At 41.0% G+C, this 60,948-nt stretch overlaps 6 long non-coding RNA genes and 1 pseudogene across 6 annotated transcripts; 5 read left to right on the top strand and 2 right to left on the bottom strand.

Moving 5' to 3' along the window:
• Nucleotides 1–6,043: 6,043 nt before the first annotated feature.
• Nucleotides 6,044–8,455, top strand: LOC147376527 (uncharacterized). The gene is made up of 2 exons (XR_015161027.1): nt 6,044–6,943; nt 7,922–8,455. It is a non-coding gene; the product is annotated as an uncharacterized LOC147376527 (long non-coding RNA).
• A 5,596-nt stretch (nt 8,456–14,051) lies between these two features.
• Nucleotides 14,052–18,027, bottom strand: LOC147376526 (uncharacterized). The gene is made up of 2 exons (XR_015161683.1): nt 15,158–18,027; nt 14,052–14,606 (listed from the first exon to the last, which is right to left on the bottom strand). It is a non-coding gene; the product is annotated as an uncharacterized LOC147376526 (long non-coding RNA).
• Nucleotides 18,028–18,352: 325 nt separating this feature from the next.
• LOC147376525 (ATP synthase F(0) complex subunit C2, mitochondrial pseudogene) lies at nt 18,353–22,436 on the top strand (annotated as a pseudogene).
• Nucleotides 22,437–28,956: 6,520 nt separating this feature from the next.
• LOC147376524 (uncharacterized) lies at nt 28,957–30,229 on the top strand. The gene is made up of 2 exons (XR_015161025.1): nt 28,957–29,111; nt 29,674–30,229. It is a non-coding gene; the product is annotated as an uncharacterized LOC147376524 (long non-coding RNA).
• A 10,005-nt stretch (nt 30,230–40,234) lies between these two features.
• On the bottom strand, nt 40,235–41,622 carry LOC147376523 (uncharacterized). The gene is made up of 2 exons (XR_015161024.1): nt 41,417–41,622; nt 40,235–40,771 (listed from the first exon to the last, which is right to left on the bottom strand). It is a non-coding gene; the product is annotated as an uncharacterized LOC147376523 (long non-coding RNA).
• Nucleotides 41,623–43,803: 2,181 nt separating this feature from the next.
• Nucleotides 43,804–46,798, top strand: LOC147376522 (uncharacterized). The gene is made up of 2 exons (XR_015161023.1): nt 43,804–45,707; nt 46,268–46,798. It is a non-coding gene; the product is annotated as an uncharacterized LOC147376522 (long non-coding RNA).
• A 10,553-nt stretch (nt 46,799–57,351) lies between these two features.
• LOC147376521 (uncharacterized) lies at nt 57,352–58,705 on the top strand. The gene is made up of 2 exons (XR_015161682.1): nt 57,352–57,489; nt 58,169–58,705. It is a non-coding gene; the product is annotated as an uncharacterized LOC147376521 (long non-coding RNA).
• The last annotated feature ends 2,243 nt before the right edge of the window (nt 58,706–60,948 follow it).

The following is a 60,948-nucleotide window of genomic DNA, read 5'->3' as shown; positions in this document are numbered from 1 at the left end:
AACTCCCTGAGCTATAAAACAACTTTGCATCGTCATCTAATCTACACACGGCAATGCCTGTATATCAGTGCTACTCTCTCAATTCGTTCCACCCTCTCCTTCCCTCATGTGCACACAAGTTTGTTTTCTACATCGGCATTTCTATTCCTGCCCTTGAAAGAGGTCCATCAGGGCTATTTTTCTAGATTCCATACATATCTGTTAATATACAATATTTATTTTTCTCTTCCTGAATGACCTCACTGTGGATAAAAGGCTCTAGATTTGTCCACCTCAGTTCAATTGACTCAGATTCATTCCTTTTTATTGGTTGAGTTATTTTTCATTATATGTATGTGCCACAACACCTTCATCCACTCCTCTGTTGACTGACATCTAGGTTGCTTCCATGTCCTGGCTATTGTAAATAGCGCTGCAATGAACACTAGGTACACATGACCTTTTGAATCACGGTTTTCTCAGGGCAACTACTGGGCCATTTGGTAGTTTTACTCCTAGTTTTTAAATGAATCTCCGTACTGTTCTCCATAGTAGCTGTATCAATTTACTTTTTTTAAAATTTTTATTGTGTTAGGAATACCTAATATGAGGTGTATTCTCTTAACAGTATTTTAAGTGTATAATACAGTGTTGTTACACAGGCTTGATGTTGCAAGCAGATCTCTAGAACTGATACCTTTCAGGACTGAAATTTTATACTGTCAACTAAAAAATATAGTCACAACCTGAAAGGAGACTTTTATTTTATCTGGTGGGAAAGTTTAGGACTCCAAGCCCAGGAGACAGCATCTCAGTAGCTCTGAGAAAAGTGTTCCCCTTGGAACATGGAGTGGGAGTCAGGCTGCATACAATTTACAGCAAAGGGAGCAGGCAGTCTGAACATCAAAGAGCAGGTATCAAATAAGCAATTTAGCATTGGATGTGTGGGAAGACTCAAGCCTCTGGACTCACTGAATTCATTGTTTTCATATGTACCTCACCTATCTGGGCCAAATCCTTTTTCCTTGTTCACCTTAAGCAGTGGCAGCTGTGCCAGATGGCTGCTCCTTGTGTTCCCCCAGCTCCTCAGCAATCACCATGGCAGGTGGCGGCATGTGCTGGATTGAGCTTTGGGAGCCTGCATTCACATTTGGAGGCCAGAAATCGCTGATGGCTATGACATTTCTTTTTCTTTTTTCTTTTTTAATTTTATTTTTAAACTTTACAATGTTGTATTAGTTTTGCCAAATATCGAAATGAATCCGCCACAGGTATACCTGTGTTCCCCATCCTGAACCCTCCTCCCTCCTCCCTCCCCATACCCTCCCTCTGGGTTGTCCCAGTGCACCAGCCCCAAGCATCCAGTATCATGCATCGATACTACCCAAAGCAATTTATAGATTCAATGCAATCCCTATCAAGCTACCAACGGTATTCTTCACAGAGCTAGAACAAATAATTTCACAATTTGTATGGAAATACAAAAAACCTCGAATAGCCAAAGCTATCTTGAGAAAGAAGAATGGAACTGGAGGAATCAACCTACCTGACTTCTGGCTCTATTACAAAGCCACAGTTATCAAGACAGTATGGTACTGGCACAAAGACAGAAATATAGATCAATGGAACAAAATAGAAAGCCCAGAGATAAGTCCACACACATATGGACACCTTATCTTTGATAAAGGAGGCAAGAATATACAATGGATTAAAGACATCTCTTTAACAAGTGGTGCTGGGAAAACTGGTCAACCACTTGTAAAAGAATGAAACTAGAACACTTTCTAACACTATACACAAAAATAAACTCAAAATGGATTAAAGATCTCAACGTAAGACATTTCTTGTTTATTGATTTGGCAGTAGAGATTTTCATTTCACAATACCTATTGATTCAGTTCAGTTCAGTTCAGTCGCTCAGTCATCTCCGACTCTTTGCGACCCCATGAATCGCAGCACGCCAGGCCTCCCTGTCCATCACCCACTCCCGGAGTTCACTCAGACTCACGTCCATCGAGTCAGTGATGCCATCCAGCCATCTCATCCTCTGCCGTCCCCTTCTCCTCCTGCCCCCAATCCCTCCCAGCATCAGAGTCTTTTTCAATGATAAGCAACACCCTTTTACTCCATGCCTCCATCCTCCAGATCCTGACAACTACTATTCTATTCTTCATTCCATGAGCTTGACTCTTTTCGATACCTCATATAAGGGGATTCATGTGGTACTTGTCCATCTGTTTCTGGCTTATTTCTCTTGGCATAATGTCTTCCAGGTGAGTTCATGTTGTGTCATAGGACAGGATTTCCTTCTTTTCAAGAAGGAATAATAATCCTTTGTATGTATATACTACAGTTTACTTATCCACTCATCTGTTGATGGACATTTAGTTTGTTACCACACTTTGGCTACTGTGAGTACTGCTGCAGTGAACTTGGGAGTGCTAATATGTCTTAATTTAAATCAATTTAAATTTGATTTAAATTATTTTGGGTCAATGATTTAGATGTAGAATGGGTGAAACCTATGGTAGTTCTGTTCTTTCTGTTTTTAACTTTCTGAGTGACCTTCATATTCTTCATAATGGTCACACCATTGTGCCCTCCACTGCCAGGTACAAGGGTTCTTTTTTCCTCCATAAATAATCTCAACAACATTTGCTATTTTGCTTTTTTGATTCTAGTCATTTTCAAGGTGTGAAGTGATACATCATTGTGGTTTTGATTTGCATTTCCCTGATGATTAGCAGTGATATTAAACTCCTTTTCATGTACCTGTTGTTATATATATATATATATATGTCCTCTTTAAGGAAAGCTCTATTGAAGTCCCTTACCTATTTAAAATTAAGGTTCTTAAATTTGTTTCTATTATGTTGTACGAGCTCCTTACATACTTTGAAAATTAACCCTTTATCATATATATGGGGCTCATATTTCCGTGGGCATTGTAACCAGAAAGAGTTAATTTTGAATTTACGCTGGATCAGCTTCTGTGATTTTAACCCTCATCTTGCCACTTTTGTTATTGTAGCATTCATAATGGACTGCTTTTGGGAGATAACCTGAGCTGTCTACCTGTGAGGGACTGTAAGGAAGCAAATCTAACATATATTCCCTTGCCTGAGGCTTGCCATCAGTTCAGTTCAGTTCAGTTGCTCAGTCGTGTCTGACTCTTTGCAACCCCATGAATCACAGCACGCCAGACCTCCCTGTCCATCACCATCTCCCGGAGTTCACTGAGACTCACGTCCATCGAGTCGGTGATGTCATCCAGCCGTCTCATCCTCTGTCCTCCCCTTTTCCTCCTGCCCCCAATCCCTCCCAGCATCAGAGTCTTTTCCAATGAGTCAACTCTTCCCATGAGGTGGGCAAAGTACTGGAGTTTCAGCTTTTGCATCATTCCTTCCAAAGAACACCCAGGGCTGATCTCCTTTAGAATGGATTGGTTGGATCTCCTTGCAGTCCAGGGACTCTCAAGAGTCTTCTCCTGCAGGGAGCGAGCTCCGCCCGTGGCAAAGGTCATGAGGAAGGAGGCTTGGCATATGCAAAGGCGGGATCAAGCCTCAGGCGTCTCCCTGGAAATTCTCGAGCATCTACCCCCAAAACCAGAGTCTGCCTACTTTATGCTTTGTGCTTTCACCTACACCTCTGACTTTATGGGGGGCTGTCCCCCACTACCTCTCTCTGAAAAAATAGTTAGCTTACAGCTCCAGTTAATGATTCCTGGGTGTGACAGTGTTTCAACCTACAAACTCCTTTGGAAATCCTCTAGCCTGCCTGAATAGGTTTTTCCGGCCACATGTGATTGTTCAGAGCCTCCCAACTGTGAGAGGCAGGAGATATTCTAAACTGTCTAAACACAGATTGCTTTGAGTAGTTAAAAGATTGATTAGAAATTGTATTGGTGAAGGGTTTTTCACTTATTGGGCCAATGTTTGCTGCTAAGTCTCCATACTCCTTACCTACTGTGTCCTTGGCAGTGTATTGATTGATATAATGGGTGTATAGAAATGTAAGTAGTAGCCTCAATGTTTGTAACCTTAGACCCTTTTGTTAATTCTTTTCTTGATTGAGCCCACCTCACCTTTGCACTATAGGAATGCAGCTTTGTCCAGTGCTTTTTTGGAGGCTGGTGCCTGACTTTGGAATAATCACCTTTAGAGAAAGAGAAGTTTCTTAAAATGTTAAGAGGCCTCCTGGCCAGAAGATGATGTAATTCACCTGAACTTTTGCATATGATAAGTTTGAAAGCCTGGCTTCGATTAGGACCAGGAACTGCTGTCCTTGCATGACTCCACCCCTTCCCCCATTATCCTCTATGCACAACTTAAGGTATAAAAACTACTTTGGAAAATAAAGTGCGGGCCTTGTTCACTGAAACTTGGTCTCCCCATGTCACTCTCTCTCTCAAATTCTGGCTGAGTCTCCATCTGGAGCGCGGAACCCGCCATGCTTGCTAATTATGCCTGGGCTTCTAAGATCCGACCAGGGAGGCCTCAGTGTCTCCTCTCCTTCGGGAGAACGGAAGGACACCTGCGGCCTACGTAAGTGGTGCAAACTTCTTGTCTTGAAGTTTTATTGATGTCCCGCGTAAACCAAGCTACTCAGCCTCTTTTCTCCACTAAATTTTCCTGCTGAGCTATCCTCATCCTATTACTCTTTATATCTTTGATAACATATTTAAATAAATAGGTCGCCGACGCCGTCCCCACTTCGAATACCCTGGATCAGCCGGGGCTGGTCCCTGGCATTCTCCAACACCACAGTTCAAAAGCATCAATAATTCAGTGCTTAGCTTTCTTCACAGTCCAACTCTCACATCCATACATGACCACTGGAAAAACCATAGCCTTGACTAGACGGACCTTTGTTGGCAAAGTAATGTCTCTGTTTTTCAATATGCTATCTAGGTTGGTCATAACTTTTCTTCCAAGGAGTAAGCATCTTTTAATTTCATGGCTTTCCATACTAGAGGAAATTTGCAAGGACTGAGTAGTCTTTTACTTTGTTTCCTTACCTCCACCCCATTCCTGACCCATAAAAGCACCTGGCAACCAGACCCCAGATGATTATTTGGTGGCACTAACTCGTCATTATCTCAGCCAGTGGGTTCCTGAACAAAGTCCCTTTCTAGTCTAGATGGGCTTCCCTCATAGCTCAGTCAGTAAAGAATCTGCCTTCAAGAAATGAATCGCCAGTCCAGGTTCGATGCAGGATACAGGAAGCTTGGGGCTGGTGCACTGGGATGACCCAGAGGGATGGTATGGGGAGGGAGGTGGGAAGGGGGTTCAGGATTGGAAGCACATGTATACCTGTGGCAGATTCATGTTGATGTATGGCAAAACCAATACAATACTGTAAAGTAATTAGACTCTAATTAAAATAAATAACTTTAAATTTGAAAAAAGAATTTAGCCACAAAAGTAAATAAATAAATAAATAAATATGCCATCTAAAAAAAAGAATCTGCCTTCAGTGCAGGAGACTCGGGTTTGATTCCTGGGTGAAAAATGAAATTTTTCGTTTCTTTTTTTCCTTTTCCTAGTCTAGACACCTCATCTCAGATTCACTGCAGCAAGCGGAACAAGCTTGGACTTGGTAACAGACTATGTCACATGCCTTATATTAGACATTTTTTTGTTTCCATAGCAAAATTTTGAGGCAAGTATAGCTCTTGTCTCTAATTTACAGCAGTGTTAGTAAGCTGATCTTCAGAGCAGTTGGGAAACATTTAATGTCACAAAGTACCGGTGCCTATAGATGTCTGCATACCCAGGGCACTCAAGGTCCCCCATGGAAGGCTTAGTGCTTAGTATTAGCTGAAGCGATGCTGCATTTCAACAAATTATACTAATAAATTCCTGATGGGTTCTATGTCATCCTTAGTTTCTTTGTTTAGAGAAAAATATCCATGGATTGAATGGCGGGGTCAATGACTCGTGGAGCTTCATTCCTTGAGTATACTGAGAATGTCTGAAAAAACACTAAATGTCATTTCAAAAAAAAAAAAAAAAAGGCAGGATAGAGTCAATTGAATTAACTGTTGCAGGGTAAAGTGGCAAAGGATATTTGGGGAGTACTAGTGGAAAAGCTTCTTAATGGATAGAGCCCAGACATTGAGTCAATTTTGAAAATAATGAGAAGAGAGGAATTTGGGTTTCTAGTAGACTGCAAGTTGCTCATGGTCATGTGGCTGCAGAGACCAGATCAGTGTATACATCTGCAGAAGTAGAGCTTCAGTAAAGCATCTCAATTTGTGACCTTATGGTCCAGAAAACTGAAGGATCAAGTTTTCCTGTCGGGTCCATGAATGGAGCCATGTGAAAACACACCTGGCATGAGACCGCCAACACCAGAACCTAGAAAGTTAGAAAAACAAGATTCAACTTTGTGGCCCCAAGTCAGTTAATTGTCAAGAAAAGGCTAGAGACCAGTGAGGCATGGTGAAAGGAAGGTGGGTTTAAAAAAACTGTGGGTAGTGCTTAAGATATGTGAGATTAGTAAATCCCAGTCTCGACCATCAAGGGAAACAAAGCTGGGTGCTGGCAGGTGAAATGGAATAGGGAGGAAGTTTTACATAGCAGATTCTTGGGGGCTGGGGAGTGAAAGAATCACCAAGTCTGACAATGGAGGAACAACACTATTGTCAAAGAATTCCTCATATTTCCTAATCAGTGCATAACAATGGCACAGGGAGTATGTGACCAGGTCTCCATTGAATCACTCTGCACTTCCTTAGTGAAGGATAAAGAAGTCCATGGACAAGGGAGATTTGTGATATCAGCATGAGTGTGGCAATTTATTTTTGAGATTGCAAGCATGTGGTATTTGGGGGTGGGAAACAAGTGCATCGTGCCAGTCCTGGGATGTTCCCCCTGGGTGGGGCTGCCTGGTCCTTATAAAAGGAGTCTCCATCACAGTGCTGTCGTTGTCGTGAAGGTCATAGGGATCTTTGGAGCCTCTGGTGAGCACAACTCTTAGAGATCTTGATGGAACTTGGGTGTTGGGTTTAATTTGGGGGTAGAAGTGGCTTTAACTGAAGCAATTAGTGCTCTGTATGGGAAAAAGAAGATAATGAGGATTAAGGGAGAAATTTTTGGTATTTGGTCATGTATGCGATCTTAAATGTGAGGAGAAAATGGAGTCAGAGGCACAGTCTTAACCTGAGAGAGAGTAGGGGGGATGAGATACTGTGCTACAGCACAGCACACATTAGTTCCAAATGCCCCCTTCTCGGCATCCAGTCCCATTGAGTGCCTAGTTTGAGCCTTTACTCTTAGAGATCTTGATGGAACTTGGGTGTTGGGTTTAATTTGGGGGTAGAAGTGGCTTTAACTGAAGCAATTAGTGCTCTGTATGGGAAAAAGAAGATAATGAGGATTAAGGGAGAAATTTTTGGTATTTGGTCATGTATGCGATCTTAAATGTGAGGAGAAAATGGAGTCAGAGGCACAGTCTTAACCTGAGAGAGAGTAGGGGGGATGAGATACTGTGCTACAGCACAGCACACATTAGTTCCAAATGCCCCCTTCTCGGCATCCAATCCCATTGAGTGCCTAGTTTGAGCCTTTGCATTTCTCCTCAGAAGCCCACAGTCAGGTCAGCTTGTCCAGCAACCAAGACCTGATGGGAGAAATAAGTAGAGATTTGTTTGGGGATTCGCTACAAGTTTATTAACCAGATTCTTCTTCAGGGTATGTTTGTATTCGTACAACACCTGTGTAGGTAATTTTGTTTTAGAAAAGGTAGAAGGAGACACTAATCAGAAAAGACTGAAGATGAGGGCAAGAGATACTAAAAAAGAATGGTGATGAAGCTATAAAAAACCATAAAGACTGTATTAGGAATCAAGAAGTGTCCTTAGTGACGGAAGGGTTGTTGGCACAGCTAAATGTTCTACCGATCGGACTCTCTGCTATGAAGAAAGTTGTCTGTATTTCAGATTCCTTGAGACCCAGGAAGCATGTCTAACCATCCGCATCCACATCCGCATCCGCATCAACATCAGCATCAGCATCAGCATCACCATGAGTGCAAGGAGCCCTGCCATCCACCTCCAATAGTGTGCCCACCCAACTGCCATGAGCCTTGCCCACCTCATCCATGCCCACATCCACTGAGCCAGAAGAAATGCCCTCCTGGGCCACCATGCCTACCATGCAAGCAGAAGTGTCCACCCAAGTGGAAGTAACAGCACCAGATTTCATCTGGACCAAGAAACAAGATCCAGGCTCTCCCATTGTCCTCCCTTTGGCCATGGTGATGGATTGCATCTTCCTTAATCTCCCTCCTGGACTGACAGCTGGCAGAGAAAAGGCTTGCTTCCTGAAGCTGACACCACGTTGTTGGAAGAGCAGCAGGATCATCGCTTGATCTCTCTTTGCCATCTGTGTGTCTGTATCTGCATTGTGATCTCTACCCCATGAGCAATTAGCATGTCTATTCTTTGCTTCTCCAATAAAGCATATTCATTATCCATTATGTATTTCTATCTTTCATTTTTTTGCATATAGTGTTTTTCATCTCTTCTGTCAACTACAAGTATTCTTCTGAGTGTTCCATTTCATTCCCATTGGATTATCAGATTTAGACTTTTCCCTCATTGAGTTCAGCTTTGCCTGAAGTATGTATGTTTGGAATGGATCCATCAAAGAATTCCTTCTTTGGGTTCAGACTTCTTTCTATCTTTGTCTACCTTGAAGACCCTGAAAAGAATTGAATTCTCTCAGTCTCAGTTTCTTTATTTGTAAAACCAGTAGGCAGACTCTATTCAACTCAGTGTACACATAGAAGTTAATTTATTCACAAAGGTTTCCCAATTATTAACACATGCCAGGCAGTCTCTTATGCGCTAGGGACATGAGGATGGTGACTAAAGTCCTTTTTCCATCTAAGCTCTTGAAATGAGTTTGCACAAACACACACATACACACGCACATGTGCAGATACAAGGCAAATAATAGTGATGCCTGGGGGTATTTTAGAGACAACTGTGTAGAAAAGGTTTTCCAAAGTGACTTTTAGGGCAAAGACTTGAGTGAAGAGAAGAGTGAGCCTTGAGTATCTGGGGTACAATGTACCAGTGAGAGGCGATGGTGAGTGCTGAGGCAGGGCAGAGTAACTGCAGGGAGAACAGTCATCAGAGAGACAATGTCTCCAAATGGGGTTGAAGGCATTGGATCTGAAAGATGTGTCAAAGATTTTGATAATTTATTCACAGTTTTCCAGCCATACTAGGCTGAAGTTCAAAGTCTCAACTTTAGGTGATTCTCTACTATCACATCTATTTTCTTTTAACTGAAAGTACATATGATCTGTTAAAGACAGTTTTTAAAAATGGTTAAAAGGACTAAGGAATATACGTATACCTATGGCTGAGCGCTGAAGAATTGATGCTTTTGAATTCTGGTGTTAAAGAAGACTCTTGCGAGTTCCTTGGACTGCAAGGAAATCCAATCAGTCCATTCTAAAGGAGATCAGTCCTGGGTGTTCATTGAAAGGACTGATACTGAGGCTGAAACTTCAATACGTTGGCCACCTCATGTGAAGAGTTGACTCATTGGAAAAGACCCTGATGCTGGGAAGGATTGAAGCCAGGAGGAGAAGGGGTCGACAGAGGATGAGATGGCTGGATGGCATCACCAACTCTATGCACATGAGTTTGGGTGACCTCTGGGAGTTTGCGATGGACAGGGAGGCCTAGCATGCTGCAGTTCATGGGGTGGCAAAGAGTCGGACACGACTGAGTGACTGAACTGAACTGAACTGATGGCTGATTCACGTTGAGGTTTGTCAGAAAACAGCAAAATCCCGTAAAGCAAGTCTTCATCAATAAAAATTAAATTAATTTAAAAAATTAATTCTTTTGCAAAGCAAAAATTTATTTTATGAGAGTGATGATATGAAAGGAAGCTCTATTATTAAGAGTGTTCCCATCTTATAGGGAAGTGGACTCCATTAAATTCCATCACCTTATAGGTAACAAAATGCGTAGAGAATTTTACTGTTGTTGTGATTCCAACACTAAAAAGACCTGATTTTATTTTTACGGGTGTTGACTTTGACCTCATGGATAGGCCTCTGGCCTAATATTATTAACACTATTCCCTCCCCAATTTTGTCTTGAATAAAAACAAGAAAAAGGAAAAGAAAAAATAAATTTTTTTTATTTTAGGAGAACATGATCTACACATTCAGAAAGTTCATAAAGCTTTGCTGTATGAAGTGGATAATCATAGACTGATCTCTTTATTGTCAAGAAACATGAAGTTAAGAAAAAGAAAAATACCAACCCTTCAAAAGACCCAAGTTTTCTTATTAAATTGCATCCCATACCTTGTCCACTAGAAGTGACCACAATCATGACTCCTAATAATCACTTTCTTGCTTTTTCTTTATGGGTTTTAACTACTGAGAAGCAAAAAGCTAAGGAGAAAAGGAAAGATATAAACATCTGAAAGCAGAGTTCCAAAGAATAGCAAGAAGAGATAAGAAAGCCTTCTTCAGCGATCAATGCAAAGAAATAGAGGAAACAACAGAATGGGAAAGACTAGAGATCTCTTCAAGACAATCAGAGATACCAAAGGAACATTTCATCCAAAGATGGGCTCAATAAAGGACAGGAATGGTATGGACCTAACAGAAGCAGAAGATATTAAGAAAAGGTGGCAAGAATACACAGAAGAACTGTACAAAAAAGATCTTCACAACCCAAATATTCACGATGGTATGATCACTCACCTAGAGCCAGACATCCTGGAATGTGAAGTCAAGTGGGCCTTAGAAAGCATCACTACGAACAAAGCTAGTGGAAGTCATGGAATTCCAGTTGACCTATTCTAAATCCTGAAAAATGATGCTGTGAAAGTGCTGCACTCAATATGCCAGCACATTTGGACAACTCAGCAGTGGCCACAGCACTGGAAAAGGGCAGTTTTCATTCCAATCCCAAAGAAAGGCAATGCCAAAGAATGCCTAAACTACCACACAATTGGACTCATCTCACACGCTAGTAAAGTAATGCTCAAAATTCTCCAAGCCAAGCTTCAGCAATATGTGAACTGTGAACTTCCTGATGTTCAAGCTGGTTTTAGAAAAGGCACAGGAACCAGAGATCAAATTGCCAACATCTGCTGGATCATGGAAAAAGCAAGAGAGTTCCAGAAAAACATCTATTTCTGCTTTATTGACTATGCCAAAGCCTTTGACTGTGTGGATCACAATCAACTGTGGAAAATTCTGAAAGAGATGGGAATACCAGACCACCTGATCTGCCTCTTGAGAAATTTGTATGCAGGTCAGGAAGCAACAGTTAGAACTGGACATGGAACAACAGACTGGTTCCAAATAGGAAAAGGAGTTCGTCAAGTCTGTATATTGTCACCCTGTTTATTTAACTTCTATGCAGAGTACATCATGAGAAACGCTAGACTGGAAGAAACACAAGCTGGAATCAAGAGTGCTGGGAGAAATATCAATAACCTCAGACATGCAGTTGATACCACCCTTATGGCAGAAAGTGAAGAGGAACTCAAAAGCCTCTTGATGAAGGTGAAAGTGGAGAGTGAAAAAGTTGGCTTAAAGCTCAACATTCAGAAAACGAAGATCATGGCATCCAGTCCCACCACTTAATGGGAAATAGATGGGGAAACAGTGGAAACAGTGTCAGGCTTTATTTTTCTGGGCTCCAAAATCACTACAGATGGTGACTGTAGCCATGAAATTAAAGGACGCTTACTCCTTGGGAGGAAAGTTATGACCAACCTAGATAGCATATTGAAAAGCAGAGACATTACTTTGCCAACAAAGGTTCGTCTAGTCAAGGTTATGGTTTTTCCTGTGGTCATGTATGGATGTGAGAGTTGGACTGTGAAGAAGGCTGAGCGCCGAAGAATTGATGCTTTTGAACTGTGGTGTTGGAGAAGACTCTTGAGAGTCCCTTGGACTGCAAGGAGATCCAACCAGTCCATTCTGAAGGAGATCAGCCCTGGGATTTCTTTGGAAGGAATGATGCTAAAGCTGAAACTCCAGTACTTTGGCCACCTCATGCAAAGAGTTGACTCATTGGAAAAGACTCTGATGTTGGGAGGGATTGGGGGCAGGATGAGAAGGGGACGACAGAGGATGAGATGGCTGGATGACATCACTGACTCGATGGACATGAGTCTGAGTGGACTCCGGGAGTTGGTGATGGACAGGGAAGCCTGGCGTGCTGTGATTCATGGGGTCACAAAGAGTCAGACACGACTGATCAACTGATCTGATCTGATAGGAATATCTCAAAAATTATAGTTAAGTTACTAGCTTTTTCACCAAATAAATGGAATTATACTGTATACCTTATTTTTGTCTCTCATCCTTCAGTTCACACTATGTAGCTTTGGCCTATCCACTAGTGAAGTTTAGTATGTCATTGTGTGACTATACAGCACTTCATTTCTCTCCTTGTTGTACTGTTGGTTGACCTCAAAGTTGTTTCCTTTGTGGAGCTGTTAGGAACACTAGGACGTTTTCCTCATGTATGTTAGTGCACATGTTCACACATTTCTCTAGGCGATGTTCCCGAAGTATCTCACTTCTACTTTTACAGATGATGCCAAACTGTTTTCCCAAGTACTGGCAACAATTCCAGACTCCTCCCAGAGGTGTTGTGTATTTGCTGCTTGTCCTGTGTCTTAATTAAATTAGTTTGTCATTTCCAGACTTTTGAAGGCTGTACCCATCAGGTTTGCATTTTGAATACTCTTTATTTAATGTTAGTGACTTTCAGAAGTTCTAAAAATAACTTTGTTGGCCATATGAAGGCATTTTCTTTGTAAAGTGACTGTTGTCCAGTTTTCTATTCACTGTGCTGTTTATGACTGACTTTATGAGTTATTTACATATTTTGGATACTGATTTTTAATAACAGTTAGGCTAACACATGGCAGCTAAGATTCTCTCCTGTTTTCCTCCAGAAATTGTAGAATCTTAGATCTTATGTTGTAGTCTATGGTACAATTTGAGTTAATATTTATATGGTGTTAGCTAAAGGCCAAGCTTCAATTATTTGTGTATCAGTATCCAACAGTTTGAGTATCATTTATTGACAAGGTTATTTTTCATCTGTTGAATTACCGAGACACCCTTGTTGAAAATCAGTTGACCATGTATGGTGTGAATCTATGTCTGGATGTTCTATTATTGCGTTTATCTCTGTGTCTTTTCTTATGGGATAGCATCCTCTCTTAATTAGTGCAGCTCTATCATGCAGTCCTACAATTCATTCAGCAATTTTGATTTATCTTTAATTTATAGTTGAGAATTGCATAGATATAAAATTTGAGACCGTTAGGCCATCAGCATAGTATGACTGTCAAACTATGAATAAATAATGAAAATCATTATTAAATCTTTGGATCCCAACCTCTCTGACCCCATTTGGAGGCAGTGTCTCCTTGATCACTGTCCTTTCTGTGGTTAATTTCCTCTGCCTTAGCACTTGCCGTCACCTCTCATGGTACAATGTAAACCAGATACACTCAAAGCTCACTCATTTCATCACTCAGGTCATTGCCCAAAAAGGCACTTTGGAAGACCTCTTCTCCAAATTTTCTCTAACATATACACACACAGGACTATTATTTGTCTTCTTCATATGTGCGTGTGTGTGTGTGTAAAATGCCCTCAAGAATTTAGATGGACAAGGACGTTGGTCACCATTATCATGTCCTTAACATATGGGTCTGGCATGTATCAATAATTAAGAAACACTTGTGAATATATTAATTTCTATGAGTACACTGAGTCAAATACATTCTCTCCTCATTTTCTCAGGTTAGGAAACTGAGGCTGAGAGAATTCAGTTCTTTTCAGGGTCCTATAAGGAAGAGAGATAGACACGTTTGAAACCAGTGAAAGAATTCCTTGATGGATCCAATCCAAAACATATTTCAGGCAAACCTGAACTCAAATCAAGGAAAAGTCTAACTCCAAAAATCCAATGGGAGTAAAAGGAACACACAGAAGAATACTTGTTGTTGACAGGAGACATTAAAAACACAAAGTGCAAAAGAAAAACGTAAGAAGAAATGTGCACTCACTAAGACACAGGCTTTATTGGAGAATCAAAGAATAGACACACTAAGTTCTCACAGGATAGAGATCACAATGCGGATTACAGACAGGCACATGGCAAAAGGCGATCAGGCGATGATCCTGCTGCTCTTTATTCAACAAGGTGGTGTCAGCTTCAGGAAGCAGGCTTTTTCTCTGTCAGCTGTCGGTTGAGGAGGGAGGTTAAGGAAGATGAAATCCGTCACCATGGCCGAAGGGTGGACAACGGGAGAGCCTGGATCTTGTTGTTTCTTGGTCCAGATGAAATCTGGTGCTGTTACTTCCACTTGGGTGGACACTTCTGCTCACAGGGTGGGCATGGTGGCCTAGGAGGGCATTTCTGCTGGCTCACTGGAGGTGGGCATGGATGAGGTGGGCAAGGCTCATGGCACTTGGGTGGGCACACTATTGGAGGTGGATGGCAGGGCTCCTTGCACTGATGGTGATGCTGATGCTGATGCTTTTGCGGATGCGGATGTGGATGCGGATGCGGATGCGGATGGTGAGACATGCTTCCCTGGGTCTCAAGGAATCTGAAATACAAACAGCATTGTTCATAACAGAAAGCCCTATTCTTCCACTAACAGGGAGCCCTCTTCTACCACTTTTGAAGAAAAAATTACTTACACAAATGCTGTGTGAATACAAGCACACTCTGAAGAAGAATAATCAGGATGTGAAACTTCTAGCCAATCTCAAAAACATCTCTACTAATTTCTCCCTTGAGGTTCTGGTTGCTGGTCTAACTGACTTGACTGTTGGCTTCCAAGGAGAAATGCAAAGGCCCACATGCAGCACTCAGTGGGACTGCAGGCTGAGAAGACTTCATTTGCAATGAATGCACTGAGACACGGCATCTCCTCTCCCTCACTCTCCCTAGGTTAAGATTGTGCCACTGATTCCATTCCTCTCGTCTCCTTTAAGAGCACAGTTAAGACGTCAAGAACAAGACTAAAAACTACCGCTAAATTCTCATTACCTTCTTATTCCCATAGAGAGCACTAATTTGTTAAAATACAGCCACTTCTACCCTAAGATTATACCCTACCACACAAGTGCTAAAAACATGTAAAACTGTACTCACCAGAGGCTCCAAAGAAGACCTATGACTGAGTAGCACAAAGATAGCAGTATGGTGGTAGAGACTCCTTTTATAAGGACCAGGCAGCTCCACCCAGAGGGAATATCCCAGATCTGGCATGATGCACTTGTTTCCCACCCCAAATACCATGCGCTTGCAATCTCAAAAATAAATTGTCACACTCATGCTGATATCACAAAGCTCCATTGCCATGGACTTCCTCACCCTTCACTAGGCAGTGCAGAGTGAGTCACTCAATACATTGTCTCAAAGCCCCAGTGCCAATATCATGCACCAGTTAGGAAATATGAGGAATTCCTTGACAATGGTACTGATCCTCCATGGTTAAGATTGTGCTTGCCACATTCCCCAGCTCCCTACGCATCTGGTATGGAAAACTTACTACCCCATTCCATTTCAGCTTCAGCACCCAGCTTTGTCTCCCTCAATGGTCATGACTAGGGTTTACTAAACACACATATCTTAACCCCCACCCACAGTTTTTCTAAATTCCCCTTATACCACATTCTACTGATCTCTGGGCTTTTCTTGACAATTAAAACACTTAACCATGGCCACAAAGTCTATCATGATTTTCCAGTACTAACAGTCTCATTTCAGCTGTGTTTTCACATGGCTCCATAATGGACTTGAACAGGACAACATGATCCCTCAGGTTTCTTAGCCATAAGCTCATGCAATAGGATCCCTTCATGAAATTCTACTTTTTCTGCCACACGACCATGAGTCATTGTGGTCTAGGGTTGTATGATGCTGTTCAGTTGCTCATTCGTGTCCAACTCTTTGCGACCCTGTGGACTGCAGCACGCCACACTTCCTTGTCCTTCACTATCTCCCAGAGTTTGCTCAAACTCATTTCCATTGACACCATCCGACCATCTCATCTTCTGTCGTCCCTTCTCCTCCTGCCTTCAATCTTTCCCAACATCCCAACAAGGTCTTTTCCAATGAGTTGGCTCTTCACATCAGGAGGCCAAAATATTGGAGTTTGAGCTTCAATATTAGTCCTTGCAAAGAATATTCAGAGTTGATTTCCTTTAGGATTGACTGGTTTGCTCTCCTTGGTGTCCAATGGGCTCTCATGTGTCTTCTCCAGCACCACGGTTCAAAAGCCTCAGTTCTTCAGTGCTCAGCCTTCTTTATGGTCCAACTCTGACATCCATACATGACCACTGGAAAAACCAGAACTTTGAGTATAGGGACCTTTGTCAGCAAAGTGATGTCTCTGCTTTTTGATACACTGTCTAGGTTTGGTATTGTTTTCTTCCCATGAGCAAGCATCTTTTATTTCATGACTGCGGTCTCAGTCCTCAGTGATTTTAGAGCCCAAGAAAATAAAGTCTGTCACTGTTTTCATTTTTTCCCCCATCTGTTTCCCTGAAGTGATTTGATCGAATGCTATGATCTTAGTTTTTTGAGTTTGAAGTTTGAAGCCAACTTTTTCACTCTCCTCATTCACTTTCATCAAGAGGATCTTTAGTTCATCTTTGCTTTCTGCCCTAAGGGTGGCATCATCTTCATACTTGAGGTTATTGATGTTTCTCCCGGCGATCTTGATTCCAGCTTGTGCTTCATCCAGCCCAGCATTTTGCATGATGTACTCTGCATATAATTTAAGTATGCGGGGTGACAATATACTGCCTTTGCTTACTCTTTTCCCCTTTTGAACCAGTTCATTTTTCCATGTCCAGTTCTTAGTGTTGCTTGTTGTTGTGCTGCTTTTGGTCTACTAGAAACCAAATTCGTCTCATCTCATTATCTTCAAAATTGTCTCAATATCTGGACTGTATCCATTTCGAAGCTTTTCCACTAGTACTCCCCAAATATCTTGTGCTAATTTACACTACAGCCGTTAATTCAGTTAACTCTATCAGGCCCTTTTTTGAAATGACATTTGGTGTGTTTTCAGACTTTCTTAGTACACCCAGGGAATGAAGCTCCATCAATCATTCATTCCAGCATTCAATCATGGGCTATTTTTCCCTAAATAAATAAATGATGGATGACACAGAATCCATTCATAATTTATTAGTATAATTTGTTGAACCACAGTATAATAATAATAAATAAACCATACCTTTACTTGATATATGAATAATAATAAGTAAGCATAATAATCATAAGTCAATAACACTTCAGCTAATAATTTGCACTCTGCTTTCCAGGGAAAGCTTGAGTCCTGGGCTATGCAGACATCCATGCACACCAGTACTGTGTGACATTAAATATTTCCCAACCTCCCTGAAGACCAGTTTATTTACATAGTTGTAATTAGAGATAAAAACTATACCTGCCTCAAAATTTTGCTATCAAAACAACAAAATGCCTAATATAAGGCACATTACATGATCGGTCCTATGGAAATATGAGGCTTCCCTGGTGGCTCAGATGGTAAAGCGTCTGTCTACAATGCGGGAGACCAGGGTTCGATCCCTGGGTTGGGAAGATCCCCTGGAGAAGGAAATGGCAATCCACTCCAGGGCTATTGCCTGGAAAGTCCCATGGACAGAGGAGCCTGGTAGGCTACAGCCCATGGGGTCGCAAAGAGTTGGACACGACTGAGCGACTTAAAAAAAAAAAAAAAACCTGATAAGGGGTTAATTTCCAAAATATATAAGAAACTTATACAACATAATAGCAAAAAGTTTAGGAGCCTTTATTTCAAATATGCAAGGGACTTGAATAGAGCTCTGTTTACAGAAGACATATTGAAAAGGAGTCTAATATCACTACTGATCATCCAGGATATGAAAATCAAACACACAATGACATATCACTTCACACCTGTTAGAATGATTGTGATCAGAAAAACAAGAAATCCTAGTCAAAGTTGGTGAGTTTGTGTAGAAAATAAGGAGACTTTTACCTGTTAGTGCAATGGTAAATGGTTCAACCATGATGAAAAATATGAAGGTTACTCAAAAGTTAAAAAATAGAAACCAGAACTACCATATGTATTCCCCATCCACATTAGTGTATATATCCAAGTTAATTTAAATCAGGGTCGCCAAGACATATTAGCACTTTCAAGTTCACTGCAGCAGTACCCACAATAGCCAAGACGTGTTAACATCCTAAATGTCCATCAACAGATGAATGGACAAATTAACTGTAGTATACACATACAGTGGATTATTATTCATCCTTAAAAAGAAGGAAATCCTGTCATGAGACAACATGGATCAACCTGGAAGACATTATACCAAGAGAAGTAAGCCAGACCCAGGAGGACAAATGCTGCATGAATCCCCTTATATGAGGTATTGAAACAGTCAAACTCGTGGAAGTAAAAGGGCACATGGGCATATGCCCTGAGTAAACTGTGCTTCAACAGGCAAATGTACCCCAGTGTTCATTGCATACCGCCGCTATGGAGAACGGCATGGAGATCCTTAAAAAATTAGGAATAAAACTACAATATGGCCCAGCAATCCCTGGGGATACTTCTCTGGACATATGCCCTGAGAAAATTGTAATTCAAAAAGGCACATGTACTCCAGTGTTCATTGCATCACTGTTTCCAATAGCCTGGATGTAGAAGCAACCTAGATGTCCATCAACAAATGAATAGGTAAAGAAGTTGTTGTACATAAATACAATGGAATGTCACTCAGCCATAGAAAGGAGCAGATAGGAGTTCAGTTTAACTGAGGTGGACAAATCTAAAGCCCGTTATACAGAGTCAATCAGTCAGAAAGAGAAAAACAAATATCACATTTTAACACATATATATATGAAATCTGGAAAAATGGTGCTAATGAAACTATTTGCAGAGCAGGAATAGAAATGCAGATGTAGAGTACAGGGCTTCCAAACACAGAAAGAGAAAGAGAGGGTGGGATGAATTGCGAGTGTAGCATTGAAATATATGCATTGCCATGTGTAAAAGAGATGGCTAAAGGAACTTTGCTGAAGAGCACAGGGAGCTCAGCCTTGTGCTCTGTTATCATCTAGAGGGATGGGGTGGGGGGCCATGGGGTGAAACTGAGGCTCAAGGTGGAGGGGCTATATGTGTACTTAAAGCTGATCCACATCATTGTAGGCAGAAAGCAACACAACATTGTGGAGCAGTTATCCTCCAATTAAAAATAAATTTCAAAAGAAGGAATGTGAGCTCTATAAGGCAGCAAAACTAATACGAATTATGAATAACTGCTCACAATAACTAATTAATGTGAACCGTGCCCCCAAATGTGATTAAAATAGGATTATTATTTAGTGTGAGGGCCCCCTCCCTAAGACCCTTGCCCAGCTCTCCTCTGTCTTCAAGCTGATATCACTACTAATTCAAAGGCTTCAGTCTGAAGACAATTTCAGAATCCATACCTTCTTAGTAGTAAAAAAGGTCCTCCCACTGCCTGAGGGAATATTTCATGCCTTGTGCACTCTCCTGAAAGAAGGCAGTGTGGTGTCTGCAATATTTCTTGATTAGGTTGGTGTGCTACAGGAAAAAAAAAATCAGTGACATAACCTGGGCATTTGAAAAGGTAGGAACTTCTTTAGATTGAGCCCTGGTCCTGATCGCTTTCTCAGTATCTCAGAGAACCAAAATGAGGACAGATGTTCCTCTGAGATTCCACAGTGGAGTAACCAAGATCACTGTTAGGAAACAGACATCCTTCAGGGATCTCAGAAGGAACAGGGATATCTTGGGATGGGTCAGTTATTTTCCACGACATTTTTTTTTTCATGTTGACGTGTTAGGAACTAGGTGGGGCCTGCTGGAGCAAGAGAATGATCTAAGGAACATGTGACTTAGAACAATTCTACCAACATAATTTTAAACTTGCTCTTCTTGCCTCATGAATTAATAATGGATTCCAAAGCTACTTTTTACCAATACATTTTATGGGTTGTCACTTAGGTTTGATAAATGAAGGAGGATCAGGCTCTCTTTAAAAACAAAAAAGAGTACTTAATGAGGTTACTGATGTGGAAAAAGGTATAATTAATTCCTGATACACAGAGAAAATGGCTTAAAGACAGGTGATACTCACTTTTTTCAAATAATGGATCATTGAAGCATCTGTAGCAAATTTAATCTCTGAAAACCATGTAACAGCTACATGAGGGCTTGCTAGATTTTACTTAGAAACCAGTAATAGTGGTTATCTAGGAGAGAAGTTGACTGTCTGGGGGATGAGTAGGAGAGAGACCAAATAAGACATGAGGCAAAGAAGACATCATCTGCAAATACACATGTTCAAAGGGGAAGGAGCGATGCCAAGGGAAAATATTTTTTGAACCTACAGTTTTACATGGAGCCAAACTATTCATCAAATATGAATAAAGTAAAATCCATTTGTTCCTTTTCCAGGAAATCTTCCCAACCCAGAGATCAAGCCAAGGTCGAAACTCTTTCTACATATTAGCCTCCTGAAAACAATTGAATTCTCTCAGCCTCAGTTTCCCTATTTGTAAAAAAGTGGAAAAGAACGTATTCAACTCAGTGTACTCATAAAAATTAACTTATTCACAAATGTTTCCTAATTATTAACACATGCCCTGTAGTATCTTACATGCTGTTAACTGTTAACATGAGTATGGTGACCAAAGTTCTTGTCTGTGTAAATTCTTCAGTGAATTTCACACATACACACACACACACACACAATCCAGCTTGTTATTCTTCCAACCTGCGGTTTCCCATGATGTACTCTGCATTTACATTAAATATGTAACAATATATTTACAATAAATATGATAACAATAATACTCCCTCATCATACTCCATTCCCTATTTTGAACCAGTCAGCTGTTTCATGTCCAGTTCTGACTGTTGCTCTTGACCTGCATGCAGTGTGTCAGGAGACAGGTAAGGTGGTCTGGTACTCCTGCCTCATTGAGAAGTTTCTGCAGTTTGTTGTGATCCACACAATCAAAGGTTTTGGCATAGTGAGGGAAGCAGAAGTACATATTTTTCTGGAATTCCCTTGATTTCTCCACGATCCAGTGATGGTTGGCAGTTTGATCTCTGGTTCCTCTGCCTTTTTAAAACACAGATTGTACATCTGGAAGTTCTGGGTTCACATATTGCTGAAGCCTAGGTTGAAGGATTTTAAACCTACCCTGCTCGCACGTGAAATGAGAGTAATTGTAACATAGTATAAACATGAATTGGCATCACCCTTCTTTGTGGTTGGAATGAATGATGACCTTTCCCCGTGCTGTGGCCACTGCTGATGTTTCCAAATTTACTGACATATTAGGGCAGTGTTTAAACAGCACTATCTTTTAGGATTGGGTCACCACCACTATCTTCATTTGTAATAATGCTTCCTAGGGCCCACTTGACTTCACACCCCAGAAGGTCCAACTCTGAGTGAGTGATCACACCATTGTGGTTATTTGCATCATTAAGACTCCTTTTTTTTTTGGTATATTTTTTATGTATATTCTTGTCACATTTTCTTAATCTCTTCTGCTTCTGTTAGAGCCTTATTGTTTCTGCCCTTTATCCTGCCCATCCTTGCATGAATAGTCCCCTGGATATCTCCAATTATCTTGAAGACATCTCTATTCTTTCCCATTCTATTGTTTTCCTCTATTACTTTGCACTCTTCATTTTAAAAGGCTTTCTTATCTCCCCTTGCTGTTCTCTGGAACTCTGCTTTCCCTTTCTCCCTTGCCTTACTCTTCTCATATTTCCTCACCCATTTGTAAAGCCTCCTCAGACAACCACTTTGCTTCTTGCATTTCTTTTTCTTTGGAATGGTCTTGGTCACTACCTCCTATATAGTGTTACAAACTTCTGTCCATAGTTACTCAGGCACTCTGTCTATCATATCTCATCCCTTGAATCTATTCATCCTCTCCAGTGTATAATCATAAGGGATCCACTTGCGCCAAGTTCGTCTCAACCCCCTCCTTGATCAGGAGAACCTCTACACTACTGAGCCGATCACTGTCTGCAGTGGTGCTAAGACGTCAGGAGACTCTGAGAGATGAGAGCCACAGCAGCTTGGCAGCCCCTCGTCCCCTGACCACCTCACTTACTTCTAGCCACAGCTTCCACACCAGTGCCATTTCAAGGGACATAGACCCAGCAGCCAAGTTCTTTGGAGCTGGGGCTCCCACAGTAGGGGTGGCTGGCTTCAGAGCTGGAATGGGGACTGTGTTTGGGAGACTTATCATTGCCTATGACAGGAGCCCTTCTCTGAAGCAGCTGCTCTTCTCCTAGGCCATCTTGGGCTTTGCCCTCCCGGAGGCCATGGGGCTCTTTTGCCTGCTGGCAGCCTTTCTCCTCCTCTTCGCCATGTGAGGGAGCCGTATCCACCTCCCATAGTTCTTTTTCCCGTGTCTTCTCTGCCCTGGGTGTTCCTTTTCCTGTACCTCCCCAGGCAGTCTGGGGAAAGTGGTTGGCTCAGGGCTTGACAGAAAGAAGACAAATAAATACTGTATGAATAAGAAGAAAAAAAAAAAGATAAAAACTGTGCACCAAATTCCTCTATAAGAAGTATGGAGAGGGTTCCACTAACCACTGAACAATTCTTGACCACTAGGTGGATATTCTACAATTCAACTTAATTCTGATACTCTTTATTTGAAGATAGTATCAGATTCCATGGGTTAACAGTTCAGTCCTTATAACCACGATGGTGTGATCACTCACTCAGAGTTGGACCTTCTGGGGTGTGAAGTCAAGTGGGCCCTAGGAAGCATTATTACAAACGAAGATAGTGGTGGTGACCCAGTCCTAAAAGATAGTGCTGTTTAAACACTGCCCTAATATGTCAGTAAATTTGGAAACATCAGCAGTGGCCACAGCACAGGGAAAGGTCATCATTCATTCCAACCACAAAGAAGGGTGATGCCAAATCATGTTTATACTATGTTACAATTACTCTCATTTCACGTGCGAGCAGGGTAGGTTTAAAATCCTTCAACCTAGGCTTCAGCAATATGTGAACCCAGAACTTCCAGATGTACAATCTGTGTTTTAAAAAGGCAGAGGAACCAGAGATCAAACTGCCAACCATCACTGGATCGTGGAGAAATCAAGGGAATTCCAGAAAAATATGTACTTCTGCTTCCCTCACTATGCCAAAACCCTTGATTGTGTGGATCACAACAAACTACAGAAAATTCTTAATGAGGTGGAGTACCAGACCACCTTACCTGTCTCCTGACACACTGCATGCAGGTTAAGAGCAACAGTCAGAACTGGACATGAAACAGCTGACTGATTCAACATTGGGAAAGGAGTATGATGAGGGAGTATTATTGTTATCCTAAATATTTAATGTATATACAGAGTACATCATGGGAAACCACAGGTTGGAAGAATAACAAGCTGGATTGTGTGTGCATGTCTGTGTGAAATTCACTCAAGAATTTACACAGACAAGAACTTTGGTCACCATACTCATGTTAACAGTTAACAGCATGTAAGATACTACAGGGCATGTGTTAATAATTAGGAAACATTTGTAAATAAGTTAATTTTTATGAGTACACTGAGTTGAATACGTTCTTTTCCACTTTTTTACAAATAGGGAAACTGAGGCTGAGAGAATTCAATTGTTTTCAGGAGGCTAATATGTAGAAAGAGTTTCGACCTTGGCTTGATCTCTGGGTTGGGAAGATTTCCTGGAAAAGGAACAAATGGATTTTACTTTATTCATATTTGATGAATAGTTTGGCTCCATGTAAAACTGTAGGTTCAAAAAATATTTTCCCTTGGCATTGCTCCTTCCCCTTCGAGCATGTATATGTACAGATGATTTCTTCTTTGCCTCATGTCTTATTTGGTCTCTCTTCTACTCATCCCCCAGACAGTCAACTTCTCTCCTAGATAACCACTTTTACTGGTTTCTAAGTAAAATCTAGCAAACTCTCATGTAGCTGTTACATGGTTTTCAGAGATTTAATTTGCTACAGATGCTTCAATGATTCATTATTTGAAAAAAGTGAGAGTCACCTGTCTTTTAGTCATTTTCTCTGTGTATCAGGAATTAATTATCCCTCTTTCCACATCAGTAACCTCATTAAGCACTCTTTTTTTTTTTTTTTAAAGAAAGCCTGATCCCCCTTCATTTATCAAACCTAAGTGACAACCCATAAAATGTATTGGTAAAAAGTAGCTTTGGAATCCATTATTAATTCATGAGGCAAGAAGAGCAAGTTTAAAATTATGTTGGTAGAATTGTTCTAAGTCACATGTTCCTTAGATCATTCTCTTGCTCCAGCAGGCCCCACCTAGTTCCTAACACTTCAACATGAAAAAAAAAAAATGTCGTGGAAAATAACTGACCCATCCCAAGACATCCCTGTTCCTTCTGAGATCCCTGAAGGATGTCTGTTTCCTAACAGTGATCTTGGTTACTCCACTGTGGAATCTCAGAGGAACATCTGTCCTCATTTTGGTTCTCTGAGATACTGAGAAAGCGATCAGGACCAGGGCTCAATCTAAAGAAGTTCCTACCTTTTCAAATGCCCAGGTTATGTCACGGATTTTTTTTTTTTTTTTCCTGTAGCACACCAACCTAATCAAGAAATATTGCAGACACCACACTGCCTTCTTTCAGGAGAGAGCACAAGGCATGAAATATTCCCTCAGGCAGTGGGAGGACCTTTCTTACTAGTAAGAAGGTGTGGATTCTGAAATTGCCTTCAGACTGAAGCCTTTGAATTAGTAGTGATGTCAGCTTGAAGACAGAGGAGAGCTGGGCAAGGGTCTTAGGGAGGGGGCCCTCACACTAAATAATAATCCTATTTTAATCACATTTGGGGGCACGGTTCACATTAATTAGTTATTGTGAGCAGTTATTCATAATTCGTATTAGTTTTGCTGCCTTATAGAGCTCACATTCCTTCTTTTGAAATTTATTTTTAATTGGAGGATAACTGCTCCACAATGTTGTGTTGCTTTCTGCCTACAATGATGTGGATCAGCTTTAAGTACACATATAGCCCCTCTACCTTGAGCCTCACTTTTACCCCATGGCCCCCCATCCCATCCCTCTAGATCATCACAGAGCACAAGGCTGAGCTCCCTGTGCTATTCAGCAAAGTTCCTTTAGCCATCTCTTTTACACATGGCAATGCATATATTTCAATGCTACGCTTGCAATTCATCCCACCCTCTCTTTCTCTTTCTGTGTTTGGAAGCCCTGTACTCTACATCTGCATTTCTATTCCTGCTCTGCAAATAGTTTCATTAGCACCATTTTTCTAGATTTCATATATATGTGTTAAAATGTGATATTTGTTTTTCTCTTTCTGTCTGATTCACTCTGTATAACGGGCTTTAGATTTGTCCACCTCAGTTAAACTGAACTCCTATCTGCTCCTTTCTATGGCTGAGTGACATTCCATTGTATTTATGTACAACAATTTCTTTACCCATTCATTCGTTGACTGACATCTATGTTGCTTGCATGTCCAGGCTATTGGAACCAGTGATGCAATGAACACTGGAGTACATGTGCCTTTTTGAATTACAATTTTCTCAGGGCATATGCCCAGAGAAGTATCCCCAGGGATTGCTGGGCCATATTGTAGTTTTATTCCTAATTTTTTAAGGATCTCCATGCCGTTCTCCATAGCGGCTGTATGCAATGAACACTGGGGTGCATTTGTCTGTTGAAGCACAGTTTACTCAGGGCATGTGCCCATGTGCCCTTTTACTTCCACGAGTTTGACTGTTTCAATACCTCATATAAGGGGATTCATGCAGCATTTGTCCTCCTGGGTCTGGCTTACTTCTCTTGGTATAATGTCTTCCAGGTTGATCCATGTTGTCTCATGACAGGATTTCCTTCTTTTTAAGGACGAATAATAATCCACTATATGTGTATACTACAGTTAATTTGTCCATTCATCTGTTGATGGACATTTAGGATGTTAACACATCTTGGCTATTGTGGGTACTGCTGCAGTGAACTTGAAAGTGCTAATATGTCTTGGTGACCCTGATTTAAATTAACTTGGTTAAATACACTAATGTGGATGGGGAATACATATGGTAGTTCTGGTTTCTATTTTTTAACTTTTGAGTAACCTTCATATTTTTCATCATGGTTGAACCATTTACCATTGCACTAACAGGTAAAAGTCTCCTTATTTTCTACACAAACTCACCAACTTTCATTAGGATTTCTTGTTTTTCTGATTACAGTCATTCTAACAGGTGTGAAGTGATATGTCATTGTGTGTTTGATTTTCATATCCTGGATGATCAGTAGTGATATTAGACTCCTTTTCAATATGTCTTCTGCAAACAGAACTCTATTCAAGTCCCTTGCATATTTGAAATAAAGGCTCCTAAACTTTTTGCTATTATGTTGTATAAGTTTCTTATACATTTTGGAAATTAACCCCTTATCAGGTTTTTTTTTTTTTTTAAGTCGCTCAGTCGTGTCCGCCTCTTTGCGACCCCATGGGCTGTAGCCTACCAGGCTCCTCTGTCCATGGGATTTTCCAGGCAATAGCCCTGGAGTGGATTGCCATTTCCTTCTCCAGGGGATCTTCCCAACCCAGGGATCGAACCCTGGTCTTCCGCATTGTAGACAGACGCTTTACCATCTGAGCCACCAGGGAAGCCTCATATTTCCATAGGACCGATCATGTAATGTGCCTTATATTAGGCATTTTGTTGTTTTGATAGCAAAATTTTGAGGCAGGTATAGTTTTTATCTCTAATTACAACTATGTAAATAAACTGGTCTTCAGGGAGGTTGGGAAATATTTAATGTCACACAGTACTGGTGTGCATGGATGTCTGCATAGCCCAGGACTCAAGCTTTCCCTGGAAAGCAGAGTGCAAATTATTAGCTGAAGTGTTATTTACTTATGATTATTATGCTTACTTACTTATTATTATTAATATATCAAGTAAAGGTATGGTTTATTTATTATTATTATACTGTGGTTCAACAAATTATACTAATAAATTATGAATGGATTCTATGTCATCCATCATTTATTTATTTAGGGAAAAATAGCCAATGATTGAATGCTGGAATGAATGATTGATGGAGCTTCATTCCCTGGGTGTACTAAGAAAGTCTGAAAACACACCAAATGTCATTTCAAAAAAGGGCCTGATAGAGTTAACTGAATTAACGGCTGTAGTGTAAATTAGCACAAGATATTTGGGCGGTACTAGTGGAAAAGCTTCTAAATGGATACAGTCCAGATATTGAGACAATTTTGAAGATAATGAGATGAGACGAATTTGGTTTCTAGTAGACCGAAAGCAGCAGAACAACAAGCAACACTAAGAACTGGAGATGGAAAAATGAACTGGTTCAAAACAGGGAAAGGAGTAAGTAAAGGCAGTATATTGTCACCCCGCATACTTAAATTATATGCAGAGTACATCATGCAAAATGCTGGGCTGGATGAAGCACAAGTTGGAATCAAGATTGCCGGGAGAAACATCAATAACCTCAAGTATGAAGATGACGCCACCCTTAGGGCAGAAAGCAAAGATGAACTAAAGATCCTCTTGATGAAAGTGAAAGAGGAGAGTGAAAAAGTTGGCTTCAAACTCCACATTCAAAAACCTAAGATCATAGCATTCGATCCCATCACTTCAAGGAAATAGATGGGGGAAAAAATGAAAACCGTGACAGACTATTTTCTTGGGCTCTAAAATCACTGAGGACTGAGACCGCAGTCATGAAATAAAAGATGCTTGCTCATGGGAAGAAAACTATACCAAACCTAGACAGTGTATCAAAAAGCAGAGACATCACTTTGCTGACAAAGGTCCCTATACTCAAAGTTCTGGTTTTTCCAGTGGTCATGTATGGATGTCAGAGTTGGACCATAAAGAAGGCTGAGCACTGAAGAACTGAGGCTTTTGAACTGTGGTGCTGGACAAGACACATGGGAGCCCATTGGACACCAAGGAGAGCAAACCAGTCAATCCTAAAGGAAATCAACTCTGAATATTCTTTGCAAGGACTGATATTGAAGCTCAAACTCCAATATTTTGGCCTCCTGATGTGAAGAGCCAACCTATTGGAAAAGACCTTGTTGGGATGTTGGGAAAGATTGAAGGCAGAAGGAGAAGGGACGACAGAAGATGAGATGGTCGGATGGTGTCAATGGAAATGAGTTTGAGCAAACTCTGGGAGATAGTGAAGGACAAGGAAGTGTGGCGTGCTGCAGTCCACAGGGTCGCAAAGAGTTGGACACGAATGAGCAACTGAACAGCATCATACAACCCTAGACCACAATGACTCATGGTCGTGTGGCAGAAAAAGTAGAATTTCATGAAGGGATCCTATTGCATGAGCTTATGGCTAAGAAACCTGAGGGATCATGTTGTCCTGTTCAAGTCCATTATGGAGCCATGTGAAAACAGAGCTGAAATGAGACTGTTAGTACTGGAAAATCATGATAGACTTTGTGCCCATGGTTAAGTCATTTAATTGTCAAGAAAAGACCAGAGATCAGTAGAATGTGGTATAAGGGGAATGTAGAAAAACTGTGGCTGGGGGTTAAGATATGTGTGTTTAGTAAACCCTAGTCATGACCATTGAGGGAGACAAAGCTGGGTGCTGAAGCTGAAATGGAATGGGGTAGTAAGTTTTCCATACCAGATGCGTAGGGAGCTGGGGAATGTGGCAAGCACAATCTTAACCATGGAGGAGCAGTACCATTGTCAAAGAATTCCTCATATTTCCTAACTGGTGCATGATATTGGCACTGGGGCTTTGAGACAATGTGTTGAATGACTCATTCTGAACTGCCTCAGTGAAGGGTGAGGAAGTCCATGGCAATGGAGCTTTGTGATATCAGCATGAGTGTGACAATTTATTTTTGAGATTGCAAGCGCATGGTATTTGGGGTGGGAAACAAGTGCATCATGCCAGATCTGGGATATTCCCTCTGGGTGGAGCTGCCTGGTCCTTATAAAAGGAGTCTCTACCACCGTGCTGCTATCTTCATGTTACTCAGTCATAGGTCTTCTTTGGAGCCTCTGGTGAGTACAATTTTAGAGGTTTTTAGCACTTGTGTGGTAGGGTATAGTCTTAGGGTAGAAGTGGCTGTATTTTAACAAATTAGTGCTCTCTATGGGAATAAGAAGGTAATAAGAATTTAGGGGTAGTTTTTAGTCTTGTTCTTGACGTCTTAAATGTGCACTTAAATGAGACGAGAGGAATAGAATCAGTGGCACAATCTTAACCTAGGGAGAGTCAGGGAGATGAGATGCCGTGTTTCAGTGCACCCTGCATTCATTGCAAATGAGCCTTCTCAGCCTGCAGTCCCACTGAGTGCTGAGTGTGGGCCTTTGTGTTTCTCCTTGGAAGCCAACAGTCAAGTCAATTAGACCAGCAACCAGGACCTCACGGGAGAAATTAGTAGAGATGTGTTTTGAGATAAGCTACAAATTTCACATCCTGATTATTCTTCTTCAGACTGTGCTTGTATTCACATAGCACTTGTGTAAGTAATTTTTTCTTTGGAAAGTGGTAGAAGAGGGCTCCCTATTAATGAAGAATAGGACTTTCTGTTAAGAACAATGCTGTCTGTTTGTATTTCAGATTCCTTGAGACCCAGGAAGGATGTCTCACCATCCGCATCCGCATCCGCATCCGCATCCACATCCGCATCAGCATCAGCATCAGCATCACCATCAGTGCAAGGTGCCCTGCCATCCACCTCCAAAAGTATGCCCACACAAGTGCCATGAGCCTTGCCCACCTCATCCATGCCCATCTCCACCGAGCCAGAAGAAATGCCCTCCTGGGCCACCATGCCCACCATGCGAGCAGAAGTGTCCACCCAAGTGGAAGTAACAGCACCAGATTTCCTCTGGACCAAGAAACAACAAGATCCAGGCTCTCCCGTTGTCCATCCTTCGGCCATGGTGACAGATTTCATCTTTCTTAACCTCTCTCCTCAACCTACAGCTGACAGAGAAAAGGCTTGCTTCCTGAAGCTGACACAATCTTGTTGGATAAACAGCAGCAGGATCATCGCCTGATCGCTCCTTGCCATATGCCCGTCTGTAATTCGCGTTGTGATCTCTATCCTGTGAGCAATTAGTGTGTCTATTGTTTTGCTTCTCCAATAAAGCCTGTGTCCTAGTTGAGTGCACATTTCTTCTTATGTTTTTCTTTTGCACTTTGTGTTTTTAACGTCTCCTGTCAACTACAAGTATTCTTCTGTGTGTTCCTTTTACTCGTACCATTGGATTTTCGGACTTAGACTTTTCCTTCATTGAGTTCAGCTTTGCCTGAAATATGTCTTTTAGATTGGATCCATCAAGGAATTCTTTCACTGGTTTCAAACGTGTCTATCTCTCTACCTTGTAGGACCCTGAAAAGAACTGAATTCTCTCAGCCTCAGTTTCCTTACTTGAGAAAATGAGGAGAGAATGTATTCAACTCAGTGTACTCATAGAAGTTAATATAGACACAATGTTTCCTAATTATTGATACATGCCAGGCCATCTCTTATATGCCAGGCGCATGATAATGGTGACCAACATTCTTGTCCATCTAAATTCTTGAAGGAATTTTACACACACACCCACACACACACACATATGCAGAAGACAAATAATAGTCCTGCATGTGTATGTTAGAGAAAATTTGGAGAAAAGCTCTTCCAAAGTCGCATTTTGGGCAACAACTTGAGTGAAGAAATAAGTGAGCTTTGAGTGTATCTGGGATACATTGTACCATGAGAGGTGTGGGCAAGTGCTAAGGCAGAGGAAATTAACCACAGAAAGGACAGTGATCAAGGAGACACTGCCTCCCAACTCCAATACTTTGGCCACCTCATGCGAAGAGTTGACTCATTGGAAAAGACCCTGATACTCTGAGGGATTGGGGGTAGGAGGAGAAGGGGATGACAGAGGGTGAGATGACTGGATGGCATCACCGACTTGATGGACATGAGTTTGTGTGAACTCCGGGAGTTGGTGATGGACAGGGAGGCCTGGCGTGCTGTGATTCATGGGTTCGCAAAGTGTAGGACACGACTGAGCGACTGAACTGAACTGAATTTAAGTGAAGCCTTCTGTGGGGGACCTTGACTGCCCTGGGTATGCAGACATCTATAGGCACTGGTACTTTGTGACATTAAATGTTTCCCAACCGCTCTGAAGATCAGCTTCCTAACACTGCTGTAAATTAAAGACAAAAGCTATATTGGCCTCAAAATTTTGCTATGAAAACAACAAAATGTCTAATATAATGCACATATCATAGTCTGTTACCAAGCCCAAGCTTGCTTCGCTCGCTGCAGTGAATCTGAGATGAGGTGTCTAGACTAGGAAAAGGAAAAAATGAAATGAAAAATTTCATTTTTCACCCAGGAATCAAACCCGAGTCTCCTGCATTGCAGGCCGATTCTTTACCAACTGAGCTATGAGGGAAGCCTACCTAGACCAGAAAGGGACTTTGTTCGGGAACCCGCTGGCTGGGACAATGACAAGCTAATGCCTCAAAATAATCATCTTGCTGGGGCCTGGTTGCCAGGTTCTTTTATGAGTCAGAAATGGAGTGCGAATAAGGAAACAAAGTAAAAAACTACTCAATTGCAAATTGAGTACAAAATTACAAAATTGCAAATTTCCCCTAGTATGTCAAGCCTCATGGGGAGGAATGTGTTACATTTGCTTCCTTACAGTCCCTCAAAGGTGGGCAGCTCAGGTTATCTCCCAAAGGCAGTCCATTATGTACGCTTACAATAGCAAAAGTGGCAAGATGAGGGTTAAAATCACAGAAGCTGATCCAGCACAGATTCAAAATTAACTCTTCCTGGTTACAAGGCTTAAGGTAATATGAGCCCCATATATATGATAAGGGGTTAATTTCCAAAGTATGTAAGAAGCTCCTACAACATAATAGAAAAAAATTTAACAACCTTAATTTTAAATAGGTAAGGGACTTGAATAGAGCTTTCTTTAAAGAAGACATATATATGTATATCCACAGGGACATGAAAAGGAATTTAATATCACTACTAATCACCAGGGAAATGCAAATCAAAACCACAATGATGTATCACTTCACACCTGAAGAATGACTAAAGAAGAAACTCATAGGGCCTGGACTCCATCTTAGGCCTGTTTGTGCTGATCATGCTCAGCCACCGTTCCAATGGATTTTGAACTCCGTGTTTAGTGCCTATGAAAACAACAACAGAAGGATAAGACCCCCTCCACACAGGGGAACCTTGCAGATCGTATCTAGGTTACTCATCGCCTAAGAGCAAACATACACTAATCACCCCTTCCTCCTAACAGGCTATAAATTTTTCTGTATCTACCGGAGTGTAACCTCGGGTTTATTGATTATTGGCTAACTGTTTGAGCACATGAAGCACATAGCATGTGAATGATGGGGTTATTGGGATTGTATTTTCCTTGGTTTACCTAAGTCTCAAGGATTTTGGAGTGGTGGGTTCAGACACGAACACACGGGGTGTAAAAGATTTTCACAAATGCTGGTCAGGGTCCTTGACTAAGAGGAGACTCTGCCTTGGGCCCGCGGGTGCAATAAACTGCACTCCACTATCTGCATTGTCCTTCTGAGTGAGTTTGTTTCCCGGAACGTGTGGCTACAACATGACTATAATCAAAAAAGCAATATAGCAAATGTTGGTGAGATTATGGAGGGAAAAAGCACCCTTGTACCTGGCAGTGGGAAGGCAAAATGGTGTAACCATTATGAAGAATATGAAGGTCACTCAAAAAGTTAAAAATAGAAAAAACAGAACTATCATAGGTTTTACCCATTCTACACCTACATTATTTACCCAAAATATTTTAAGTCAAAGACTCAAAAACATATTAGCACTCCCAAGTTCACTGCAGCAGTACTCACAGTAGCCAAAGTGTGGTAACAAACTAAATGTCCATCAACAGATGAGTGGATAAGTAAACTGTAGTATATACATACAAAGGATTATTATTCCTTCTTAAAAAGAAGGAAATCCTGTCCTAGGACACAACATGAACTCACCTGGAAGACATTATGCCAAGAGAAATAAGCCAGAAACAGACGGACAAGTACCACATGAATCCCCTTATATGAGGTATCGAAAAGAGTCAAGCTCATGGAATAAAGAATAGAATAGTAGTTGCCAGGAACTGGGGGAGGGAGGGCATGGAGTAAAAGAGTATTGCTAATCAATGGGTATTGTGAAATGAAAATCTCTACTGCCAAATCAATAAATAAGAAATGTCACAGCCATCAGCGATTTCTGGCCTCCAAATGTGAATGCGGGCTCCCAAAGCTCAATCCACCAGATGCCACCACCCGCCATGGTGATTGCTGAGGAGCTGGGGGAACACAAGGAGCAGCCATCTGCCACAGCTGCCACTGCTTAAGGTGAACAAGGAAACAGGATTTGGCCCACATAGCTGAGGTACATATGAAAGCAATGAATTCAGTGAGCCCAGAGGCTTGAATCTTCCCATACATCCAATGCTAAATTGCTTATTTGATACCTGCTCTTTGATGTTCAGACTGCCTGCTCCCTTTGCTGTAAATTGTATGCAGCCTGACTCCCACTCCATGTTCCAAGGGGAACACTTTTCTCAGAGCTACTGAGATGCTGTCTCCTGGGCTTGGAGTCCTAAACTTTCCCACCAGATAAAATAAAAGTCTCCTTTCAGGTTGTGACTATATTTTTTAGTTGACAGTATAAAATTTCAGTCCTGAAAGGTATCAGTTCTAGAGATCTGCTTGCAACATCAAGCCTGTGTAACAACACTGTATTATACACTTAAAATACTGTTAAGAGAATACACCTCATATTAGGTGTTCCTAACACAATAAAACTTTAAAAAAAAGTAAATTGATACAGCTACTATGGAGAACAGTACGGAGATTCATTTAAAAACTAGGAGTAAAACTACCAAATGGCCCAGTAGTTGCCCTGAGAAAACCGTGATTCAAAAGGTCATGTGTACCTAGTGTTCATTGCAGCGCTATTTACAATAGCCAGGACATGGAAGCAACCTAGATGTCAATCAACAGAGGAGTGGATGAAGGTGTTGTTGCACATACATATAATGAAAAATAACTCAACCAATAAAAAGGAACGAATCTGAGTCAATTGAACTGAGGTGGACAAATCTAGAGCCTTTTATCCACAGTGAGGTCATTCAGGAAGAGAAAAACAAATATTGTATATTAACAGATATGTATGGAATCTAGAAAAATAGCCCTGATGGACCTCTTTCAAGGGCAGGAATAGAAATGCCGATGTAGAAAACAAACTTGTGTGCACATGAGGGAAGGAGAGGGTGGAACGAATTGAGAGAGTAGCACTGATATACAGGCATTGCCGTGTGTAGATTAGATGACGATGCAAAGTTGTTTTATAGCTCAGGGAGTTCAGCCTGGTGCTCTGTGACAACCTAGAGGGGAGGGATAGGGGGCAGTGGGGTGGAAGTAAGGCTCACAGTGGAGGAGATATATGTGTACTTAGAGCTGATCCACATTGTTGCATGGTAGAAACCCACAGAACATAGTAAAGCAATTCTCTTCCAATTAAAAATAAATTTAAAAATTATATATGTCAGCTCTAAAGGCTAGAAAAACTGATAATTATGAATAACTACTTAAAATAACTGATCAGTAATGTCAAAGATGCTCTAGATATTATAAAGAATCGCATTGTGTAGACTGTTTCCCTCGCTAAGACCCCTGCCTGCTCCTCTCTTTCTTCTAGCTGTTATCACTGCTAGTTAGAAGATCAGTTGGAAGGCACTTGAAGAATCCACATCTTTTTACTAGTAACAGAGGTCTTCCTTCTCCACTGCCTGAGGGAAGATTTCAAGCATGTGCTCTTGCCTGAAAGGAGACCGTGTAGCATCTGCTGTGTTTCTATCTTGACTGGGCTGATGTAGTTCAGAAAAAGATCAGTGGCATAAACCGGGTGTTTGAAGAGGTAGGAACTTCTTTAGACTGAGTCCTGCTCCTGATGTCTTTCTCAGTCTCTCAGAGAACCAAGATGAGGACCGCTGTTCCTGCCCAGTCCTCTGAGATTGCACAATGCAGTAACGAGGATCACCATTAGGAAACAGACACCCTTCAGGAATCCTGGAAGGAACAGCAATGTCTTGGGATGGATTAGGTGCTTTCACAGCATTCTTTTCATGATGAAGTCTTAGGAACTAGGTGGTACCTGCTGGAGTAAGAGAGTTATCTAGGGAATATGTGACTTAGTTTTACCAACATAATTTTATATTTGCTTATCTTTCTCCATGAATTACTAATGGATTTCAATGTATTTTTACCAATAAATTCTGTGGCTTGTCACTTATGCTTGGTAAGTTGAAAGAGGATTAGTCTTTCATAAGAACAAGGTGCCTAATGAGGTTGCGTACTTAGAAAGAGGGATAATTAGCTCTTGATAACAGAGAAAGTGACTCAAGGACAAATGGTCTGCATTCTTTCCAAATAATGGATATTTTTTCATATAATGGATGTTTTCCATTTTACAAATGGGCATTTGTACCAAACCGAATCTCTGAATATCTCTGAAAATCGTGTAATATCTACATGAGAGTTTGCTAGATTTATCTCAGAAACTAGTAACAGTGGTTATCTAGGAAAGAAGCTGACTGTTGGGGAATGAGTAGAAGAGAGGCTAAGTAAGCCATGAGGTAGAAAAGAAATCATCAGCAAATATACATGCTCAAAGAGTTATGGAGCACTGCCTCTAAAATTCCAAAGGAAAATGTTTTTTGAACCTACAATGTTACATGTAGCCAAACTATTAGTCAATTATGAATAAAATAATATAATTTCCACAAATATATTTTCTGATAGCTTCTTGAGGTTTTGCTCCTACAAAACAAAGGTTAAAAACTCAAATTGAGAAAGACTCAAAATGCAAAAAAAAAAAAAAAAGCTATGGACATAATTGAGAGTAATAAGAGAATGAAAGCCCTAGGGTGACAAGTGTTGGGGAAACCTACAGATCATCATGATTCTACTGAGACACTTTGTCAAGGATACCAGAAATTATATTTCCAGTTGGAAACTCTATTTAATATAAGGACAGAAAGAATGACAGGCGAGTTAATTTAAAGATATACAGTAGTCAATACTGTGGTGGTAATTGATTATCACTCTACTCTCTGGAAAGGAAAAAATTGTATGTGTAGACATTGAATTCACAGCATAAAACCACACAAACTACATATTCATTACACTGAACTCTTAAAAAATTTATTTTTAGTTGGAGGGCAATTGCTTTACAATGTTGTACTGGCTTCATACAGTAACATCAATCAGCCACAGGTAAACATACGTCTCCTCCCTCTTTGACCTCCCTGCCCCCTCCCACGCCGTCCCATCTCTCTAGGTTGTCATGGAGCACCAGATTGCATTCCTTGTGTCATACAGCAAATTCCCACTTTCTTTCTATTTTAGGTATGGCAATGTAGGTTTCCATGTTCCTCTCTCAATTCATCCCATCCTCTTCTTTCCCCACTGTGACAAGTCTGTTCTCTACGTCTGCATCTCTCTTGCTACCTTGCAACTAGGTTCATCAATGTCATTTTTCTAGATTCCATATATATGCAGCAATATATGATATTTGTTTTTCTCTTTCAGACTTGCTTCACTCTGTATAACAGGCTCTAGGCTCATCCACCTCATAGGATTGACTTAAATTTGTTCCTTTTAATGTTGAGTAATATTTCATTGTATACATGTACCTCAACTTCCTTATCCATTCATCTATGTTGCTTCCATGTCTGACTATTTTCAATATTGCTGTGATGCATATTGGGATACATGTACCTTTTCAGTTATGGTTTCCTCAGAGTATGTGCCCAGTAGTGGGATTGCTGGGTCATTTGGTAGTTTTATTCCCTAGTTTCTTACGGAATCTCGATACTGTTCTCCATAATGACTGTATCAGGTTACTTTCCCACCAATAGTGCAAGAAGGTTCCCTTTTCCCTTTTCTCTTTTAAGGCTGAGCTCTGAAGAATTGATGCTTTTGAACTGTGGTGTTGGAGAAGACTCTTGAGAGTCCCGTGGACTGCAAGGAGATCCAACCACTCAATCCCAAAAGAAATCAACCCTGAATATTTACTGGAAGGACTGATGCTGAAGCTGAAACTCCAATACTTTGGCCACCTGAGGCAAAGAGCCAACTCAATGGGAAAGACCCTGATGCTTGGAAAGATTGAAGGCAGGAGGAGAAGGGGGCAACAGAAGATGAGATAGCATCTTGGATAGCATCACCTATTCAATGGACATGAGTTTCTGTAAACTGCAGACAATAGTGAAGGACTGAGAAGCCTGGCCTGGGGCAGTCCACTGAGTTGCAAAGTGTGGGACATCGCTTAATGACTGAACCACAACAATGTCAAAGAGTGTTCTTTCTATGTTTTCATCTAAGAGTTTTAGGGTTTATGGTCTTACATTTAGATCTTCAATCCATTTTGAGTTTATGGTGTTATCTTTGTGTGTCAGCTTCCTTGGTAGCTCAGATGGTAAAGTGTCTGCCTGCAATGTGGGACACCCAGGTTCAATCCCTGGGTTGGAAAAGGAAATGGCAACCCACTCCGGTACTCTTGCCTGGAAAATTCCCTGGATGGAGGAGCCTGGTAGGCTACAGTCCATGGGGTAGCAAAGAGACGGACATGACTGAGCGACTTCACTTTCACTTTTCACTTTCATGCATTGGAAAACAAATGGCAACCCACTCAGTTTTCTTGCCTGGAGAATGCCAGCGATGGGGGAGCCTGGTGGGCTGCCGTCTATGGGGTCGCACAAATCGGACATGACGCGACTTCACTTTCTATGGTGTTAGGGAGTTTTCTAATTTCATTCTTTTACGTATAGCTGACCAGTTTTCCCAGTACCACTTATTGAAGTGTCTATCTCTTCTCCTATGTATATTCTTGCCTCCTTTGTCAAACATAAGGTGTCCATAGGTGCATGGCTTTATCTGGGCTTTCTATCTTGTTCCTTTGGTCTATATTTCCAGTTTTGTACCAGTACGATACTGGCTTGATGACTGTAGATTTGCAATACTACACATTTTTAAATTAATCTTAGTTATTAACATTTTAAATCACTTTCTCAAGTCCAGACAATCCACCAACAATTAATCAACTCCTGATTTGTAGCGTTGTCCAACAGTTGTCCCTCATAAGCTTGAAAGAACACACAATTTGTAGTGCCAGCAGACTGTAAATTCCCAAAAGAATGAGGAAGAGAGGAACAGGAAGAAGAGACAAAGAAGATAGAGGAGCAGAAGAAGGGGAGGGCGAGCAGTGGGAAGAGCAGACAACTTAAGATGATAAAGCAAAAATCTAATACAGGAAAGACATAGGCTAAATATGCTGCAAACTATAAGATTATCACAACTGTAATGAGAAAAGTATTGCTTCTTTAAGTGGCATAGGGGCCAAGGCATTAAATTCATAGATTAAAAAGTAACCACACTGACAAAGTATGCTCATGGGCTGAGCAGTTCTGATGCACTCACAGTAATTTCTGATCCTCATTGTGCTTTCTGTGTGCTGACACAGTTCTAAGTGCTTTATATATACGTATAAATGTAAGTCTCACAACTAACCTATAAAATGAGTACTATTATTATTCCTACTTTTAAAGTGAAGAAAATGAGACCTTAAAATGAGACACAGAGACCTTAAGCAAATTACCCAAGATAATTACCAGTTGTTACTTAGAGGAACCATGAAGTGAACTCAGGAAGGCTGGCTATAGGATCTGTGATCTCAGAAACATGATTGTGGTCATTTCTAGTGGAGAAGGTATGAGATGCAATTTATTTAGGAAACGTGGGTCTTTTGAAGGGTTGGTAATGTTTTTTTCTTATCTTCGTGTTTCTTGACAATAAAGAGATTAATCTATAATTACCCATTCATATAGCAAATGTTTATGAACTTTCTGATTATGTTGATCATGTTCTCCTAAAATCAAACAAAATTTTATTTTTGGTTTCTTTTTTCTTGTTTTTCTTCAAGACAAAATTGGGGAGGGAATCATGTCAATAATATTAGGCCAGAGCCCTGTTCAAGAGTACAAAGTCAACCCTCCTAAAAATGAAATCACTTCTTCTTAGTGTTGGAAGCACAACAACAGTAAAATTCTTTACGCATTTTTTACCTATAAGGTGATTGAAATTAATGGAGTCAACTTCCCTCTAATATGAGAACATGTTTAATAATAGACCTGTTTTTCATATAGTCACTCTCATGAAATACATTATTTTTGCCAAAGAATTAATATATTCCTCAGCCCTTTTAACCATTAAGAAAAAAAGTCTTCAAAGGATCATATGTACTTTCAGTTAAAAGAAAACAGATGTGATAGTAGAGAATTACATAGAAAGTTGAGACTCTGAAATTCAGCATAGTATGGCTAGAAAACTGTGAATGAATTATTAAAATCTTTGATACATCTTTGAGATCCAATGCCTTCAGCCCCGTTTGGAGACATTGTCTCTCTGATGACTGTTCTCCCTGCAGTTACTCTGCCCTGCCTCAGCACTCACCATCTCCTCTCACAGGTACGTGTACCCCAGATACTCAAGGCTCACTCATCTCTTCACTCAAGTCTTTGCCCTAAAAGCCACTTTGGAAGAGCTTTTCTACACAGTTGTCTCTAACATTCCCCCTGCATCATTATAATTTGCCTTGTATATGCACGTGTGTGTGTGTGCAAAATTCCTGCAAAAGTTTTGATGGAAAAAGGACTTTTGGCAGCATCCTCATGTCCCTAGCACATAAGAGACTGCTTGGCATGTTTTAATAATGGGGAAACATTTGTGAATAAATTAATTTCTATGAGTACACGGAGTTGAATAGATTCTTGCCTACTGGTTTTACAAATAAGGAACCTGAGACTGAGAGAATTCAGTTCTTTTCAGGGTCTTCAAAGTAGACAAAGATAGAAACAAGTCAGAAACCAATGAAGGAATTCTTTGATGGATCCAGTGCAAAAGACATATTTGAGATAAAGCTGAACTCAACGATGGAAAAGTCTAATTCTGATAATCCAAAGGGAAGGAAAAGGAATGCTCAGAAGAATACATGTAGCTGACAGAAGTGATGAAATACACTATATGCAAAAAAAAAAGAAAGAAAAATACATAATGGACTATGAATATGCTTTATTGGAGAAGCAAAGGAATAGACCCACTAATTGCTCATGGGGTAGATATCACAACAGGGATTACAGATGGGCACATGGCACAGAGAGTAAAATCGATGATCCTGCTGCTCTTCTTCCAACAACGTGGTGTCAGCTTTAGGCAGCAAGCCTTTCCTCTGTCTGCTGTCGGTTGAGGAGGGAGATTAAGGAAGATGCAGTCTGTCCCCATGGCCGAAGGGAGGAAATGGAAGAGCCAGGATCTTGTTTCTTGGTCCAGATGTACTCTGGTGCTGTTACTTCCACTTGGGTGGACACTTCTGCTCACATGGTGGGCATGGTGGACCTGGAGGGCATTTCTTCTGGCTCAGTGGAGGTGGGCATGGATGAGGTGGGCAAGGCTCATGGCACTTGGGTGGGCACACTTTTGGAGGTGGATGGCAGGGCTCCTTGCACTGATGGTGATGCTGATGCTGATGCTGATGCGGATGGGGATGAGGATGCTGGTGGTGAGACATCCTTCCTGGGTCTCAAGGAATCTGAAATACAAACAGACAACTTTCTTAATACCTATGAGTCTGATTGATAGAACATTTAGCTGTGCCAACAACCCTCCCATCACTAAGGACTCTTCTGGATTCCTGATGCAGACTTTATGTTTTTTCAGAGCTACTTCACCCTTCATTTTTAGTATTTCTTGCCCTCAGATCTTCAGTCTTTTCTGATTATCCTTTGCTTCTACCACTTTCTCAAACAAAATTACCTACAAGGTGTTGTACGAATACAAACATACTCTGAAGTATAAGTTGGATAATAAACATGTAGCCAATCCCCAAACAAATCTCTACTTATTTCTCCCATGAGGTCTTGGTTGCTGGCCAAGCTGACCTGACTGTGGACTTCTGAGGAGAATTGGATGCTGAGAAGTGTGCATTTGGAACTAATGTGTGCTGTGCTGTAGCACAGTATCTTACTGTCTCTCAGGTTAAGACTGTGCCTCTGACTCCATTATCTCCTCACATTTAAGACTGCATTCATGACCAAATATCAAAAATTTACCCCTAAATCCTCATTATCTTCTTTTTCCCATACAGAGCTCTAATTGCTTCAATTAAAGCCACTTCTACCCCTGGATTAATCCCAACACCCAAGTTCCATAAAGATCTCTTAAGAGTTGTGCTCACCAGAGGCTCCAAAGAAGACCTATGACCGTCACGACAATGACAGCACTGTGATGGAGATTCCTTTTATAAGGACCAGGCAGCTCCACCCAGGGGGGGATACCCCAGGACTGGCATGATGCACTTGTTTCCCACCCCAAATTCCACGTGCTTGCAATCTCAAAAATCAATGCCCCAGTCATACTGATATCACACAGTTCCCTTGTCCGTGGACTTGCTCACCCTTCAGTGAGGAATTACAGAGTGATTCATTTAGACTTTGTCTCATACTTCCTCTCCCTGTGTCATGCGCCATAGGAAATATGAGGAATGCTTGAGAATGGTGCTATTCTTCCATAGTTAGAAATGTTGCTTCCCCCTCTTGCCAGCTCCCCACGCATTGGTACGTAAAACTTACTACCCCATTCCATTTCTTGTGTCAGCATCCAGCTTTTTTTCCATTGATGACAGAGACCAGAGTTTCCTAACTGCACGTATTTTATCTCCTACCTCCAGCTTTTCTAAACTCGCCTTGTACCATATACTACTCTTGACATTTAAGTGACTTAAACCTGGCCACAAAATGTACCTTGAGTTTTAAGTGCAAGCAGTCTCATGTCAGATGTGCTTTCACATGGCTCCATACACGGACTTGAACAGGACAACGTGATCCCTCAGTTTCTTAGAACATAAATCACAAGCTCTGATCCCTTCTTGAAGCTCTACTTTTGCAGGTTTATGCACTGATCTGAACTCTGCAGACCCATGATCTGAGTCATTCATGGTCTACTAGAAACCCAAATTCCTCTCCTCTCATTATCTTCAAAATGAACTCAGTGTCTGGGCTATATGCATTTAGAAGCTTTCCCACTAATACTCCCTAAATATCTTGGACTTCTTTCACCTACAGCAGTTAATTCAATTGACTCGATCAGGTCCTTTATTTTAAGTGACACTTAGTGTGTTTTCAGACATTCTTAGTACACTCAGGGGATGAACCTCCATGAATCGATTCAGCCATTCAATCCATGGGTATTTTTCCTTAAATGAATAAAATAGGGGTGACATAGAACCCATTGATAATTTATTAGTGTAATTTGTTGACCGACAGTAACACTTCAGATAATATTTACTATGCCTTTCAGGGGAAAACTTGAGTACCTTGGCTATCAGTTCAGTTCAGTTCAGTTCAGTCCAGTCACTCAGTCATGTCTGACTCTTTGTGACCCCATGAAACTGCAGTACTCCAGACTTCCCTGTCCATCACCACCTCCCAGAACTTGCTCATACTCATGTCCATCGAGTTGGTGATGCCATCCAAATATCTCATCTTCTATCATTCCCTTTCCTCCTGCTTCAATCTTTCCCGGCATCAGATCTTTTTCGATAAGTCACTTCTTCACATTAAGTGGCCAAAATATTGGCGCTTCAGCCTCAGCATCAGTCTTGCCTCTTGAAAATCCTGTATGCAGGCCAGGAAGCAAGTTAGAACTGCACATGGAACAACAGACTGGTTCCAAATAGGAAAAGGAGTACGTCAAGGCTGTATATTGTCACCCTGCTCGTTGAACTTTTATGCAGAGTACATCATGAGAAATGCTGGGCTGGAAGAAGCACAAGCTGCAATCAAGATTGTCAGGAGAAATATCAATAACCTCATTTATGCAGATGACACTACCCTTATGGCAGAAAGTAAAGAGGAACTAAAAAGCCCCTTGATGAAGGTGAAAGAGGAGAGTGAAAAAGTTGGCTTAAAGCCCAACATTTAGAAAACTAAGATCATGGCATCTGGTCCCATCACTTCATGGGAAATAGATGGGGAAACAGTGGAAACAGTGTCAGACTTCACTTTTCGGGGCTCCAAAAGCACTGTAGATGGTGACTGCAGCCATGGAATTAAAAGACACTTACTCCTTGGAAGGAAAGTTATGACCAACCTAGACAGCATATTCAAAAGCAGAGACATTACTTTGCCAACAAAGGTCCATCTAGTGAAGGCTATGGTTTTTCGAGTAGTCATGCATGGATGTGAGAGTTGGACTGTGAAGAAAGCTGAGTGCTGAAGAATTGATGCTTTTGAACTGTGGCATTGGAGAAGACTCTTGAGAGTCCCTTGGAATGCAAGGAGATCCAACCAGTCCATCCTAAAGGAGATCAGTCCTGGGTGTTCATTAGGAGGACTGATGCTGAAGCTGAAACTCCAGTACTTTGGCCACCTCATGCGAAGAGTTGACTCATTGGAGAAGACTCTGATGCTGGGAGGGATTGGGGGCAGGACGAAAAGGGGACAATGGAGGATGAGATGTCTGGATGGCATCACCCACTCAATGCACATGAGTTTGGGTGAACTCCGGGTGTTGGTGATGGACAGGGAGGCCTGACGTGCTGCAATTCATGGGGTAGCAAAGAGTCATACACGACTGAGTGACTGAATTGAATTGAACTGAACTGAATGGAAAAACTTCTAAGTGGAACAGTCCAGATATTGAGACAATTTTGAAGATAATGAGATGAGAGGAATTTGGGTTTGGAGCAGACCGAGAAGCAGCAGACCAACAAGGAACAGTAAGAACCAGACATGGAAAAATGAACTGGTTTAAAATAGGGAAAGGAGTAAGTAAAGGCAGTATATTGTCACCCCGCTTATTTAACTTATATGCAGAGTACATCATGCAAAATTCTGGGCTGGATGAAGCACAAATTGGAATCAAGATTGCTGGAGAAATATCAATAACCTCAAGTATGAAGATGATGCCACCCTTAGGACAGAAAGCAAAGATGAACTAAAGATCCGCTTGATGAAAGTGAAAGAGGAGAGTGAAAAAGTTGGCTTCAAACTCCACATTCAAAAACCTAAGATCATACCATTTGATCCCATCACTTCATGGGAAATAGATGGGGGAAAAATGAACACAGTGAAAGACTTTATTTTCTTGAGCTCCAAAATCACTGAGGACTGAGACTGCAGTCATGAAATTAAAAGATGCTTGCTCATGGGAAGAAAAGTATACCAAACCTAGACAGTGTATCAAAAAGCAGAGACATCACTTTGCTGACAAAGGTCCCTATACTCAAAGTTATGGTTTTTCCACTAGTTATGTATGGATGTCAGAGCTGGACCATAAAGAAGGCTGAACACTGAAGAACTGATGCTTTTGAACTGTGGTGGTGGACAACACATATGAGAGCCCCTTGGACACCAAGGAGAGCAAACCAGTCAATCCTAAAGGAAATCAACTCTGAATATTCATTGGAAGGACTGCTATTGAAGTTGAAGCTCCAGTATTTTGGCCTCCTGATGTGAAGAGCCAACTCCTTGGAAAAGATGTTGATGTTGGGAAATATTGAAGGCAGGAGGAGAAGGGGACGACAGAGGATGAAGTAGTCGGATGAAAACATCCAACCATCACTGAGTCAATGGACATGAGTTTGAGCAAACTCTGGGAGATACTGAAGGACAAGGAAGTCTGGCGTGCTGCGGTCCATGGGGTCGCAAAGAGATGGACCCGAATGAGCAACTGCACAGCATCAAACAACATGAGACTACAAATGACTCATGGTCAAGGGGCAGCAAAAGTAGAGTTTCATGAAGTGGCCCCAGTCTATGAGCTTATGGCTGAGAAACCTGAGGGATCATGTTGTCCTGTTCAAGTCCACTATGGAGCCATGTGAAAATACAACTGAAATGAGACTGTTAGCACTGGAAAATCATGATAGACTTTGTGGCCATGGTTAAGTCATTTAATTGTCAAGAAAAGACCAGAGATCAGTAGAATGTGGTATAAGGGGAATTTAGAAAAACTGTGGGTGGGGGTTAAGATATGTGCATTTAGTAAACCCTAGTCATTACCATTGAGGGAGACAAAGCTGGGTGTTGAAGGTGAAATGGAATGAGGTAGTAAGTTTTCCATACCAGATGTGTAGGGAGCTGGGGAATGTGGTAAGCACAATCTTAACCATGGAGGAGCAGTACCATTGTTAAAAAATTCCTCATATTTTCTAACTGATGCATTTCCTAACTGGTGCATGCTACTGGCACTGGGGCTTTGAGACAATGTATTGAGTGACTCACTCTGCACTGCCTCAGTGAAGGGTGAGGAAGTCCATGGCAATGGAGCTTTGTGATATCAGCGTGAGTGTGACAATTTATTTTTGAGATTGCAAGCACATGGTATTTGGGGTGGGAAACAAGTGCATCATGCCAGATCTGGGATATTCCCTCTGGGTGGAGCTGCCTGGTCCTTATAAAAGGAGTCTCTACCACCATACTGCTATCTTCGTGTAACTCACTCATAGGTCTTCTTTGGAGGCTCTGGTGAGTACAATTTTAGATGTTTTTAGCACTCGTGTGGTAGGGTATAATCTTAGGGTAGAAGTGTCTGTATTTTAACAAATTAGTGCTCTCTATGGAAATAAGAAGATAATGAGAATTTAGGGGTAGTTTTCAGTACTTCTTCTTGACGTCTTTACGCTCTTAAATGAGACGAGAGGAATGGAGTCAGCGGCACAATCTTAACCTTGGGAGAGTCAGGGAGATGAGATGCCGTGTTTCAGTGCACCCTGCATTCATTGCAAATGAAGCCTTCTCAGCCTGCAGTCCCACTGAGTGCTGCGTGTGGGCCTTTGCATTTCTCCTTGGAAGCCAACAGTCAAGTCAGTTAGACCAGCAACCAGAACCTCAAGGGAGAAATTAGTAGAGATGTGTTTTGAAAGAGGCTACAAGTTTCACATCCTGATTATTATTCTTCAGAGTGTGCCTGTATTCACACAGCACTTGTGTAAGTAATTTTTTCTTCAAAAGTGGTAGAAGAGGGCTCCCTATTAATGAAGAATAGGACTTTCTGTTAAGAACAATGCTGTCTGTTTGTATTTCAGATTCCTTGAGACCCAGGAAGGATGTCTCACCATTCGCATCCCCATCCGCATCCGCATCAGCATCAGCATCACCATCAGTGCAAGGAGCCCTGCCATCCACCTCCAATAGTGTGCCCACCCAAGTGTCATGAGCCTTGCCCACCCCATCCATGCCCACCTCCACTGGGCCAGAAGAAATGCCCTCCTGTGCCACCATGCCCACCATGTGAGCACAAGTGTCCACCCAAGTGGAAGTAACAGCACCAGATTTCATCTGGACCAAGAAACAAGGTCCAGGCTCTTCCACTGTCCTCCCATCCGCCACGGTGACAGATTCCATCTTCCTTAATCTCCCTCCTCAACTGACAGCAGACAGAGAAAAGGCTTGCTTCCTGAAGTTGACACCACGTTGTTAGAAGAAGAGCAGCAGGATTATCGCTTGTACTCTCTGTGCCATGTGCCTGTCTGTATCCTCATTGTGATCTCTACCCCATGAGTAATTAGTGGGTCTATTCTTTTGCTTCTCCAATAAAGCATATTCATAGCACATTATGTATTTCTTTCTTTCTTTTTGCATATAATGATTTTCATCTCTTCTGTCAACTACAAGTATTGTTCTGAGTGTTCCTTTTCATTCCCTTTGGATTATCAGAATTAGACTTTCCATCATTGAGTTCAGCTTTTTCTGAAATATGTCTTTTGCACTGGATCCATCAATGAATTGCTTCATTGGCTTCTGACTTGTTTCTATCTTTGTCTACCTTGAAAACCCTGAAAAGAATTGAATCCTCTTAGTCGCAGGTTCCTTAATTGTAAAACCAGTAGGCAAGAATCTATTCAACTCTGTGTACTCATACAAATTAATTTATTCACAAATGTTTCCCCATTATTAACACATGCCAGGCAGTCTCTTATGTGCTAGGGACATGAGGATGCTGCCAAAAGTCCTTTTTGCATCAAAACTCTTGAAGGGATTTTGTACAAGCACACACACACTCACACGTGCACATACAAGGCAAATAATAGTGATGAAGGGGGAATGTTAGAGACAACTGTGTAGAAAAGCTCTTCCAAAGTGGCTTTTAGGGCAAAGACCTGTGTGAAGAGATGAGTGAGCCTTGAGTATCTGGGGTACACGTACCTGTGAGAGGAGATGGTGAGTGCTGAGGCAGGGCAGAGTAACTGCAGGGAGAACAGTCATCAGAGAGACAATGTCTCCAAATGGGGTTGAAGACATTGGATCTGAAAGATGTATCAAAATTTTGATAATTTATTCACAGTTTTCTAGCCATACTATGCTGAAGTTCAGAGTCTCAACTTCCTATGTAATTCTCTACTATCACGTCTGTTTTTTTTTAAGTGAAAGTACATATGATCTTTTGAAGACATTTTTTTGAAATGTTTAAAAGGGCTGAGGAATATATTAATTCTTTGACAAAAAAATAATGTATTTCATGAGAGTGACTGTATGAAAAGCAGGTCTATTATTAACAATATTCTTATATTAGAGGGAAGTTGACTCCATTAATTTCCATCACCTTATAGGTAAAAAATGCATAGAGAATTTTACTGTTGTTGTGCTTCCAACACTAAGAAGAAGTGATTTTATTTTTAGGAGGGTTGACTTTGTACTCTTGAACAGGGCTCTGGCCTAATATTATTGACATGATTCCCTCCCCAATTTTGTCTTGAAGAAAAACAAGAAAAAAGAAAACCAAAAATAAAATTTTGTTTGATTTTAGGAGAACATGATCAGCACATTCTGAAAGTCCATAAAGCTTTGCTGTATGAAGTGGATAATTATAGATTGATCTCTTTATTGTCAAGAAACATGAAGATAAGAAAAAAACATTACCAACCCTTCAAAAGACCCACGTTTCCTAAATAAATTGCATCTCATACCTTCTCCACTAGAAGTGACCACAATTATGTTTCAGATATCACAGATCCTATAGCCAGCCTTCCTGAGTTCACCCCATGGTTCTGCGGCTTAACAACTGTATGATCTTGGGTAATTCAGTTAAGGTCTCTGTGTCTCATTTTAAGGTCTCATTTTCTTCACTTTAAAAGTGGGAATAATAATAGTACTCATTTTATAGGTTAGTTGTGAGACTTACATTTATACGTATATATAAAGCACTTAGAACTGTGTCAGCACACAGAAAGTACAATGAGGATCAGATGTTACTGTGAGTGCATCAGAACTGCTCAGCCCATGAGCATACCTTGTCAGTGTGGTTACTTTTTAATCTATGAATTTAATGCCTTGGCCCCTATGCCACTTAAAGAAGCAGCACTTTTCTCATTACAGTTGAGATAATGTTATAGTTTGCAGCATATTTAGCCTATGTCTTTCCTGTATTAGGTTTTTGCTTTGGCATCTTAAGTTGTCTCCTCTTCGTACTCCTCGCCCTCCCCTTCTTCTGTTCCTCTATCTTCTTTGTTTCTTCTTCCTGTTCCTCCTCCTCATTCTTTTGGGAATTTACAGTCTGCTGACACTGCAAGTTGTGTGTTCTTTCAAGCTTATGAGGGACAATTGTTGGACAACACTACAAATCAGGACTTGATTAAATGTTGGTGGATTGTCTGGACTTGAGAAAGTGATTTAAAATGTTAATAACTAAGATTAATTTAAAAATGTGTAATATTACAAAGCTACAGTCATCAAGCCAGTATGGTACTGGTACAAACCCGGAAATATAGACCAATGGAACAAGATAGAAAGCCCAGATAAATCCATGCACCTATGGACACCTTATGTTTGACAAAGGAGGCAAGAATATACATAGGAGAAAAGATAGTCTCTTCAATAAGTGGTGCTGGGAAAACTGGCCAGCTATATGTAAAAGAATGAAATTAGAAAACTCCCTAACACCATACAAAGTGAAGTCAGGTCGTGTCCAACTCTGTGCGACCCCATAGACGGCAGCCCACCAGGCTCCCCCATCCCTGGGATTCTCCAGGCAAGAACACTGGAGTGGGTTGCTATTTCCTTCTCCAATGCATGAAAGTGAAAAACGAAAGTGAAGTCGCTCAGTTGTGTCCGACTCTTCACGACCCCATGGACTGCAGCCCACCAGGTTCTCCCGAACCTGGGATTCTCCAGGCAAGAACACTGGAGTGGGTTGCCATTGCCTTCTCCAATGCATGAAAGTGAAAAGTGAAAGTGAAGTCGCTCAGTCGTGTCCGACTCTTCACAACCCCATGGACTGCAGCCTACCAGGCTCCTCTGTCCATGGGATTTTCCAGGCAAGAGTACTGGAGTGGGGTGCCACTGCCTTCTCTGAAAGAAGTTGAGGTACATGTATACAATGAAATATTACTCAACATTAAAAGGAATAAAGTCAATGCTGTGAGGTGGATGAGCCTAGAGCTTGTTATACAGAGTGAAGCAAGTCTGAAAGAGAAAAACAAATATCATATCTTGATGCATATATATGGAATCTAGAAAAATGACATTATGAACCTAGTTGCAAGGTAGCAAGAGAGATGCAGACATAGAGAACAGACTTGTCACAGTGGGGAAAGGAGAGGATGGGATGAATAGAGAGAGGAACATGGAAACATACATTGTCACACCGAAAATAGAAAGAAAGCGGGAATTTGCTGTATGACACAAGGAAGGCAACCTGGTGCTCTGTGACAACCTAGAGAGATGGGACGGCGTGGGAGGGGGCGGGGAGGTCAAAGAGAGAGGAGACATATGGACACCTGTGGCTGATTGATGTTACTATATGAAGCCAGCACAACACTGTAAAGCAATGACCCTCCAACTAAAAATAATGTTCATCGCAGCACTGTTTATAATAGCCAGGACATGGAAGCAACCTAGATGTCCATCAGCAGATGAATGCATAAGAAAGCAGTGGTACATATACACAATGGAGTCTTACTGAGCCATTAAAAAGAATACATTTGAATCAGTTCTAATGAGATGGAAGAAACTGGAGCCTATCATACTGAGTGAAGTAAGCCAGAAAGAAAAACACCAATTAGTATACTAACGCATATATATGGAATTTAGAAAGATGGTAACAACAACCCTGTATGCGAGACAGCAAAAGAGACACAGATGTATACTTCTGGACTCTGTGGGGGCGGGGGATGATTTGGGAGAATGGCATTGAAACATGTATAATATCATATAAGAAACAAATCGCCAGTCCAGGTTCGATGCAGGATATAGGAAGCTTGGGGCTGGTGCACCGGGATGACCCAGAGGGATGGTATGGGGAAGGAGGTGGGAGGGGGGTTCAGGACGGGGAACACGTGTACACCTGTGGCGGATGCATGTTGATGTATGGCAAAACCAATACAATATTGTAAAGTAAAAAAATAAATAAAGAAAATTAAAAAAAAATATGACCATAAAAAAAAACTAAATAAATTTTTTTAAAGTTCAATGTAATGAATGTGTAGTATGTGTAGTTGTTATTCTGTGAATAGCAATGTCTACACATACATTTTTTTCCTTTCCAGAGAGTAGAGTGATAATCAATTACCACCACAGTATTGACTACTGTATATCTTTAAATTAACTGGCCCGTCATTCTTTCTGTCTTTATATTAGATACAGTTTCCAATTGGAAATATAATTTCTGGTATCCTTGAAAAAGTGTCTCAGTACAATCTTCTTGATCTGTAGGTTTCCCCAACACTTGTCAGCCTAGGGCTTTCATTCTCTTATTACTGTCAATTATGTCCAAAGCTTTTTTTCTTTTCTTTTTTTTTTGCCTTTTGAGTCTTTCTCAATTTGGGTTTTTACCTTTGTTTTGTTGGAGCAAAACCTCAAGAAGCTATCAGAAAATATATTTGCGGAAATTATATTATTTTATTCATATTTGACTAATAGTTTGGCTACATGTAACACTGTGGGTTCAAAAAATATTTTCCTTTGGAATTTTAGAGTCAGTGCTGTTTAACTCTTCGAGCATGCGTATTTGCTGGTGATTTCTCTTCTGCCTCATGGCTTACTTAGCCTCTCTTCTACTCATTCCCCAGACAGTCAGCTTCTCTCCTAGATAACCACTGTTACTAGTTTCTAAGTAAAATCCAGCAAACTCTCATGTAGATATTACACGATTTTCAGAGAGATTCAGAGATTCAGTTTGCTACAAATGCTTCCATTTGTAAATGGGAAAATATTCATTATATGAAAAAATATCCATTATTTCAAAAAAATGAGGACCATTTGTCCTTTGGTCACTTTCTCTGTTATCAAGAACTAATTATCCCTCTTTCTAAGTTAGCAACCTCATTAAGCACCTTTTTCTTAAGAAAGACTAATCCTCCTTCAAATTACAAAACATAAGTGACAACCCATAGAATTTACTGGTAAAAATATCTTAGAATCCATTAGTAATTCATGGAGAATGAAAAGCAAGTATAAAATTATGTTGGCAGAACTGTTCTATGTCATGTATTCCATAGGTAATTCTCTTACTCCAGCAGGTACTGCCTAGTTCCTAAAACTTCACCATGAAAAGAAGGTTGTGAAAGCACCTAATCCATCCCAAGACATTGCTGTTCCTCCCAGGATTCGTGAAGTGCGTCTGTTTCCTAATGGTGATCCTGGTTACTGCATTGTGCAATCTCAGAGGACTGGGCAGGAACAGCGGTCCTCATCTTGGTTCTCTGAGAGACTGAGAAAGAGATCAGGAGCAGGACTCAGTCTAAAGAAGTTCCTACCTCTTCAAACACCCGGTTTATGCCACTGATCTTTTTCTGAACTACATCAGCCCAGTCAAGATAGAAACACAGCAGATGCTACACGGTCTTCTTTCAGGAAAGAGCACACGCTGTGAAATCTTCCCTCAGGCAGTGGAGAAGACCTCTCTTACTAGTAAAAAGACGTGGATTCTTCAAGTGCCTTCCGACTGACTCCTTCTAACTAGCAATGATAACAGCTAGAAGAAAGAGGAGCAGGCAGGGGTCTTAGCGAGGGAGACCTTAGTCTACACAATGCGATTCTTTATAAGATCTAGAGCATCTTTGACATTATTGATCAGTTATTTTGAGTAGTTATTCATAATTATCAGTTTTTCTAGCCTTTAGAGCTGACATATATAATTTTTAAATTTATTTTTAATTGGAAGATAATTGCTTTACTGTGTTCTGTGGGTTTCTACCATGCAACAATGTGGATCAGCTCTAAGTACACATATATCTCCTCCACTGTGAGCGTTACTTCCACCCCACTGCCCCCTATCCCTCCCCTCTAGGTTGTCACAGAGCACTAGGCTGAACTCCTTGAGCTAAAAAACAACTTTCCATCGTCATCTATTCTACACACGGCAATGCCTGTATATCAGTGCTACTCTCTCAATTTGTTCCACCCTCTCCTTCCCTCATGTGCACACAAGTTTGTTTTCTACATCGGCATTTCTATTCCTGCCCTTGAAAGAGGTCCATCAGGGCTATTTTTCTAGATTCCATACATATCTGTTAATATACAATATTTTTTTTCCTCTTCCTGAATGACCTCACTGTGGATAAAAGGCTCTAGATTTGTCCACCTCAGTTCAATTGACTCAGATTTGCTCCTTTTTATTGGTTGAGTTATTTTTCATTATATGTATGTGCCACAACACCTTCATCCACTCCTCTGTTGACTGACATCTAGGTTGCTTCCATGTCCTGGCTATTGTAATAGTGCTGCAATGAACACTAGGTACACATGACCTTTTGAATCACGGTTTTCTCAGGGCAACTACTGGGCCATTTGGTAGTTTTACTCCTAGTTTTTAAATGAATCTCCGTACTGTTCTCCATAGTAGCTGTATCAATTTACTTTTTTTTAAAAGTTTTATTGTGTTAGGAACACCTAACATGAGGTGTATTCTCTTAACAGTATTTTAAGTGTATAACGCAGTGTTGTTATACACAGGCTTGATGTTGTGAGCAGATCTCTAGAACTAATATCTTTCAGGACTGAAATTTTATACTGTCAACTAAAAAATATAGTCACAACCTGAAAGGAGACTTTTATTATATCTGGTGGGAAAGTTTAGGACTCCAAGCCCAGGAGACAGCATCTCAGTAGCTCTGAGAAAAGTGTTCCCCTTGGAACATGGAGTGGGAGTCAGGCTGCATACAAATTTACAGCAAAGGGAGCAGGCAGTCTGAACATCAAAGATCAGGTATCAAATTAAGAAATTTAGCATTGGATGTGTGGGAAGATTTAAGCCTCCGGGCTCACTGAATTCATTGTTTTCATATGTACCTAAGCTATCTGGGCCAAATCCTGTTTCCTTGTTCACCTTAAGCAGTGGCAGCTGTGGCAGATGGCTGCTCCTTGTGTTCCCCCAGCTCCTCAGCAATCACCATGGCAGGTGGCGGCATCTGCTGGATTGAGCTTTGGGAGCCCGCATTCACATTTGGAGGCCAGAAATAGCTGATGGCTGTGACATTTCTTGTTTATTGATTTGGCAGTAGAGATTTTCATTTCACAATACCTATTGATTCAGTTCAGTTCAGTTCAGTCGCTCAGTCGTGTCCGACTCTTTGCGACCCCAAGAATCGCAGCACGCCAGGCCTCCCTGTCCATCACCAACTCCTGGAGTTCACTCAGACTCACGTCCATCGAGTCAGTGATGCCATCCAGCCATCTCATCCTCTGCCGTCCCCTTCTCCTCCTGCCCCTAATCCCTCCCAGCATCAGAGTCTTTTCCAATGATAAGCAACACCCTTTTACTCCATGCTCCATGCCCCAGTTCCTGGCAACTACTATTCTATTCTTCATTCCATGAGCTTGACTTTTTTCGATACCTCATATAAGGGGATTCATGTGGTACTTGTCCGTCTGTTTCTGGCTTATTTCTCTTGGCATAATGTCTTCCAGGTGAGTTCATGTTGTGTCATAGGACAGGATTTCCTTCTTTTTAAGAAGGAATAATAATCCTTTGTATGTATATACTACAGTTTACTTATCCACTCATCTGTTGATGGACATTTAAGTTGTTACCACACTTTGGCTACTGTGAGTACTGCTGCAGTGAACTTGGGAGTGCTAATATGTCTTTGAGACTTTGATTTAAAGTATTTTGGGTCAATGATTTAGATGTAGAATGCGTGAAACCTATGGTAGTTCTGTTTTTTCTGTTGTTAACTTTCTGAGTGACCTTCATATTCTTCATAATGGTCACACCATTGTGCCCTCCACTGCCAGGTACAAGGGTTCTTTTTTCCTCCATAATCTTACCAACATTTGCTATTTTGCTTTTTTGATTATAGTCATTTTTCAGGTGTGAAGTGATACATCATTGTGGTTTTGATTTGCATTTCCCTGATGATTAGTGGTGATATTAAACTCCTTTTCATGTCCCTGTGGTTTATATATATATATGTCTTTTTTAAAGAAAGCTCTATTGAAGTCCCTTATCTATTTAAAATTAAGGTTCTTAAATTTTTTTTTCTATTATGTTGTAGGAGCTTCTTACATACTTTGGAAATTAACCCTTTATCATATATATGGGGCTCATATTTCCTTAAGCATTGTAAACGGGAAGAGTTAATTTTGAATTTATGCTGGATCAGCTTCAGTGATTTTAACCCTTATCTTGCCAGTTTTATTATTGTAAGCATACAAAATGGACTGCTTTTGGGAGATAACCTGAGCTGTCCACCTGTGAGGGACTGTAAGGAAGCAAATCTAACATATTGCCCTGCATGAGGCTTGTCATAAGTTCAGTTCAGTTCAGTCGCTCAGTCGTGTCCAACTCTTTGCAACTCCATGAATCACAGCACGCCAGACCTCCCTGTCCATCACTATCTCCTGGAGTTCACTCAGACTCTCGTCCATCGAGTCGGTGATGCCATCCAGCCATCTCATCCTCTGTCATCCCCTTTTCCTCCTGCCCCCAATCCCTCCCAGCATCAGAGTCTTTTCCAATCAGTCAACTCTTCGCATGAGGTGGACAAAGTACTGGAGTTTCAGCTTCAGCATCATTCCTTCCAAAGAACACCCAGGGCTGATCTCCTTTAGAATGGATTGGTTGGATCTCCTTGCAGTCCAAGGACTCTCAAGAGTCTTCTCCAACACCACAGTTCAAAAGAATCAATTCTTCGGCACTCAGCCTTCTTCACAGTTCAACTCTCACAAGCATACATGACCACTGGAAAAACCACAGACTTGACTAGACGGACCTTTGTTGGCAAAGTAATGTCTCTGTTTTTCAATATGCTATCTAGGTTGATCATAACTTTCCTTCCGAGGAGTAAGTATCTTTTAATTTCATGGCTTTCCATACTAGGGGAAATTTGCAAGGATTGAGTAGTCTTTTACTTTGTTTCCTTACCTCCACCCCATTCCTGACCCATAAAAGAACCTGGCAATCAGGCCCCAGCAAGATGATTATTTGGTGACACTAGCTTGTCATTATCTCAGCCAGTGGGTTCCTGAACAAAGTCCCTTTCTAGTCTAGATGGGCTTCCCTCATAGCTCAGTCAGTAAAGAATCTGCCTTCAAGAAATGAATCGCCAGTCCAGGTTCGATGCAGGATACAGGAAGCTTGGGGCTGGTGCACTGGGATGACCCAGAGGGATGGTATGGGGAGGGAGGTGGGAAGGGGGTTCAGGATTGGGAACATATGTACACCCGTGGCAGATTCATGGGGATGTATGGCAAAACCAATACAATATTGTAAAGTAATTAGCCTCTAATTAAAATAAATAACTTTAAATTTAAAAAAAGAGTTTAGCCACAAAAATAAATAAATAAATATGCTATCTTAAAAAAAAAAAAAGAATCTGCCTTCAATGCAGGAGACTCGGGTTTGATTCCTGGGTGAAAAATGAAATTTTTCATTTCTTTTTTTCCTTTTCCTAGTCTAGACACCTCATCTCAGATTCACTGCAGCAAGCAGAACAAGGTTGGACTTGGTAACAGACTATGTCACATGCCTTATATTAGACATTTTATTGTTTCCATAGCAAAATTTTGAGGCAAGTATAGCTCTTGTCTCTAATTTTTAGCAGTGTTAGGAAGCTGATCTTCAGAGCAGTTGGGAAACATTTAATGTCACAAAGTACCGGTGACTATAGATGTCTGCATACCCAGGGCACTCAAGGTCCCCCATGGAGGGCTTAGTGCTTAGTATTAGCTGAAGCATTGCTGCATTTCAACAAATTATACTAATAAATTCCTGATGGGTTCTATGTCACCCTTAGTTTATTTGTTTAGAGAAAAATATCCATGGATTGAATGGCAGGGTCAATGACTCGTGGAGCTTCATTCCTTGACTATACTAAGAATGTCTGAAAACACACTAAATGTCATTTCAAAAAAAAAAAAAAAAGGCAGGATAGAGTCAATTGAATTAACTGCTGTAGGGTAAAGTGGCAAAGGATATTTGGGGAGTATTAGTGGAAAAGCTTCTTAATGGATACAGCCCAGACATTGAGTCAATTTTGAAGATAATGAGAAGAGAGGAATTTGGGTTTCTAGTAGACTACAAGTTGCTCATGGTCATGTGGCTGCAGAGACCAGATCAGTGTATACATCTGCAGAAGTAGAGCTTCAGTAAAGCATCTCAACTTGTGACCTTATGGCCTGGAAAACTGAAGGATCAAGTTTTCCTGTAGGGTCCATGAATGGAGCCGTGTGAAAACACACCTGGCATGAGCCTGCCAACACCAGAAACTAGAAAATTAGGAAAACAAGATTCAACTTTGTGGTTCCAAGTCATTTAATTGTCAAGAAAAGGCTAGAGACCAGTGGGGCATGGTGAAAGGAAGGTGAGTTAAAAAAAACTGTGGGTAGTGGGTAAGATATGTGAGGTTAGTAAATCCCAGTCTAGACCATCAAGGGAAACAAAGCTGGGTGCTGACAGGTGAAATGGAATAGGGAGGAAGTTTTACATAGCAGATTCTTGGGGGCTGGGGAGAGGAAGAATCACCAACTGTGACAATGGAGGAGCAACACTATTGTCAAAGAATTCCTCATATTTCCTAACCGGTGCATAACAATGGCACAGGGAGTATGTGACCAGGTCTCCAGTGAATCACTCTGCACTTCCTTAGTGAAGGATAAAGAAGTCCATGGACAAGGGAGATTTGTAATATCAGCATTAGTGTGGCAATTTATTTTTGAGATTGCAAGTGTGTGGAATTTGGGGTGGCCAATAAGTACATCATGCCAGTCCTGGGATGTTCCCCCTGGGTGGAGCTGCCTGGTCCTTATAAAAGGAGTCTCCATCACAGTGCTGTCATTGTCGTGATGGTCATAGGGATCTTTGGAGCCTCTGGTGAGCACAACTCTTAGAGATCTTTATGGAACTTGGGTGTTGGGATTAATCCAGGGGTAGAAGTGGCTTTAATTGAAGCAATTAGTGCTCTGTATGGGAAAAGAAAATAATGAGAATTTATGGTAAATTTTTGGTATGTGGACATGAATGCAATCTTAAATGTGAGGAGAAAATGGAGTCAGGTGCACAGTCTTAACCTGAGAGAGAGTAAGGGGGATGAGATACTGTGCTACAGCACAGCACACATTAGTTCCAAAGGCACCCTTCTCAGCATCCAATCCCATTGAGTGCCTAGTTTGGGCCTTTGCATTTCTCCCCAGAAGCCCACAGTCAGGTCAGCTTCTCTAGCAACCAAGACATCATGAGACAAATAACTAGAAATTTGTTTGGGGATTGGCTACAAGTTTATTATCCAGATTCTTCTTCAGAATATGTTTGTATTCGTACAACACCTGTGTAGGTAATTTTGTTTTAGAAAATGATAGAAGGAGACACTAATCAGAAAAGACTGAAGATGAGGGCAAAAGATACTAAAAAAAGAATGGTGACGAAGCTATAAAAAACCATAAAGACTGTATTAGGAATCAAGAAGTGTCCTTAGTGACAGAAGGGTTGTTGGCACAGCTAAATGTTCTACCGATCGGACTCTCTGCTATGAAGAAAGTTGTCTGTATTTCAGATTCCTTGAGACCCAGGAAGCATGTCTCACCATCCGCATCCCCATCCGCATCCGCATCAGCATCAGCATCAGCATCACCATCAGTGCAAGGAGCCCTGCCATCCACCTCCAATAGTGTGCCCACCCAAGTGCCATGAGCCTTGCCCACCTCATCCATGCCCACCTCCACTGAGCCAGAAGAAATGCCCTCCTGGGCCACCATGCCCACCATGCAAGCAGAAGTGTCCACCCAAGTGGAAGTAACAGCACCAGATTTCATCTGGACCAAGAAACAAGGTCCAGGCTCTCCCATTGTCCTCCCTTTGGCCATGGTGATGGATTGCATCTTCCTTAATCTCCCTCCTGGACTGACAGCTGGCAGAGAAAAGGCTTGCTTCCTGAAGCTGACACCACGTTGCTGGAAGAGCAGCAGGATCATCGCTTGATCTCTCTTTGCCATATGTGTGTCTGTATCCGCACTGTGATCTCTACCCCATGAGCAATTAGCATGTCTATTCTTACCTTCTCCAATAAAGCATATTCATAGTCCATTATGTATTTCTATCTTTCGTTTTTTGTTTTTTTGCATATAGTGTTTTTCATCTCTTCTGTCAACTACAGGTATTCTTCTGAGTGTTCCATTTCATTCCCATTGGATTATCAGATTTAGACTTTTCCCTCATTAAGTTCAGCTTTGCCTGAAGTATGTATGTTTGGACTGGACCCATCAAAGAATTCCTTCTTTGGGTTCAGACTTCTTTCTATCTTTGTCTACCTTGAAGACCCTGAGAAGAATTGAATTCTCTCAGTCTCAGTTTCTTTATTTGTAAAACCACTAGGCAGACTCTATTCAACTCAGTGTACACATAGAAGTTAATTTATTCACAAATGTTTCCCAATTATTAACACATGCCAGGCAGTCTCTTATGTGATAGGGACATGAGGATGGTGACTAAAGACCTTTTTCCATCTAAACTCTTGAAAGGAGTTTGCACACACGCACACACACACACACACACAGGTGCAGATACAAGGGAAATAATAGTGATGCTGCCTGGGGGTATTTTAGAGACACTGTGTAGAAAAGATTTTCCAAAGTGACTTTTAGGGCAAAGACTTGAGTGAAGAGAAGAGTGAGCCTTGAGTGTCTGGGGTACACTGTACCAGTGAGAGGCGATGGAGAGTGCTGACGCAGGGCAGAGTAACTGCAGGGAGAACAGTCATCAGAGAGACAATGTCTCCAAATGGGGTTGAAGACATTGGATCTGAAAGATGTGTCAAAGATTTTGATAATTTATTCACAGTTTTCCAGCCATACTAGGCTGAAGTTCAAAGTCTCAACTTTAGGTAATTCTCTACTATCACATCTGTTTTCTTTTAATTGAAACATATGATCTTTTAAAGACAGTTTTTAAAAATGGTTAAAAGGACTAAGGAATATATGTATACCTATGGCTGATTGCTGAAGAATTGATGCTTTTGAACTCTGGTGTTGAAGAAGACTCTTGCGAGTTCCTTGGACTACAAGGAAATCCAACCAGTCCATCCTAAAGAAGATCAGTCCTGGGTGTTCATTGAAAGGACTGATACTGAGGCTGAAACTTCAATATGTTGGCCACCTCATGTGAAGAGTTGACTCATTGGAAAAGAGTCTGATATGGGAGGGTGGGGCCAGGAGGAGAAGGGGACGACAGAGGATGATATGGCTGGATGGCATCACCGACTCAATGCACATGAGTTTGGGTGAATTCTGGGAGTTTGCGATGGACAGGGAGGCCTGGCATGCTGCAATTCATGGGGTGGCAAAGAGTTGGAAACGACTGAGTGACTGAACTGAACTGAACTGATGGCTGATTCATGTTAAGGTTTGTCAGAAAACAACAAAATCCTGTAAAGCAAGTCTCCTTCAATAAAAATTAAATTAATTTAAAAATTTAATTCTTTAGCAAAGCAAAAATTTATTTTATGAGAGTGATGATATGAAAGAAGCTCTATTATTAAGAGTGTTCCCATCTTATAGGGAAGTGGACTCCATTAAATTCCATCACCTTATAGGTAACAAAATGCGTAGAGAATTTTACTGTTGTTGTGCTTCCAACACTAAAAAGATCTGGTTTTATTTTAGGGGTGTTGACTTTGTACTCTTGGATAGGGCTCTGCCTAATATTATTGACACGATTCCCTCCCCAATTTTGTCTTGAAGAAGAACAAGAAAAAGGAAATCAAAAAATAAAATCTTTTGATTTTAGGAGAACATGATCTACACATTCAAAAAGTTCATAAAGCTTTGCTGTATGAAGTGGGTAATCTTAGACTTTATTAATCATGATCTCTTTATTGTCAATAAACATGAAGTTAAGAAAAAGAACACTACCAACCCTTCAAAAGACCCAAGTTTTCTTATTAAATTGCATCCCATACTTTCTCCACTAGAACTGACCACAATCATGACTCCTAATAATCATTTTCTTTATGGTTTTTCACCATCGGTATAGGAATATCTCAAAAATTATAGTTAAGTTACTAGCTTTTCCACTACATAAATGGAATTATACTGTATACCGTATTTTTGTCTCTCATCCTTCAGTTGACACTATGTAGCTTTGGTCTATCCACTAGTGAAGTTTAGTATGTCATTGTGTGACTATACAGCACTTCATTTCTCTCCTTGTTGTACTGTTGGTTGACCTCAAAGTTGTTTCCTTTTTGGAGCTGTTAGGAACACTAGGACGTTTTCCTCATGTCTGTTAGTGCACATGTTCACACATTTCTCTAGGGGATGTTCCCAGAAGTATCCCACT

Source organism: Bos grunniens, chromosome 3, assembly GCF_055505025.1.
Source record: "Bos grunniens cultivar Pamir isolate PY7600 chromosome 3, Bosgru_T2T1.0, whole genome shotgun sequence".
In the NCBI taxonomy this organism is placed as follows: domain Eukaryota; kingdom Metazoa; phylum Chordata; class Mammalia; order Artiodactyla; family Bovidae; genus Bos; species Bos grunniens.
Note: the sequence above shows the minus strand (reverse complement) of the source record. Positions and strands in the feature narration are given on the sequence as shown.